This window comes from Arachis ipaensis, chromosome B5 (assembly GCF_059453495.1).
Source record: "Arachis ipaensis isolate K30076 ecotype BB chromosome B5, ASM5945349v1, whole genome shotgun sequence".
NCBI lineage: Eukaryota > Viridiplantae > Streptophyta > Magnoliopsida > Fabales > Fabaceae > Arachis > Arachis ipaensis.
Genome location: NC_142440.1, coordinates 90,014,931 through 90,087,019, shown reverse-complemented (window position 1 = coordinate 90,087,019; position 72,089 = coordinate 90,014,931). Strand labels below are relative to the sequence as shown.

The 72,089-nt window shown below is 37.9% G+C and overlaps 1 non-coding gene and 1 pseudogene across 1 annotated transcript; both read left to right on the top strand.

Annotated features, from left to right (window-relative positions):
• The first annotated feature begins 21,289 nt into the window (after nucleotides 1–21,289).
• Nucleotides 21,290–21,396, top strand: LOC148564917 (small nucleolar RNA R71). The gene has a single exon (XR_015885157.1). It is a non-coding gene; the product is annotated as a small nucleolar RNA R71 (small nucleolar RNA).
• A 39,304-nt stretch (nucleotides 21,397–60,700) lies between these two features.
• LOC107641904 (uncharacterized) lies at nucleotides 60,701–70,906 on the top strand (annotated as a pseudogene).
• The last annotated feature ends 1,183 nt before the right edge of the window (nucleotides 70,907–72,089 follow it).

Genomic DNA, 72,089 nt, shown 5'->3' with positions numbered 1-72,089 from the left:
GTTAAGTCGATTTTCCTGTATTGCAAGGAGTTAAGTTTGGTCTTGCACACCAAAGTGAAGTCATAGGTGAAAAATTCAAGGGTGAATGTGTGATGCTAAGTTTGGTGTTCCACCATAGATTTCATGTAAACACATTGCAACCCTCCAAATAGCATGACTAGTCACTAACTCCAAACAATCATGGAAACTACTTAACACTTATTTACTTTCTAGTTCATAGTTTGCTTTCTTAATAAAAGCAAACGATGTTTCATGCATGCATTCAAATTTACTGCATAAAGAAGTAGGCAAGGAACTAAGTTTGATGTTCACACACCAAAGCAAGTTCAGAAGCTTACAAACATACAAGCATGCTAACCATTTCTCAAAGTGCTTGGAGAACAAGTAACTTTCAATATCTTTGCAAGAAGTCATTCAATCTCTTGGAGGAAATATGCACCATCATCTAAGGAGATAAAGAAGGATACAAAAGCTAAAAATGGTGATAACAAGGAGGAAACAAGTGGACACCGAGAGGTTGTATTGTTACTTGACTATCTCTAGCTTAAATGTGTTGATTGAAAGTGCAATTGTGCCCCTGTTGATTAGTGTCCTTTTAACCATGATTCATTTACATTAGGTTAATTTTTATTTTTTGCTTGTTAGTCTAATGCCTATATCACTTCACCTTGCTTAAATTGTATGCTTTGTTTTCCTAAGTCTTAATAAAAGAAAAATGTTATGAAACAGAGAAGAGTAAAAGTTCAATTTGGTAGAAGATTGAATAAAATCCTAAGGTGATGTGGTGGTACATGCTTGAGTACTTGGTAAGTTCACAAATAAAGTGGAAGGGTAGAATGCTCTCTTAAGTATATTCTTAGTGTGCATTCTATAAAACCCTTGTGAATAAAAGATCCTTGCAAAAAAAAAAAAAAGAATGAAGAAAGAATAAGAAATGAATAAGCTAGGCACCAATAGCTTGACCCTAAAGATATATGCCTGTGATGCTTTTGTATAAGGATATGCTTGGATGATTAGGTTCTAAGGAGTGCTTCGTCACTTGATAACTTGGGTTAACTAACCCGGGATTATCAACCAAAAGTCCATTACCAAGAGCAACCTTTCTACAAAGTATTTAGTAACCCAAAGAGGTGTTGGGCATGAATGTCTCAATGTTAAATTGCAAGTCAAGTGCCTGTGGTATGTATGTGTTGAGGAGAGGCTTGAGTCAGTAAGTCCTAAGGGGTGCTTCAATACCTAACACCTTAAACTAATTGGGTCGGGAGTGTTGACTGAAGCTGATTGAGTGCTATATCAAAGGGCCATTATTCCATGTGAAAGCGGGGAGAAATTAGGTATAGTTTAGTATCATGTAGGTCGTTTTATAGAGAGAGAGGCTCCCCCTTCTCTCTAGAAATTAGGGTTTTTAGCTTAATTTCTTTGTAACTTCTCTTCTCAATTCTTGTTTTCATCTAGTTTTTTCTACCTTTCTTTGTTCTATTGTCTTAATTTCCTTAATTTATCTTGTTAATTTCTCATTTTGATGTTTATGAGCACTCTTGTTATTTCGATTTTCATTTAATACAATTTATGTTTTATGTTCCTTTATTACTTAATTAAGTTGTTATTCTTACTTTCCTTGCTTGGTAGTCGTAGAATTTATTATTTCTTATTATTTTATGATGCTTTCTTTTTATGCCTTCCAAGTGTTTGATTAAATGCTTGGTTGAATTTTGGCCTAGTGTTTCACACTCTTGGTTGGGTAATGCACGGAAACTTGTCTCTCAACAATTTTCCTTCGGCAAGTATACCGAATTGTCGTCAAGTAAAAACTCACAATATAGTGAGGTCGAATCCCACAGGGATTGATTGGTCAAGCAACTTTAATTAGAGGAATGTTCTAGTTGAGCGAAGCAGAATTTGATTTGAGATTTGCAGAAAATTAAATGGCGGGAAAGTAAATAGCAGAAAATGTAAATTGCTGGAAATAGAGAGCTGAATATAAATGGCGGAAAGTAAATTGCAGAATCTTAAATGGAAATGGGGAAGATGCACATAATAGTAAATTGCAGAAATTAAAGAGAATGAGTAAGATCAAAAATGGGGAATTCATTGGGCTTAGGAGATGTTGCATTCTCCGGATCAAGTTCATTTTCATCTCTTCCTCAATCAATGTGTTCATTGATCTCCTTGGCAATCTTAAGTGATCGAATTACAATTCATTGTAGTTCAATCTCTCAAATCTTGATCAATAGCCAATTCCTTGGTCAATTGCTCATGAGAAGAGATGAAGTATGGTCACTGATTATAGCACATGCATTCCCAAATTAAGTGTTGGTAGAATTATAGTCACCATATCCATCCAACCCCAATTTGGTCCAACATGAGAAAGCATTTCTAGCATGATCTCTTCATTCGTCTTCCAAGGTTCAGAAGAGATCCAAGCATGAATAGCTTCTTTTCCAAGATAACTACCCAATTGGATGAAGATTGAAAGCTTTCTAGTAAAATCAAGAGAAAAGATAGAAGAAGAATAATGAAAACTAATATTGATCCATCAAATTACAACAGAGCTCCCTAACCCAATGAAAGGGGTTTAGTTGTTCATAGCTCTGGAAATCGAAAACAAAGATGGAAAATACATTATGAAAAGTAAAACTAGAAGTGCAGAGAATGTAAAATTATACAGAGAGTAGTTCTCCCATTTCCAACACCCCCAAAAAGCTTTTTTTCTAATTCAAAACTACCCCTATATATACTACTCTTCTGATCTTCTAGTTGGTTCTTCAAGTCTTGGATATGGGCCTTTGGATCTTGAGTTTGAAGCAGTTATCCTCTTCAGTGGGTGATGAGCGGATAATTTATACGCTTTTTGGCATTGTTTTTAGTATGTTTTTAGTAGGATCTTGTTACTTTCAGGGATGTTTTCATTAGTTTTTATGTTAAATTCACATTTCTGGACTTTACTATGAGTTTGTGTGTTTTTCTGTGATTTCAGGTATTTTCTGGCTGAAATTGAGGGACTTGAGCAAAAATCAGATTCAGAGGTTGAAAAATGACTGCTGATGCTGTTGGATTCTGACCTCCCTGCACTCAAAGTGGATTTTCTGGAGCTACAGAACTTGAAATGGCCCGCTTCCAATTGCGTTGGAAAGTAGACATCCAGGGCTTTCCAGCAATATATAATAGTCCATACTTTGGCCAAGAATAGACGACGTAAACTGGCGTTCAACGCCAGCCTTCTGCTCAAATCTGGCGTCCAGCGCCAGAAAAGGATCCAAAACCAGAGTTGAACGCCCAAACTGGCACAGAAACTGGCGTTCATCTCCACAAATGGCCTCTGCACGTGCTACACTTAAGCTCAGCCCAAACACACACCAAGTGGGCCCAGGAAGTGGATTTATGCATCAATTACTCACTCATGTAAACCCTAGTGACTAGTTTATTATAAATAGGACCTCTTACTATTGTATTAGACGTCTTTTTGACCATCTTTGGTCTCAGTTTTAATCCATTGTTCATCTTAGGAGACTATTGATCTCGTTTAGGCGGCTGGCCATCTCGGCCATGCCTGGACCTTCACTTATGTATTTTCATACGGTAGAGTTTCTACACTCCATAGATTAAGGTGTGGAGCTCTGCTGTCCCTCAAAGATTAATGCAAAGTACTACTGTTTTCTATTCAATTCTTCTTATTTCTCTTCTAAGATATCCATTCGCACCCAAGAACGTGATGAAGGTGATGATTATGTGTGACGCTCATCATCCTTCTCCCTTATGAACGCGTGCCTGACAAACACTTCTGTTCTACATGAAATAAGCTAGAATGAGTATCTCTTAGAAATCCTAACCGGAATCTTCGTGGCGTAAGCTAGAATGATGGCGGCATTCAAGAGAATCCAGAAAGTCTAAACCTTGTCTGTGGTATTCCGAGTAGGATTCAATGATTGAATGACTGTGACGAGCTTCAAACTCGCGATTGTTGGGCGTTAGTGACAGACGCAAAAGGACGGTGAATCCTATTCCAGCATGATCGGGAACCGACAGATGAATAGACGTGCCGTGACAGGGTGCGTGAGCATATTATTCACTAAGAGGAGGGGATGTAGCCACTGACAACGGTGATGCCCTTGCATAAAGCCAGCCATGGAAAGGAGTAAGACAGATTGGATGAAGATAGCAGGAAAGCAGAGGTTCAGAGGAACGAAAAGCATCTCCATTCGCTTATCTGAAATTCCTACCAATGATTTACATAAGTATCTCTATCTCTATTTTATTATATCATATTCGAAAATACCATTATCACTTTATATCTGCCTGACTGAGATTTACAAGGTGACCATAGCTTGCTTCATACCAACAATCTCCGTGGGATTCGACCCTTACTCACGTAAGGTATTACTTGGACGACCCAGTGCACTTGCTGGTTAGTTGTATCGAAGTTGTGACAAATTATGAATGTGACATCACAATTTCATGCACCATGTTTTTGGCGCCGTTGCCGGGGATTGTTTGAGCCTGGACATCACAATTTCGTGCACCAAGTTTTTGGCGCCGTTGCCGGGGATTGTTCGAGTTTGGACAACTGACGGTTCATCCTGTTGCTCAGATTAGGTAATTTTCTTTTTATTTTATTTTAAAAAATCTTTCAAAAATATTTTCAAAAATCTCTCATCTGTTCTCGAAAAAAAAATTTATAAAAATGTTTTAAAAAATTTTATTCAAGATTTTTAAGAATGAATTCTAGTGTTTCATAAAGCATGTGAAGCCTGGCTGGCTGTAAAGCCATGTCTAAATTCATTTGGACTGAGGCTTGCAATTTGTTATCAAGAGCAACTTAGTTGTTGCTCATCCACCCGCTGCTGATCCATGATCACCTGCTGAAGCTTGGCTGGCCATTGGCCATGTCTAGTGTTTTGGACTGGAGCTTTCTTTGAAAGCTTGGCTGGCTAGTGAGCCATGTCTAATTCCTGGACTGAAGCTTTAGACGAAGAATGCAAGATTCCTGGAATTCATATTAAAAATTTTTGAATCCTTATTTTCCCTTTTCAATAAATTTTCGAAAAAAATCCAAAAAAATTAGAAAATCATAAAAATCAAAAATATTTTCTATTTCTTGTTTGAGTCTTGAGTCATGTTATAAGTTTGGTGTCAATTGCATATGCATCTTACATTTTTTCGAAAATTTTATGCATTCATGGTGTTCTTCATGATCTTCAAGTTGTTCTTGGTAAGTCTTCTTGTTTGATCTTGATGATTTTTTGTTTTGTGTCTTTTCATGTTTATCATATGCATTCTTGAATTCTTAGTGCGTAAGCATTAAAGAATTCTAAGTTTGGTGTCTTGCATGTTTTCTTTGCATTAAAAATTTTTCAAAAATATGTTCTTGATGTTCACCATGACATTCAAAGTGTTCTTGGTGTTCATCTTGACATTCATAGCATTCTTGCATGCATTCATTGTTTTGATCTAAAAATTTCATGCATTGCATATTTTTCATGTTTTTCATAAAAATTTCAAAAAAATCAAAAAAATATCTTTCCCTTTTTCTCTCATCAAATTCGAAAATTTGGATTGACTTTTTCAAAAATTTTTAAAATCAAGTTGTTTCTTATGAGTCAAATCAAATTTTCAATTTGAAAATCTTATCTTTTTCAAAATCTTTTTCAAAAATCAAATCTTTTTCAAAATTATTAGTTATTTTCGAAAATTCCAAAAATATTTTTCAAAAATGTTTTTCTTATTCTTAAATCAAATTTTCGAAAATAACATAATCAATTAATGTTTTGATTCAAAAATTTGAAGTTTGTTACTTGCTTGTTAAGAAAGATTCAAACTTTGAGTTCTAGAATCATATCTTGTGATTTCTTATGAATCAAGTCATTAATTGTGATTTTAAAAATCAAATCTTTTTCAAAAACTAATTTCAATCATATCTTTTCAAAAATATCTTCTTATCTTATCTTTTTCAAAATATCTTTTCAAAATATCTTTTCTAACTTCCTAACTTCTTATCTTTTCAAAATTTGTTTCAACTAACTAACTAACTTTTTGTTTGTTTCTTAACTTTTTCAAAACTACCTAACTAACTCTCTCTCTCTAATTTTCGAAAATATCTTCCCTCTTTTTCAAAAATTTCTTTTTAATTAACTAATTATTTTTATTTTTTTATTTTTGATTTCAAAAATTTTCGAAAATTACTAACATTTTTTCAAAAACCATTTTTCAAAAACCACTAACTCTTTTTCAAAATAATTTTCGAAAATTATCCCTCCCCCATCTCATTCTATTTATTTATTCATATCCTAACATCTCATCTCACATCTCTTCCATCCGTACAGTTGTGTTTCTTCCTTTACATCACATTCTTTGTCTCCCCCTCTTTTCTTCCACTCACAAAGGGATCCCTATACTGTGGTATAAAGGATCTCTATTATTATTATTATTTTTCTGTGCCTTCTTCTTTGTCATATGAGCAGGAGCAAGGACAAGAACATTCTTGTGGAAGCAGATCCAGAACCTGAAAGGACTCTGAAGAGAAAATTAAGAGAAGCTAAAATACAACAATCCAGAAATAACCTTTCAGAAATTTTCGAACAGAAAAAGGAGATGGCAGCCGAAAATAATAATAATGAAAGGAGGATGCTTGGTGACTTTACTGCACCTAATTCCAATTTACATGGAAGAAGCATCTCCATTCCTGCCATTGGAGCAAACAACTTTGAGCTGAAACCTCAATTAGTTTCTCTGATGCAGCAGAACTGCAAGTTTCATGGACTTCCATCTGAAGATCCTTTTCAGTCTTAACTGAATTCTTGCAGATATGTGATACTGTTAAGACTAATGGAGTAGATCCTGAAGTCTACAGGCTCATGCTTTTCCCTTTTGCTGTAAGAGACAGAGCTAGATTATGGTTGGATTCTCAACCCAAAGACAGCCTGAACTCTTGGGATAAGCTGGTCACGGCTTTCTTAGCCAAGTACTTTCCTCCTCAAAAGCTGAGCAAGCTTAAAGCTGATGTTCAAACCTTCAGACAGAAAGAAGGTAAATCTCTCTATGAAGCTTGGGAAAGATACAAACAGTTGACCAAAAAGTGTCCTTCTGACATGCTTTCAGAATGGACCATCCTAGATATATTCTATGATGGTTTATCTGAGCTATCAAAGATGTCACTGGACACTTCTGCAGGTGGATCCATTCACCTAAAGAAAACGCCTGCAGAAGCTCAAGAACTCATTGACATGGTTGCGAATAACCAGTTCATGTACACTTCTGAAAGGAATCCTGTGAGCAATGGGACGCCTATGAAGAAGGGAGTTCTTGAGGTTGATACTCTGAATGCCATATTGGCTCAGAATAAAATATTGACTCAGCAAGTCAATATGATCTCTCAGAGTCTGCATGGAATGCAAGCTGTATCCAACAGTACTCAAGAGGCTTCTTCTGAAGAAGAAGCTTATGATCCTGAGAACCCTGCAATAGCAGAGGTAAATTACTTAGGTGAACCTTATGGAAACACCTATAACTCAACATGGAGAAATCATCCAAATTTCTCATGGAAGGATCAAAAGCCTCAACAAGGCTTTAATAATGGTGGAAGAAACAGGTTTAGCAATAGCAAGCCTTTTCCATCATCAACTCAGCAACAGACAGAGAACTCTGAACAAAATGCTTCTAACTTAGCAAATCTAGTCTCTAATCTATCTAAGGCCACTGTAAGTTTCATGAATGAAACAAGGTCTTCCATTAGAAATCTGGAAGCACAAGTGGGCCAGCTGAGTAAAAGGATCACTGAAATCCCTCCTAGTACTCTCCCAAGCAATACAGAAGAGAACCCAAAAGGAGAATGCAAGGCCATTGACATAAGCGCCATGGCCGAACCTCTGAGGAGAGGAGAGGACGTGAATCCCAAGGAGGAGGACCTCCTGGGACGTCCAGTGATCAATAAGGAGCTTCCCTCTGAGGAACCAAAGGACTCTAAGGCTCATCCAGAGACCATAGAGATTCCATTGAACCTCCTTATGCCCTTCATGAGCTCTGGTGAGTATTCCTCTTCTGAAGAGAATGAGGATGTCACTGAAGAGCAAACTGCCAAGTTTCTTGGTGCAATCATGAAGCTGAATGCCAAATTGTTTGGCATTGATACTTGGGAAGTTGAACCTCCCTTGTTCGTCAATGAACTAAGTGATCTGGATCAACTGACATTGCCTCAGAAGAGACAGGATCCTGGAAAGTTCATAATACCCTGTACCATAGGCACCATGATCTTTAAGGCTCTGTGTGACCTTGGTTCAGGAATAAACCTCATGCCCCTCTCTGTAATAGAGAAACTGGGAATCTATGGGGTGCAAGCTGCTAAAATCTCATTAGAGATGGCAGACAGCTCAAGAAGACAGGCTTATGGACAAGTAGAAGATGTATTAGTAAAGGTTGAGGGCCTTTACATACCTACTGATTTCATAGTCCTGGATACTGGAAAGGAAGAGGATGAATCCATCATCCTAGGAAGACCTTTCCTGGCCACAGCAAGAGCTGTGATTGATGTTGACAGAGGTGAAATAGTCCTTCAATGGAATGAGAACTCCCTTGTATTCAAAACTCAAGGATCTCCCTCTGCAACCATGGAGAGGAAGCTTGAAAAGCTTCTCTCAAAGCAGAGTCAACCAGAGCCCCCACAGTCAAACTCTAAGTTTGGTGTTGGAGAGTCTCAACAAAGCTCTGCACATCTGTGAGGCTCCATGAGAGCCCACTGTCAAGCTATTGACATTAAAGAAGCGCTTGTTGGGAGGCAACCCAATGTTTATCCAATTCTTATTTTTATTGTTTTTCATGTTTTCTTAGGTTCATGATCATGTGGAGTCACAAAATAAATAGAAAAATTGAAAACGGAATCAAAAACAGCAGAAGAAAAATCACACCCTGGAGGAGTATCTGTCTGGCGTTCAGCGCCAGAACAGAGCATGGTTCTGGCGCTGAACGCCCAAAATGGGCAGCTTCTGGGCGCTGAACGCCAGAACAGGCATGGTTCTAGCGTTCAACGCCAGAAATGGCACACAAATGGGCGTTGAACGCCCAAAATGGCCACCAACCTGGCGCTGAACGCCCAGAGTTGGGTACAAAGGCATTTTTACATGCCTAATGGGTGCAGGGATGTAAATCCTTGAAAACCTCAGGATCTGTGGACTCCACAGGATTCACTCAGGATATGTGGACCCCACAGGATCCACTCAGGATCTGTGGACCCCACAGGATCCCCACTTACCTCCACTCACTTCTTCTCACCACTCTCTTTCACACAACCCCATAAACACTCTTACCCAAAAACCCTTCACCAATCACCTCAAACTCTCTTCCCCATCACCTCTTCACCACTCACATCCATCCACTCTTCCCTATAAAGCTACCTCATAAACTCCACCTACCTTCAAAATTCAAAACCAATTTCCCACCCAAACCCACCCATATGGCCGAACCTTAACCCCCCTCCCTTCCCTATATAAAGCCATCCATTCTTCTTCAATTTCACACAACACACCCCTCTACACTCCTCTTGGCCGAAACCACATCTCCCTCTCCCTCTCCATATTTCTTCTTCTTCTTCTTCTATTCTTTTGTTTATTGCTCGAGGGCGAGCAATATTCTAAGTTTGGTGTGGAAAAAGCATAGCTTTTTTGTTTTTCCATTACCATTGATGGCACCTAAGACCGGAGAATCCTCTAGAAGAGGGAAAGGGAAGACAAAAGCTTCCACATCCGAGTCATGGGAGATGGAAAGATTCATCTCCAAAGCCCATCAAGACCACTTCTATGATGTTGTGGCCAAGAAGAAGGTGATCCCTGAGGTCCCTCTTAAACTCAAAAGAAATGAGTATCCGGAGATCCGACATGAAATTCAAAGAAGTGGTTGGGAAGTTCTAACAAATCCCATCCAACAAGTCGGCATCCTAATGGTTCAAGAGTTCTATCCCAATGCATGGATCACCAAGAACCATAATCAAAGTAAGAACCCGGATCCAAAGAACTATGTTACAATGGTTCGGGGGAAATACTTAGATTTTAGTCCAGAAAATGTGAGGTTGGCGTTCAACTTGCCATACATGGAAGAGAACGCACGCCCCTACACAAGGAGAGTCAACTTTGATCAAAGGTTGGACCAAGTCCTTATGGACATATGTGTAGAAGGAGCTCAATGGAAGATTGACTCCAAAGGCAAGCCGGTTCAACTAAGAAGATTGGACCTCAAGCCTATAGCTAGAGGATGGTTGGAGTTTATTCAATGCTCAATCATTCCCACTAGCAACCGGTCTGAAGTTACCATAGACCGGGCCATCATGATCCATAGCATCATGATTGGAGAAGAGGTGGAAGTTCATGAGATTATACCTCAAGAACTCTACAAGGTGGCTGACAAGTCCTCCACCATGGCAAGGTTAGCCTTTCCTCACCTCATTTGCCACCTATGCAATTCAGCTGGAATTGACATAGAGGGAGATATCCTCATTAAAGAGGAAAAGCCCATCACTAAGAAAAAGATGGAGCAAGCAAGAGAGCCCACTCATGGAGCTCAAGAGGCGTATGAAGCTCATCACCATGAGATTCCGGAAATGCCTCAAATGCACTTTCCTCCACAAAACTATTGGGAGCACATCAACACCTCCCTAGAAGAATTGAGTTCCAATATGGGACAACTAAGGGTGGAACATCAAGAGCACTCCATCATGCTTCATGAAATAAGAGAAGATCAAAAAGCAATGAGGGAGGAGCAACAAAGACAAGGAAGAGACATAGAAGAGCTCAAGGACATCATTGGTTCCTCAAGAAGGAAACGCCACCATCACTAAGGTGGATTCATTCCTTGTTTTTGCTTTCTCTGTTTTTCGTTTTCTATGTTATGTGCTTATCTATGTTTGTGCCTTCATTACATGATCATTAGTAGTTAGTAACTTTGTCTTAAAGATATGAATGTCCTATGAATCCATCACCTCTCTTAAATGAAAAAATGTTTTAATTCAAAAGAACAAGAAGTACATGAGTTTCGAATTTATCCTTGAACTTAGTTTAATTATATTGATGTGGTGACAAAGCTTCTTGTTTTCTGAATGTATGCTTGAACAGTGCATATGTCTTTTGAAGTTGTTGTTTAAGAATGTTAAATATGTTGGCTCTTGAAAGAATGATGACTAGGAGACATGTTATTTGATAATCTGAAAAATCATAAAAATGATTCTTGAAGCAAGAAAAAGCAGCAAAGAACAAAGCTTGCAGAAAAAAAAAAATAAAAAGAAAGAAAAAATAGGCGAAAAAAAAATAGAAAGAAAAAGAAAAAGCAAGCAGAAAAAGCCAATAACCCTTAAAACCAAAAGGCAAGGGCAAATAAAAAGGATCCCAAGGCTTTGAGCATCAGTGGATAGGAGGGCCTAAAGGAATAAAATCCTGGTCTAAGCGGCTAAACCAAGCTGTCCCTAACCATGTGCTTGTGGCGTGTAGGTATCAAGTGAAAACTTGAGACTGAGCGGTTAAAGTCAAGGTCCAAAGCAAAAAAAAAAAAAAGAGTGTGCTTAAGAACCCTGGACACCTCTAATTGGGGACTTTAGCAAAGCTGAGTCACAATCTGAAAAGGTTCACCCAATTATGTGTCTGTGGCATTTATGTATCCGGTGGTAATACTGGAAGACAAAGTGCTTAGGGCCACGGCCAAGACTCATAAAGAAGCTGTGTTCAAGAATCATCATACTGAACTAGGAGAGTCAATAACACTATTCGAAATCTGAAGTTCCTACAGATGCCAATCATTCGAAACTTCAATGGATAAAGTGAGATGCCAAAACTATTCAAGAGGCAAAAAGCTATAAGTCCCGCTCATATGATTGAAGCTCTGTTTCATTGATAGTTTGGAATTTATAGTATATTCTCTTCTTTTTATCCTATTTGATTTTCAGTTGCTTGGGGACAAGCAACAATTTAAGTTTGGTGTTGTGATGAGCGGATAATTTATACGCTTTTTGGCATTGTTTTTAGTATGTTTTTAGTAGGATCTAGTTACTTTCAGGGGTGTTTTCATTAGTTTTTATGTTAAATTCACATTTCTGGACTTTACTAAGAGTTTGTGTATTTTTCTGTGATTTCAGGTATTTTCTGGCTGAAATTGAGGGACTTGAGCAAAAATCAGATTCAGAGGTTGAAAAAGGACTGCTGATGCTGTTGGATTCTGACCTCTCTGAACTCAAAGTGGATTTTCTGGAGCTAAAGAACTCGAAATGGCGCGCTTCCAATTGCGTTGGAAAGTAGACATCCAGGGCTTTCCAGCAATATATAATAGTCTATACTTTGGCCAAGAATAGATGACGTAAACTGGCGTTCAACACCAGCCTTTTGCCCAAATCTGGCGTCCAGCGCCAGAAAAGGATCCAAAACCAGAGTTGAACGCCCAAACTGGCACAGAAACTGGCGTTCAACTCCACAAATGGCCTCTGCACGTGCTACAATTAAGCTCAGCCCAAACACACACCAAGTGGGTCCAGGAAGTGGATTTATGCATCAATTACTCACTCATGTAAACCCTAGTGACTAGTTTATTATAAATAGGACCTCTTACTATTGTATTAGACGTCTTTTTGACCATCTTTGGTCTCAGTTTTAATCCATTGTTCATCTTAGGAGACTATTGATCTCGTTTAGGGGGCTGGCCATCTCGGCCATGCCTGGACCTTCACTTATGTATTTTCATACGGTAGAGTTTCTACACTCCATAGATTAAGGTGTGGAGCTCTGCTGTCCCTCAAAGATTAATGCAAAGTACTACTGTTTTCTATTCAATTCTTCTTATTTCTCTTCTAAGATATCCATTCGCACCCAAGAACGTGATGAAGGTGATGATTATGTGTGACGCTCATCATCCTTCTCCCTTATGAACGCGTGCCTGACAAACACTTCTGTTCTACATGAAATAAGCTAGAATGAGTATCTCTTAGATCTCCTAACCAGAATCTTCGTGGCGTAAGCTAGAATGATGGCGGCATTCAAGAGAATCCGGAAAGTCTAAACCTTTTCTGTGGTATTCCGAGTAGGATTCAATGATTGAATGACTGTGACGAGCTTCAAACTCGCGATTGTTGGGCGTTAGTGACAGACGCAAAAGGAGGGTGAATCCTATTCCAGCATGATCGGGAACCGACAGATGAATAGCCGTGCCGTGACAGGGTGCGTGAGCATATTATTCACTGAGAGGAGGGGATGTAGCCACTGACAACGGTGATGCCCTTGCATAAAGCCAGCCATGGAAAGGAGTAAGACAGATTGGATGAAGATAGCAGGAAAGCAGAGGTTCAGAGGAACGAAAAGCATCTCCATTCGCTTATCTGAAATTCCTACCAATGATTTACATAAGTATCTCTATCTCTATTTTATTATATCATATTCGAAAACACCATTATCACTTTATATCTGCCTGACTGAGATTTACAAGGTGACCATAGCTTGCTTCATACCAACAATCTCCGTGGGATTCGACCCTTACTCACGTAAGGTATTACTTGGACGACCCAGTGCACTTGCTGGTTAGTTGTATCGAAGTTGTGACAAATTATGAATGTGACATCACAATTTCGTGCACCAAGTTTTTGGCGCGTTGCCGGGGATTGTTTGAGCCTGGACATCACAATTTCGTGCACCAGTGGGCTTAGCTTTACTTGTAGAGAGAAAGTGTGAAGTAGGCAGGGTGTTTAGCTCAGGACGTTAGTGGTGTTAAAGTTAAGTGAGAGTGTAGGTTCGAGAACGTTAGTGACAATCACCTTTTTCACTAACGTTCCTAACCCAGGGATGATCCACGTTAACTTCAACGTTAGTGGCACCAACGTGACCACTAACGTTGCCTCTTGGTCCGTCACACACGTTATTGGGACTCACCTTTTCCAATAACGTTGAGAGTCCTCCCTTCCCCCTACGTTAGAGTCCACATTAACTTAGTTAACGTGGCTCTTAACGTAGGCTTGCCAATCCTTCGAGAACGTTACTGACACTTACCTTTGTCACTAACGTTCCAAGATGCCCCTACTTCCCATGTTAGAGTCCACGTTAACTAGGTTAACGTGGCTTCTAACATGGTGTTGATAGCCATCTCCAACGTTAGTCACAAAGGTGAGTGTCACTAACGTTGGCTCATCATCTCCTTTATCCACGTTAGCTTCCACGTTAACTAACGTTGGAGCTAACGTTGCTCATAGTGGCTTGTGGTGGTACATCCCAACGTTAGTGACAAAGGTAAGTGTCACTAACGTTGGCGATCACTTGCTTTCTCCACGTTAGCTTCCACGTTAACTAAGTTAATGTGGCAACTAACGTGGCTTATTGTGGCTTGGCCAACGTTAGTGACAAAGGTGAGTGTCCCTAACGTTGGCTTCTCTTTTGCTTCCCAACGTTAGAGTCCACGTTAACTGAGTTAACGTGGCTCTTAACGTGGCCACTTATGAGCTTGGTCCAACGTTAGTGACAAAGGTGAATGTCACTAACGTTGGCCTTATTTCTTTCTTCCACGTTAGAGTTCACGTTAACTTAGTTAACGTGACTCTTAACGTGGGCTATTATGGCTTTCGAGGACGTTATTGGCGATTACTTTTCTCATTAACGTTGCAAGCTAGCTCCCATTCCGCGTTAGTGGTCACGTTAGTTAGACTAACGTTGCTGCTAACGTGGTTCTTCCTTACTTCCTTTGTCCTGAAATCAAACAATAAAGTGCATCAAAGTTCTAATCCAAGTCATGAGACATGCACTATCCAATTTGTCATATAACTCATGCAAAATTCTCATGAAATCATGTAAAGTGCACCATGTTTGCTTGAATCAAGATGTAAGTGAAATTTTACCCAAAACTTGCTTATTTCCTAAGAAAATGCATGAAACTACCCTAAAACAGTAAAGAAAAGGTCAGTGAAACTGGCTAAAATGCCCTGGCATCACAATACCAAACTTAAAGCTTGCTTGTCCCTAAGCAAGTACTGGAGCAAGAGAATGATGAATGGAATGCCAAGAGGAATGAGTCATTATTGTGGAAGTCATGTCCTTGGTTTTATGGTGGTTTCATGCATAGCAACTTAGGTTCATTCCTTCACTGGCTTTCAGACCATTATCATGTCCTAGAATACTCACTTGATTGCATCCCATGAGACTTTTATTCATTGATCCTTTTTGTTATTTCAGGGCTTGTTTGTGTTCTTAGACTAGGTGCTCTGTGAGGGGGTGACTCTTTAAGATAAGCTTTCAGCCAGTACTCCCGAACCAGTTGGTTCAAGGTGCTAGGTATTAAGACACCCCTAAGGACTTACTCCCTCAAGTCTCTTTCCCCCATACATACACACCACAGGCACATGGTTTATTATTTTCTTTCTTGAGACCTTAGTGTCCAGCACCTCTTTGGGTTACTAAGCGTTCTGTAGCAAAGGTTACTCTTGAAAGTGGACTTTCAGCTGATAATCCCGGGTTAGTTAACCCAAGTTACCAGGTGATAAGGCACCCCTAAGAGCTTATTCATCCAAGTAAATCCCTTACACAGGAACACCACAGACACTTCCCTCAAGATTCAAACCCTTGGTGCCTAGCCTTATTTCTTACTCTTTTTCTTTTATTCTTAACTTTCATTTTTCTTTCCCTTTTCTTTTATTGGGATCTTGTTATTTGGCTAGTCTCATGGGGTGTGTTTCAAGCATATGATTCAGGACAAATAGTTGCCTTCCCACCTTATTGGTGAACCAACTTAGCTAATCTATTATCACACCATAAAATTAGGAACTTACTCCACAACTTGAACTCCCCTCTGGTCTTTGATAACACACATTCTCTTTTTATTTGATTAAAAGGAGACAAGCATACAAGTAGGCAAGGTGAATATGCAGCAGGTATCGTGGACAACACACATATGACAAAAGCAAAAGAAACATTAAACTACAATGATTTAAACTAATGAGTAACTATTAATCAAGGTCCTTCGGACTTCCAATTCTTAGCATTTCAAGTATATGGAGTTAAGTAACAACACAACCTTCGGGTGATGGTTTCTAGCTGTCCCCTTGTTGTCCTCATCCATAATATTTGCTCCTTCACTTCCTTGGATGATGGTGCACCATTTCCTCAGAAGGTTCCTGCAAAGTTATTGGAAGTTGCTTGTTCCCAAAGCACTTGAGAAATAGTTAGCTCGCATGTATGCTTGTGAATTTCTGAACTTAATTTGGTGTGTGAATACCAAACTTAGTTCCTTGCCTAGTAGACATATTGCATACTTGCAGAGAGCCTCATAGGTTGTTACTAACACAAACAACAATTGACTAAAGACTAAACTCCTGCTAAGTGGTTCCCTTGATTGGTTGGAGCTAATAGTTGGCCATTGGAGTGTAATGTGATTCTAATTAATATCTTTGGTGGAACACCAAACTTAGAATCACACTTTCACTCTTGGATTCATTTTGGTGTGGAACACCAAACTTAGCTCCATGCAATATAGGGGAAACAACTTGTGATCTTTATTAAAATGACAATGAAAAAAAACTACCTTAAGTTGGGTTGCCTCCCAACAAAGCGCTCTTTTAGCATCGCTAGCTCGACGATTCCTCCATTACTTGAGAAGATACTTCACTTTGGGGTTTTCCCCCATGTTGCCCATATAGTGTTTGAGCCTTTGTCCGTTCACAGTGAAAGTCCTCTCCGAACTCTCATCCATGATTTCTATGTGTCCATATGGCGAGACTTTTGTGACAAGAAAGGGTCCTGACCACCTTGATTTGAGTTTTCCTGGGAACAGTCTCAATTTGGAGTTGTAAAGGAGTACTTGCTGCCCCTTTGCGAAACTCCTGGGTGCCAGATGGAAGTCATGTCTCCTCTTCGCATTTTCTTTATAAATCTTGGCATTTTTATAAGCTTCAGATATGAATTCCTCCATCTCTTGCAGCTGCAGAATCCTCTTTGCACCAGCAGCAATGCTGTCAAAATTTAGTATCTTGAGAGCCCAGAGGGCTCTTTGTTCCAGCTCTAGTGGTAAGTGACAAGCTTTCCCATACACCAGTTGATACGAGGACATCCCGAGTGGTGTTTTGAATGCTATTCTGTATGCCCAAAGAGCATCATCCAGCTTCTTCGACCAATCCTTTCTTGATGCTCCTACAGTCTTTTCCAAAATCCTTTTTAGCTCTCTGTTAGATATCTCAGTCTGCCCACTTGTTTGGGGGTGGTAAGGCGTGGCAACCTTGTGTTTCACTCCGTATCGTAGGAGAAGAGCTTCTAGTGGTCTATTACAAAAGTGGCTCCCTCCATCACTGATGAGTGCTCGTGGGACTCCAAACCGGCTAAAGATATTCTTCCTGAGGAAGTTCATGACCACCTTGTTATCATTTGTTGGGGTTGCAATAGCCTCCACCCACTTGGAAACGTAGTCCACTGCCACCAAAATATACTTGTTTGAATATGAGGTTGGGAATGGTCCCATGAAATCGATTCTCCATACATCAAACAGTTCCAGTTCTAAGATGAAATTTTGTGGCATCTCATTTCTTCTGGGCAAGTTTCCAGCTCTTTAGCATTCATTGCAGTTCTTTACTAGTTCCTTGGCATCCTTAAAAAGGGTGGGCCAAAAGAATCCGCTTTGTAACACCTTGGCTGCAGTTCTGTCCCCTCCAAAATGGCCTCCATAGCACGAGCCATGGCAATTCCACAGGACCTCTCGTCCTTCTTCTTCTGAAACACATCTTCTCAGGATTCCATCTGAACACTTCTTGAAGAGATATGGCTCATCCGAGACAAAATATTTTGCATCATTTATGAGCTTTCTTTTTTGATGTTTGTTGATCTCTGGAGGTAGAGCCCCAGTTGCCTTGAAGTTGGCAATGTCTGCAAACCATGGTGCTTTGTGAACTGTCATCAACTGCTCATCAGGAAAGAGTTCATTTACACTTGTATCATGTGCTCCACCTTTATCATGAGGGATTCTGGATAGGTGATCTACTACCTTGTTCTCCACTCCTTTCTTGTCTCTAATTTCAATGTTGAACTCCTGCAATAATAAGATCTACCTTATTAGTCTTGGTTTTGATTCTTGCTTGGCAAACAAATATTTAAGTACTGTGTGATATGTCAAAACAATCACTTTAGCACCAATGAGGTATGATCTAAACTTGTCAAATGCAAATACTATTTCTAGCAACTCCTTTTCAGTAGTGGTATAATTTCTTTGAGTGTCATTGAGGACTTTGCTAGCATAGTAGATCACATGGACTAAGTTATCTTTCCTCTGCCCTAACACGGCCCTAACTGCAAAATCAGATGCATCACACATCAATTCAAAAGGTAAGTTCCAATCAAGTGGGGAAATGATAGGGGCAGAGGACAACCTCTGTTTCAAATTTTCGAATGCTAGCATGCATTTTTCATCGAAGACAAACGGTGTATCAGATACAAGGAGATTGCTTAAGGGCTTGGCTATCTTTGAAAAATCTTTAATAAACCTCCTGTAAAAGCCAGCATGCCCTAAAAAACTCCTAATTGCCTTGACATCACTGGGTGGTGGAAGTTTTTCAATAAGTTCCACCTTAGCTCTGTCAACCTCAATGCCTTGGTTAGAAACCTTATGGCCAAGGACTATTCCTTCAATTACCATAAAGTGACATTTCTCCCAGTTCAGGACCAGATTGGTCTCTTGGCACCTTTTCAATACCAAGGCTAGGTGATTTAAGTAACTAGGAAAGGAATCTCTGAATACTGAAAAATCATCCATAAAGACTTCAATGAATTTCTCTATCATATCCGAGAAGATAGATAGCATGCAGCGTTGGAAAGTTGCAGGCGCATTACATAGCCCAAATGGCATGCGCCTGTAAGCAAACACTCCATATGGGCAAGTAAATGAGGTTTTCTCTTGGTCTCTAGGATCAACCACTATTTGGTTATATCCTGAATAACCGTCGAGAAAACAATAGTATGAGTGTCCTGCGAGTCTTTCCAACATCTGATCCATGAATGGAAGGGGGAAATGATCTTTTCGTGTAGCTTCATTTAGTTTTCTGTAGTCTATGCACATTCGCCATCCTGTGACGCTCCTGGTGGGGATTAGTTCGTTCCTCTCATTGGGAACTACAGTGATTCCTCCCTTTTTCGGAACAACATGCACGGGGCTGACCCAGGGGCTGTCTGAGATCGGGTAGATTACCCCTCCCTGCCACAACTTCATAACTTCCTTCTGTACCACTTCCTTCATGATTGGGTTCAGCCTCCTTTGGGATTGAATAGATGGTTTGGCATCATCTTCCAATAGTATTTTATGCATGCATATGGCCGAATTGATCCTTTTTAGGTCAGCGAGGGTCCATCCAATGGCATCTTTATGCCTTTGCAACACTTTGAGCAGTTTATTCTCTTGATCTTGGCTGAGGGATGAGTTTATGATCACTGGGTAGCTTTCATTCTCTCCTAAGTATGCATATTTGAGAGTGGGTGGCAGTGCTTTGAGTTCAAGTTTGGGTGCTTCTAACTTTTCATTCTCTTCCTTTAGTGCACCTTGTATATGAATCTCTGCTGTTGCAACCTCTTCACTAGACGTTGACTCCTCCTCTGTTAACCTTTCATGTTTTTCTTCTTCAAAGCTCTCCTGCACTGCATCTTCCAGTGAGTCCAACCTCATACATTCTCCCAATTGTTCTGGTGGGTAACTCATGGCCTTGAACACATTGAATGTCATCTTTTCATTGTGTAATCTTAAGGTGAGGTCACCTTTTTGGACATCAATGGCAGCTCCAGCAGTAGCTAAGAACGGTCTTCCCAGGATGATAGAAGCCTTGGCTTTCTCCTGCATGTCCAACACCACAAAGTCTGCTGGGAAGATGAAATCCCCCACTTTCACCAGCAAATCTTCCACTACACCATGAGGGAACTTGAACGATCGGTCTGCCAGTTGTAGGGCCATTTTTGTTGGCTTAGCCTCCTCGATTTTCATTTTTCTCATCATAGCTACTGACATCAGATTTATGCTGGCTCCTAAGTCACATAGAGCCTTCTCCACTGTGATTTCCCTTATAATACAAGGGATCTGGAAACTCCCAGGATCCTTCAATTTTTGGGGTAGTTTATGCTGAATGATAGCACTACATTCTTCTGTTAGTATCACAGTTTCATTGCTCCTCCAACTTCTCTTCTTAGTCATCAATTCCTTCAAGAACTTAGCATAGAGCGGCATTTGCTCTATTGCTTCAGCAAATGGTATGTTAATCTGTAATTTTTTGAAGATTTCCAAAAATCTGGAGAACTGGCTGTCATCCCCCTTCTTCTTCAGTTGTTGAGGATATGGGACTTTGGGAACATATGGCTTCAGCTCTCCTTCCTTTTGATGTGAGTTGGAGGTGGGGACTTGAACTTCATCTTGTTCCTCCTTCTGTCTAACCGAATCTTTCTCTTGTGGTTGCTTGGGAGTCTCCTTCAATTCCTTTCCACTTCTGAGGGTGATAGCCTAACACTCCTCCCTTTGGTTTGAGTCTGCATCACTACGAGGGTTATGGCTGGAAATTTGCTTGAATAGGTATCCAATTTGTGTCTCAAGTTTCTTGATGGCAGCATTTTGATTCTGCATATTGGACTGCACTTCTTCTCGGAATGCCTTACTGTCTTGAATCTTTTTGCATATGCCCTCAAGTAGGGTCTCAATTCTGGAGAGTCTATCTTCAGATGATGGTGAGTTGAGAGTGGATGGGTGAGTTGGGTTATTTTTGTTTTGGTATGGATGTGGAGAGGTGTTGTTAGGGTGGTGTTGATATGATCTCTGTGTGGAATGTTGGTGAGCTGCATGGTTGTTGGGGTTGTGACGTCTCTGATCTTGGCTTTGATCTTGTTGATTTCTCCACCCAAAGTTTGGGTGATTCCTCCAACCAGGGTTGTAGGTCTTGGAGTATTGATCATGGGTCTGCCTGGGTGAGTTTCCAATGTAGTTGGCTTGTTCTTGCTCATCCTCAGCCTCTGTATTCACTCACTCTTGGGTTGCTGATGAGGTGGTGATTGCTGCTACTTGGTTCCTCTCCATCTTCTTGGTGAGGTCAGCCAGCTGCTTGGTGATAAGCTTGTTTTGGGCCAGCAGTACATCCACATTGTTTAGCTCCATCACTCCTCTAGTGTTGCCTATTTCAGAAGCATAGAAATAGTCATTCTCTGCTACAGTCTCAATGACATCTATGGCTTCTTCGATGGTCTTCTTCTTGTTCAGAGATCCCCCTGATGAGTGGTCTACTCCCTTCTTTGATTCATAAGAAAGGCCTTCATAGAAAATGTGTAGTTGCACCCATTCATTGAACATATCTGGTGGACACCTTCTTGTCAGGTCCTTAAACCTCTCTCATGCTTCATATAGAGTCTCACCATCTTGCTGCCTGAAGGTTTGAACCTCAGCTCTCAGCCTGTTGATCCGTTGAGGAGGATAGAATCTTGCCAAGAATTTGTTTACCACATCTTCCCAAGTTGCTAAACTCTCCTTTGGGAAGGATTCCATCCATTTAGATGCCTTGTCCTTGAGTGAGAAAGGGAACAGAAGTAGTCTATAGGTGTTAGGATGAACACCATTAGACTCCACAGTATCACATATCCTCAGGAAGGTGGTTAGATGTTGATTGGGGTCTTCTTGGACACCTCCTCCGAATGAACAATTGTTCGGAACAAGGGTGATGAGCTGTGGCTTTAGTTCAAAGTTGTTGGCATGTATAGTTGGCCTTTGGATGCTGCTTCCACAATTTCCTAGGTTTGGGTTGATGTAAGAACCCAGAACCCTTCTCTCTTACCCAGCCTGATGTGCTGGACCTTCTCGGCCATGGTTGTGAGCCTCTTCTTCATGATGGTGTTCCATATTCTCGTTCATATCTGGTTCAAAGTACTCCTCCTTTTCCTCAGCACCAACTACTCTTTTTCCTCTTGCTTCCCTCCTTAATCTAATGAAGGTCCTCTCAGGTTCAGAATCAAAGGAAGTTGAAGCCCCGCTTCTTCTCCCTGTCATACAACCAACAAGGCACAAGCAAGGAAATAGATGCAGAAAGTAATTTCTATAGAAATGCTGTTAGTGTGAGTGATGCAATATATCAAACAGTTAGTGGGTTAGTGGACTGAATTGTAAACAAATAAGAAAATGGGTAGGGGGAAGGGAAGAAAATAACTGAACAGAAAGTAAATTACTCAAATGAACTTAAATCAAACAAAAGAAAAAAAAAATGCTCAATCTAGTTATCCTCCAATTTAGTCATTGTTGATAGAAAATCAATCCCCGGCAACGGCGCCATAAACTTGATGCACGGAAACTTGTCTCTCAACAATTTTCCTTCGGCAAGTATACCGAATTGTCGTCAAGTAAAAACTCACAATAGAGTGAGGTCAAATCCCACAGGGATTGATTGGTCAAGCAACTTTAATTAGAGGAATGTTCTAGTTGAGCGAAGCAGATTTTGATTTGAGATTTGCAGAAAATTAAATGGCGGGAAAGTAAATAGCAGAAAATGTAAATTGCTGGAAATAAAGAGCTGAATGTAAATGGCTAAAAGTAAATTGCAGAATCTTAAATGGGAATGAGGAAGATGCTAATAAAAGTAAGTTGCAGAAATTAAAGAGAATGGGTAAGATCAGAAATGGGGAATTCATTGCGCTTAGGAGATGTTGCATTCTCCGGATCAAGTTCATTTTCATCTCTTCCTCAATCAATGCGTTCATTGGTCTCCTTGGCAATCTTAAGTGATCGAATTACAATTCCTTGTAATTCAATCTCTCAAATCTTGATCAATAGCCAATTCCTTGGTCAATTGTTCATGAGAAGAGATGAAGTATGGTCACTGATTATACCACATGCATTCCAAATCAAGTGTTGGTAGAATTATAGTCACCATATCCATCCAACCCCAATTTGGTCCAACATGAGAAAGCATTTCTAGCATGATCTCTTCATTCCTCTTCCAAGGTTCAGAAGAGATCCAAGTATGAATAGCTTCTTTTCCAAGATAACTACCCAATTGGATGAAGATTTAAACTTTCTAGTAAAATCAAGAGAAAAGATAGAAGAAGAATAATGAAAACTAATATTGATCCATCAAATTACAACAGAGCTCCCTAACCCAATGAAAGGGGTTTAGTTGTTCATAGCTCTGGAAATCAAAAACAAAGATGAAAAATACATTATGAAAAGTAAAACTAGAAGTGCAGAAAAGTAAAATTATACAGAGAGTAGTTCTCCCATTTCCAACTCCCCCAAAAAGCTTTTTTTCTAATTCAAAACTACCCCTATATATACTACTCTTCTGATCTTCTAGTTGGTTCTTCAAGTCTTGGATATGGGCCTTTGGATCTTGAGTTTGAAGCAGTTATCCTCTTTAGTGGGCTTAGCTTTACTTGCAGAGAGAAAGTGTGAAGTAGGCAGGGTGTTTAGCTCAGGATGTTAGTGGCGTTAACGTTAAGTGAGAGTGTGGCTTGGAGAACGTTAGTGACAATCACCTTTTTCACTAACGTTCCTAACCCAGGGATGATCCACGTTAACTTCAACGTTAGTGGCACGAACGTGACCACTAACATTGCCTCTTGGTCCTTCGCACACGTTATTGGGACTCACCTTTTCCAATAACGTTGAGAGTCCTCCCTTCCCCCTACGTTAGAATCCACGTTAACTTAGTTAACGTGGCTCTTAATGTAGGCTTGCCAATCCTTCGAGAACGTTAGTGACACTTATCTTTGTCACTAATGTTCCAAGATGCCCCTACTTCCCACGTTAGAGTCCACGTTAACTATGTTAACGTGGCTTCTAACGTGGTGTTGATAGCCATCTCCAACGTTAGTGACAAAGGTGAGTGTCACTAACGTTGGCTTCTCTTTTGCTTCCCAACGTTAGACTCCACGTTAACTGAGTTAACGTGGCTCTTAACATGGCCACTTATGAGCTTGGTCCAACGTTAGTGACAAAGGTGAATGTCATTAACGTTGTCCTTATTTCTTTCTTCCACGTTAGAGTTCACATTAACTTAGTTAACGTGACTCTTAATGTGGGCTATTATGGCTTTCGAGGACGATATTGGAAATTACTTTTCTCATTAACGTTGCAAGCTAGCTCCCATTCCACGTTAGTGGTCACGTTAGTTAGACTAACGTGGCTGCTAACGTGGTTCTTCCTTGCTTCCTTTGTCCTGAAATCAAACAATAAAGTGCATCAAAGTTCTAATCCAAGTCATGAGACATGCACCATCCAATTTGTCATATAATTCATGCAAAATTCTCATAAAATCATGTAAAGTGCACCATGTTTGCTTTAATCAAGATGTAAGTGAAATTTTACCCAAAACTTGCTTATTTCCTAAGAAAATGCATGAAACTACCCTAAAACAGTAAAGAAAAGGTCAGTGAAACTGGCCAAAATGCCCTGGCATCATTGGGAAATTGGGTAATTAGGTGAATTTGAGTTGTGGATGTCTATTTCACATTGTGTTAGGATTGTTAGTAGATTTGGTTTCCACTAACTCTAAGCCTTCCATAATAGAGTTGGCTAGGACTTGTAGATTGAGATTAATTATGCCCTTTTGACTAATTCTCAATGTTAGGATTGACAAATTGGGATTAATTCTACACAATTACCATGTTTATGGTCCATAACTAGGATAGGAGTTCTTAATTCCCCACTTCTTGCCAAGAGCCCTCTTTGCCATTTAATTTCCATTTTCATTGTCTTTACTTGCTTTCATTTAATTTCATGCTAGTCTCATTGCTTGCTATTTACATTCCTTGCTTCTCTTATCATCAAACTCCATGATAAACCCCATTTTTAGGGTTTATCTTATGCTTAATTTAGGGGGACTTTACCGACTTTTCTCACATTTATTCAATGAAATGGCATGGTTTCATGCCTTTCTCTTAATTTGTGCTTAAGTGTAAAAACATGCTTTTAAGGCCTTCAATTTGCTAATTTTAGTTCACCTTTGATTCCACTAGATGCCTTGATGTGTTTGTTAGTGAATTCAGGTTGAAAAGGCTAGGAATGGATCAAAGGAGTGAAGAGAAAAGCATGCAAAGTGGAGAATTCATGGAAAATCAAGGATTTGGAATGCATACACCGACGCGCACGGGTGAAAATGAGGTTGTCCAGGCGACGCGTACGCGTGACATGACGCGTACGTGTGAGAAGCAAAATGCCAGATGACGCGTACGCATGGCCCATGCGTACGCGTCACATCTCGCACGTGACCTCATTAAAATGAATTCGCTGGGGGGATTTCTAAGCTTTCCAGGCCCAAATCCAACTCATTTATGAGGCTGTTACATGCAAAATTCGAGAGGGGTCAAGGGGGAGAGCAATTAGTAGAGTTTTCACCATGCTTTAGTTAGTTTCTAGAGAGAAAAGCTCTCTCTTCTCTCTAGAATTAGGTTAGATATAGATTAGGATTTCTTTAGATCTAGGTTTAATTCATGTCTTGATTTACTTTTCCTTTGCAATTTCTTGTTACTTTATCTTTACTTTCTTAGTTTAGTATTTTACTCCTTGTATTTGTTTACTTTGTTGTTGATGCACTCTTGTTGCTTTTATTTTCTTTTAATGCAATTTATGTTTGATTTCTTTTATTGTTTAATTGCTTTTCTATTGTTATTTCCTTGCCTTGAGTAGTTGTAGATTTACATTTCTTGCAATTTTATCTCACTTTACTTTTATGCCTTCCAAGTGTTTGACAAAATGCTTGGAAGGATGTTAGAGTAGAATTTTCTCCTCTTGGCTTGGCATGGTAACTTAGGTGAACTTGAGTTACTAATGTCCAAGTGATTGATGATTGGTGTCCATTGACTTTAGCTTCGACTAAGTTAATTAGTGAGGTGGCTAGGACTTATGGATTAGAATTGATAAAGCTCATTTGACTTTCCTTCACTTATTAGAGGATGACTTAATGGGATTGATCCTTGCAATTATCATGTTGTAGTTAGTAACAAGGACAAAGATCCTTAACCATCAACCCTTTGCAAAGACCTTTTTATCATTTAAGTTGCATTTACTTCCTTGTCATTTAGGTTTCCTGTCCTTTATTCAAAACCACAAAAATACTTATCCCATAACCAATAACATGAACACTTCCTTGCAATTCCTTGAGAGACGACCCAAGGTTTAAAGACTTTGGTTATTTTTATTGGGGTTTGTACTTGGGGCAAACAAATTAAACTTTGATTGAAGATTGTTTGTTGGTTTAGAACTATACTTGCAACGAGATTTCATTGAGAAATTCTTTACCGACAATTTCCTTACATCACCCCCATTTTCCCCATAATCAATAATTGAGCATTTCATTGCAACTCCTAGGGAAGACGACCCGAGACTTAAAACTCCCAGTTTATATTTGTTTTGGATTGTGACATCTTTTAAATTTAAAATTTGATTTGAGAATTAGTTGTTGGTTTGGACTATACTTGCAACGAAGGAATTCTATTAAGAAATTCTAGATCAACACTAATCCTCTTCATCAAGTTTTTGATGTCGTTGCCGGGGGAGTTGCAATGGTGTTATATTGTTGGCTATTGTTAATATGTGAATATGTGAATAGTTTGTTTTTGATTGATTGCTTGTTTTTGCTAGTTTTAGGAGTTCATTTTATTTATTCCTATTACCTTTGGTTTTTATTCTCTTTTTATCCTATGAATTCTCACCCATTGCACTATGAGTTTTGTTGCTATTGTGTTATAGGAATTGGGAATTTCAAATGCTTGTTACCTAGAGGGAATGAAAGGAATTCACAACAAGATTTGGGTGCACAAGCTTTGGAATCTCAAAAGTCTTGGAGAATACAAGCTTGGGTGGGATTTCATTGAGGTTTGAAACACAAGCCTCTTTGATGAGAGCTTCTCAATAAAGTCCAACTTAAGTACTCTAAATAGAAGTGCTATGTAGGAGACACCCCACCATGGTAACCCTATTCTAACTCCTCTCTTTTTGTTTATATTTTTGACTTAATTGCATTTTGCTTATTTTAGTTAGCTTAGAACTAGTTTAATTTTGAGTTTAGTAGGTTGAATTCTATATGGATCATAAATTTATGGGTTTTTGGATGTTTGGGGCTGAGCTTTTGTTGAGCTAAGGCTTGGTGCCTTGGATTTTAAAGAAATTTTTTTTGGAAAAATAGGGCATTGTGTGTGCGCACACACCTGTGCATACGCACACAATCACTAAAAATCACGTCATGTGCGTATGCACACTTCCTTGCCAAGCTTTTGTTGGGAGCGCTGGCACAACCTGTGCGCATGAACCCATGCCTCTTTTCGCTCCTGTGCATGCGCACAGACCTGTGTGCACAAACACATTATCCTTTTCCTTAAACAAAAAGGAACAAAAAAGTGTTCTATGCGTACGCACACTTTGTAAGTCCCTCTCTGTTCAGAACGCTCGCACACCCTTGTGCGAGCGCACACCTTTCGTTTTTCACCTAGTGTGCGTATGCACACATGTCTGTGCATGCGCACAAGTGCTGTTTTGGGCAAAATTTTTATTGCACCTTGAGTTGAGCCCTAACACACTTCCACCCCCTACCCCTCTCTTCGCTTATTCTGGCCCTATTTTCTGCTTGTTCTTGTTCGTCTTATTTTCATTTCATTTTTATTTTAGTAATTATTTTAGTTTTAGTTTAATTGTTGTTAATTGAATAAATTGCAAATGTTTGCTTGATGGTTTTTGGGTTGCTTCTTGCTTGAGTTTTGGTTTAATTTTTGACGGATATGTGCACTGAGCATCAAGTCTTTGTTTGATTGCCTAAATGAATTGTGAGTTTGATTCATATGTTGTAGCTACCATATGCATTAGACTATATCCTTGTTTGGCAACTTAATCATGAATTGTGCACTCTTACTTTAGTGAATTGAATTGCATTACTTGTTCATCATGATTTTCATATCAAATTAATCACATTACAAGGCACTTGTTTCTTTTTAATGCTTTACATTTGTTTGAGTGACTTAACTTGATTCTTATGAAGCTTATCACTTTTTACAACAAGTACCTTTACCATGTGAGTATTTCATTATGTTTAAGGATGAACAAGTAGTTTTCTTTTTAATCATGGAATTGGTTATTGTTGATTGTGCCATTTTACATTCATCTTGCGCTTTCACTTGCACAATTTCAATATCCAATGTCTCATATATTCAATTCATTCTAGTTGTGCTTACCTATGTTTGTTTATGCATTCACTATTGCTTATCTTTATTTGCAACCTAGGCTACTTAATTGAGGAACACATGCTTTTTCTTCTTGATTGTGTGGTTGCCATTTTACCCGGCCAATGTATGTGCTCTAAACCATGCACACTTAGAATACACACAATTGTCTTTTATCATACCACACACATTTAAACTTTTCTCAATTTCTGTTATTTGTTTTATACAGTAGCCTGAGCCCCAGTGCCCACCACCTAAAGGTGGAGCCTCATAGTTCTTCACCCCCGGATTGAGTTCATGCACGGAGGACCGTGCAACGTTTAAGTGTGGGGGAGGATCCGAAGTTTTGGGGGCGTGAATTTCTCTTTCTCAACATTTTGTATTATTTTCTAGTTTTTAATAGTTATGTTTTTGTGAATATTTGTTTATTATTTCATTGCATTTCACTTTACTTAGTTTGCTTATATATATATACCTTAGTTTGCTTATACCTTTATATTTGTAAATATTTGCATGTTACCTAGTATAGGAAATAAGTTTGGTAGAAAAACAAAGGAATTTTCAAGAAATCCCTTATAAGGCGTTCCATTGATTAGATTTGAAAACTTATTTTTCAACTTGCTTGAAGTATTTTTATGGAACATAGAAAAGAGCTTTATCAAAACACCTAGTGAGATTTGAGCTTTAATTGTGTGGTTGTACATTTTCAACCACAAATTTTGTTCTTGTGTGTTATACTCTTTTATGATTGTGATCTTAGATTTGCTTGAGTCTTTATGTCCTATATTTGATATTTTGAATGCATTTAGTATGATTGAGGCCATTTTTGAAATTGAACTTACTAACCCATATGGCCAACCTTTACATCTACCTTTGTAAACCACTTTTGAGCCTTTAATTCCCCTTTGTTCTAATTTTAAGCACATCTTTCTCCCTAAGAAAAAAAATCATTAATGTCCATGAATTTTATCTTTGATTAGCTTGAGTTGAGTGTGTGTTAATCAAGTGTAGGGGGGATTTATGGGGGAAATGTTGGTAGTTAATTTACTTTGGGTTTTCATTGTGAAATTTTTGAGAAATGGGTAAACAGTCATGCATTCATTACTTAAAACATATGCATCTCTTTTTGATGAAAAAAGAAAAAAAATTTTGGTGTATATATGATGGGAAGGCCCCAAATGCACAGGTTAGGAACTTGATTATCAAAAATGGAATTCGCGTGGTAAGTATAGTCCTAACCCAACAAGTTGGCCATCAATCAAATTGGAAACTCACAAGATGTGTCACAATTCAAAACTAATTCAAAACCAAGAGTATTTGACTCCCGAGCCGTCTCCCAAGGAGTACTTTAGAACAATGAGTGTGCAAATCTGGTTGTAGTGATCAAGGGGTTGTTAATGAAGAAATGAACATATAAAGCAATAAAAGAACATGCAAAATTGTAATGATTGAACTAATGAAGAAATTAAATAACACACTATGTAATATAAACAAGTAAAGTATAAAAGAGATTAACATAGAAGTGTATGAAGGATTGAAAGCATAAAAGGAGTCTTGGCTTGGAGTGAGCTAAGGGTCCTTTCCTTGTTAGAACCACAACTATGACAATTATGATAGATTAGTCTCACTTGATCAACCCTCACATCGAAAAGTAAGTTAAATGAGCATAAGTGTTCTCAACCCACAAATCCTAAATTGCTTGCGAATTACCTTATCAACAAATTAGCGTTAGTGGGAAGAAGAACAATTAACAATCCAAGAATTAAAACTAAATGTTGGACATTCCAACTCTAGAAACCCAATTGCTCATTTTTCCCAAGCCAAGAACCAAAAAAGTTAGCCTAAAATCATGTTTGACATTTTGTCAAACATTTGGTGGGCAAAAACCTTAAACATGGATAAAATCAGAAAATGCTTGAAACTAAAAGCAATAATTGATCTCAATGAACAAGAATAACACAAGAAAGCATAAAACAAACATCAAACATCAAATTCATCAACAAGAAATTGAAATTGCAAGAGAGAAGCAAAATTGAACTATAACTTGAATTAGAAGAAAGAGTAATGAGAATGTAACTATAAAGAGTAATAACAAGAGAATACTTACAATGAAAGCTAGCAAAATCCAAGATAAAAAATGGAAATGGCACTTGAATGTAAAACCCTAATATAAACCCTAATAGAGATGATGAAAAACTTAGAGAAAAACTAAACTAAAAGCTTCCTACCACTACTCCTAAACTATACTAATGATATGCTATCTTATGTCCCTCATTTCCCCTCCAATATGAGCTAGAAGACTTCAAAAATGAGCCTCCAAAGCCCCCAAATCACGAGTCACATGCTCTTTTAATGAAGCCATGTGTGGATACCTGTGCAGATGCATAGATGCGTGCGCCCGCACACCTTGTGAGAAATCCCGTACTGTACGTACGCACAAGTAGCCGTGCGCACGCACACTAGGCGATGCTTGAATGGAAGCGCGATGCGCTCGAAGCAATCCACGCGCTCTGATTTGGGGGCTGTGCGTACGCACAAGCAGTCGTGCGCACGCACACGTCTCTGAACTCATCTCCTTTGATTCTTCATGTTTCCTCCACTTTGCATGCTCTTCTTCCATTTTCTCCAACCCATTCCTACCTTATACACCTGAAATCACTCACAAACATAATCATGGCATCGAATGGAAGGAAAATGGAATAAAATAGATTAAATTAGGTACAAAAGAGTATATTTTCATAATCAAGCATAATTTGGGAGGGAAGTTCAAAAGCATGCTATTCAAGGGAATAAGTGCAAGTTTATATGATAAAAATCCTTTCAATTCTAACCAAAAATCATCATCAAATATGGATTCATCAATTCCCCCACACTTAAACAGTAGCATATCCTCATGCTAAACACACGCAAAGGAGATATATGAAAAGGAAAATGACTTATGCTATATACTACTTAAATGTATACAACTATCCTAAGGCTAATCACCAATATGTACTATGATGAGAGTTGGTAGAAACAAACCATGAAATTCCAATCCATCACAAGAAAACTTTAGGGCCAATGCAAAGAGTTCACGCACTAAGATCAATGTCCAAAGAATTGAATTGAAGTTATCAAAACTATCCAATTAAACAACTCGCAAGAAGATGCAATATGAGGCGTAAGAACATAGAATTGAGCGATCGAACCCCTCACCGAATGTGTATCCACTTAATTTGCTCAGTGTTTAGGGTTTACCCACTCAATTCTCCTTTTATCATGCTTTTCAAAGATTTACAAGTCATCTAACAATCAACTAGTATTTAATGCATGAATAACAAGTATCATGAGGTCTTTAAAGGGATGTAATGGGGCTAGGGTTTAGGTAGGATGAATTATGGTTAAGTGGACTTAAAGAATTAGGTCCTTGATTAGCTTGAGTGTCCACTTAATCCTACATCACCTATGTACACAAAACAATAAAACCTTTCTACCCATTTTCTTTTTTCCCTCTCACTTCACTCATGCATTTTCTTTTCAAACATGGTATATGCATCCTTTATTTACTCTTTTATTCATACTTTGTTATGCACAAGTTTTTTTTTTAAACTATGAATGCATATGTTTTAATTTGTGAAATGCATGAGCATTACCTAATTGCCCAAAAAATTTTCATAAAGAGTTCATGCCTCTATCACCAATGCTTCCCAACATTTCCCCCACACTTAGAATTTATACACTAATCCACCCAAGCTAATCAAAGAGTAATTCAGGGACATCAATGGTTTCCTGCTTAAAGGGCGTAATGTGCTTATCATCATAACAAAAGGTGGTTTGTAGGCTCAAAGGGGTTCACAAAGGTGAATACAAGGGTTGGCCATATAGGTTAGTGAGTTTATCATCAAAGATGGCCTCAATCATGCTAAATGCATCCAAACACAAATACAGGATATAAAGAATCATGCAAATCAATGATCACAATAAAAAAAGAGTATAATCACACAAAATAATAACATTATGGCTGAAAAGTGCAACCATCTATTAAAGCTCAAATCTCACAAGGTATGTTGTTCTAGCTCGTTTCTATGTTCTACAAACAAAATACTCCTAGCAAGTTGGTAAACACAATTTTTCTTCAATTCAATCAATGGTATGCCCTAAGAAAGGTTTCATGGAAATTCCTTGGTGTTTCACCAACTTATTCATTCTATCATGCAACATGCAAATATTAACTACTGAATATCCATAAACGATAAAGAAATATTTACAACAACCCAAACAAGATGCAATAGAAATAAAGCTACTCAAAATGAAGAAAAAGTACTACAAGAAACATTGCAAAGTGTCTTTAAGAGAGAAATTTTTACCCCCCTTGAAGTCATCGATCCTCCCCCACACTTAATTTGTGCACGGTCCTCCGTGCATGCTCACGATCCGGGAGGAGGAAGAGGGGCCACCTTCAGCTGGTGGACTTAGAAATGGGATGGTTGATAAACCCATATTTTATGATGTATTTTGTGCTCAATTTAAGTGATTTATTCAATCCTTCACCCACTTATTCATGTAAATTGTATGGTTTTACTTTTCCTTCATTATTATGTGAAATATGTGAAAAACATGTTTCCTATGCTTTAAAAATATTAATTTTTATTACCCTTTATTACCATTCGATGTCGTGATTTGTGTGTTAAGTATTTTCAGATCTCCCAAGGCAGGAATGGCTTAGAGGACAAAAAGGAAACATACAAAAATGGAAGGAAAGCACAAAAATAGAGTTTTGAAGAAAAGGGCAGTGACGCGAATGCATGGACGACGCGGCCGCGTGCCTAGCGCGAAAAGGCAGCGACGCGAACGCGTGACTGACACGGACGCGTGCCTTGAGCAGAACACAAATGACGTGTACGCGTAACCGAAGCAATCACGTGACAAGGAAAACTCCCAGATGACGCGACCGTGTGACCCACGCGGACGCGTGACAGACGCCACGTGCAGAAACTGCAGAAAACGCCCCCAGCGATTTCTGAAACCTTTTTGGCCCAGATCCAAGTCCAGAAAACACAGATTAAAGGTTATAAAGTGGGGGAATGCATTCATTCATGAAGAGGTCTTCCATTATTTACTTTTCATAATTTAGATGTAGTTTTTAGAGAGAGGTTCTCTCCTCTCTCTTAGCTTTTAGGATTAGGATTCCTCTTAAAGGATTTAGGATTTCAACTTCCTCTCAGGTTCAATATTCCTTTTACTTTATATTTCTCTTCTTCTTTCAGATACTTTAATGCTTTTATTTGTTAATTACTTATGTTGCCAAGTTGGCTTTTGAACCATTCATGTTAGGATTTTCTTTATTTAATATAAATTGAGGTATTTCAGATTCATGATTCTTATTTAGCTTTATTATATTCTTGGCTTAAATTGATTAATTGGAGACTCTTAAGTTATCAAACTCATCGTGATTGATAATTGTTATTTTCTCTAATTAAATTGAATTCCGATATCTCTAGTCCTTTCTCAGGAGTTGGCTAGGACTTGAGGATGAAACTAATTAGTCCACTTGACTTTACTTTGCTTTAGTAAAGGTTAACTAAGTGGGATTAAAACTCAATTCTCATCACCATCGATAAGGATAACTAGGATAGGTCTTCCAAATTTTCATACCTTGCCAAGAGTTTTACTAGTTATTAATTTATTTCCCTTGTTCAAACCTTTTAAAACCCAAAAACACTGTTTTCCATAACTAATAATAAGAACACCTCCCTGCAGTTCCTTGAGAAGATGACCCGAGGTTTGAATACTTCAGTTTATAAATTTTATTGGGTTTGTTGCTTGTGACAACCAAAACGTTTGTAAGAAAGGAATTCTTGTCGGTCTAGAAGCTATACCTACAACGCGAGTTTATTTGAGAAAATTCTAGATCGCGCAAGAGTTTCGTTCTCATCAATGGTCAATTGCATCATGCTCCTCCCCAGCTAGTTCGGATGAAGCTCTAGAAATTGGGCCAGGGTCTCTTCCTTCTAGCTTTGCCGCTATCCACTCAAAACGTTTGTGCTCCAAATGCTCCATGTGGTGGATATCGTACAAGATGTCTCGGAATAGATCCGGAAGAGGTCAGAGAAAGGGTAAAGCAGTTGATGAAGTTGGTAGAGTTAATGGTGGTGCTGTGGGTGTCTTCCTCTCAGAGGGTGTAATGTTTGTTGATCTTTCCAAATCACCCCTCGGAATGAACTTTTTGCCTCTAGGAACCCAGAACATAATGTCCATTGGTCGCCTCTTTACCCCCGCTGCGTTTGCTAAGCGCATCACCATCGACAGAAATGGAATGCTGATATTTTTCTTCTCAACTAATTTCCAAATCGATTTGCGCAATAAAGGCAAGAGGGCTATATGCTTCCCTTGTATAATAGCCCACAGTAGCAAAGCAGTTCTAAATCTCACATCGGTAGTGTGGGTGCTCGGGATGATGTAGTCCGTCACAATCTGATGTCATATACGAGCTTCAGCATTTAAATCAGAGTATGCAATACTAGTGGGAACAGAATTCCTCCCTTTGCTATACTCCCAAGATGCACCAGGACGGCCTATTCTCTCATGAATGGGAGTCAGAGATACTCTTCCTTTGAAGACATCCACTTTTATCTTAGAATATTCATCTTTCTCAAGTGGAATATGGGGGATGTTCAGAATAGCTTCTAGAGCTTGATTGGATGTATCCAACATCGCTTCCCAAGCTTGGTAGTTCACATAAAATTCCCGCACCATAGTCTCATTGACTTCAATGGGTTCTCGCTCGAGAAACTCCCAATGAAGCAAGGCAATCCTTTGGTGAATAGTTGCCTTGTATTGGCTTGGAACCTTCAACGGCCGCTCCCAATGGATTGTACGCTTCCCAATAGCCTCGTATTGAGAGTCAGCTCTTCGGTTAACAAAGGTGTTTGGTCTATCACCTTGGCGATCGGTCCACGAAATTATGATTCACACTTTTCACAACTCCGCACAACTAACTAGTAAGTGCACTGGGTCGTCCAAGTAATACCTTACGTGAGTAAGGGTCGATCCCACAGAGATTGTCGGCTTGAAGCAAGCTATGGTCATCTTGTAAATCTTAGTCAGGTGGATTCAAATGGTTATAAGGTTTTGATAATTAAAAGATAAATAAAACATAAAATAAAATAAGATACTTATATAACTCATTGGTGGTAATTTCAGATAAACGTTTGGAGATGCTTTATTGCTTTTGAACCTCTGCTTTCCTATTGTCTTCTTCCAACCATGCGTGCTCCCTTCCATGGCAAGCTGTATGATCCTCTCGGATGAAAAATACCAGGTACGATCTCTGCACGGCTAATCAATTGTCAGATTTCTCGTCTCGGATGAAAAATACCAGGTACAGCTACCGCACGACTAATCATCTATCGGTTCTTGCTAGCGTCGGAACTCTATCCTTTTGCACACTATCACTGCGCCCAACATTCGCAAGTTTGAAGCTCCTCACAGTCATCCCTTCCCAGATCCTACTCGGAATACCACAGACAAGGTTTAGACTTTTCGGATCTCAGGAATGCTGCCAATGGTTCTAGCCTATACCACGAAGGTTCTAATCTCAGATTCGGATGCTCTATTGTCAGGAGAGATGATGCGAATCACGGATCAGAGACCCAAGAGAATATACTCCGGCTGTCGTCCAATGGCTACGTTGAACATCATGTAGACCGCTTGTGCTGTCAGGCACGCGGATCTTGGTTAACCGAGTAACGAAGATAGTGGGTGATTATCACGGGTCACCCCTTCATTCTGACTTAACTGAATTAAGTACGAGAGTATATCTTGGAGAAGGAGTAGGCGTGAATTGAAAGAAAACAATAGTACTTGCATTAATTCATGAAAAACAGCAGAGCTCCGCACCTTAATCTATGAGGTGTAGAAACTCCACCGTAGAAAATACATAAGAGAAAAAGGTCTAGGCATGGACGAATGGCCAGCCTCCCAATTCCAAAGGTGATGATAATCTCGTAATCCCATAATACAATAGTAAAAAGTGATATTTATACTAAACTAATTACTAGGGATTACAGAAAATGAATAACTAAGTGCAGAGTGCAGAAATCCACTTCTGGGGCCCACTTGGTGTGTGCTTGGGCTGAGCATTGAAGCTTTCACGTGCATAGGACATTCTTGGAGTTAAACGCCAGCTTGAGTGCCAGTTTGGGCGTTTAACTCCAGTTCTGGTGGCAGTTCTGGCGTTTTACTCCAGAAAAGGGTCTTTGGTGGGCGTTTGAATGCCAGTTTGGGCCATCAAATCCTGGAAAAAGTATATACTATTATACATTGCTGGAAAGCCCAACATGTCTACTTTCTAACGCAACTAAGAGCGCGCCAAATAGGCCTCTGTAGCTCCATAAAATCCATTTCGAGTGCAGGAGGGTCAGAATCCAACAGCATCTGCAGTCCTTTTTCTTCCTCTGAATCAGATATTTGCTCAGGTCCCTCAATTTCAGCCAGAAAATACCTGAAATTACAAAAAAACACACAAACTCATAGTAAAGTCTAGAAATGTGATTTTTGCATAAAACTACTAAAAATTAATAAAAAGTAACTAAAACATACTAAAAACTATGTAAAAACAATGCCAAAAAGGGTATAAATTATCCGCTCATCACAACCCCAAACTTAAATTGTTGCTTGTCCCCAAGCAACTAAAAATAAAATAGGATAAAAAGAAGAGAAAATACAATAAATTTCAAAATTATCAATGAAGATTAGTTTCAATTAGATGAGCGGGACTAGTAGCTTTTTGCTTCTGAACAGTTTTGGCATCTCACTTTATCCTTTGAAGTTCAGAATGATTGGTATCCATAGGAACTCAGAATTCAGATAATGTTATTGATTCTCTTAGTTCAGTATGTTGATTCTTGAACACAGCTACTTTATGAGTCTTGGCCGTGACCCTAAGCATTTTTTTCCAGTATTACCACCGGATACATAAATGCCACAGACACATAACTGGGTGAACCTTTTCAGATTATGACTTAGCTTTGCTAGAGTCCCCAGTTAGAGGTGCCCAGAGCTCTTAAGCACACTCTTTTTTTGCTTTGGACCACGACCTTAACCGCTCAGTCTCAAGCTTTTCACTTGACACCTTCACGCCACAAGCACATGGTTAGGGACAGCTTGATTTAGCCGCTTTGGCCAGGATTTTATTCTTTTGGGCCCTCCTATCCATTAATGCTCAAAGCCTTGGATCCTTTTTACCCTTGCCATTTGGTTTAAAGGGTTATTGGCTTTTTCTGCTTGCCTTTTCTTTTTTTTTCTTTTTCTTACTTTTTTCTTTATTTTTCACCATTTTTTTTCGCAAGCTATGTATTTTTCACTACTTTTTCTTGCTTCAAGAATCAATTTTATGTTTTTTCATATTATCAATAACATTTCTCATTTTTCATTATTCTTTCAAGAGTCAACAATTTTAACATTCATAAACTTCACTATAAAAAATATGCATTATTCAAGCATTCATTCAGAAAATAAAAAGTATTGCCACCACATCAAAATAATTAAGCTAATTTCAAGATAGAATTCAAAATTCATGTCTTCTTTTTCTTTTTCAGAAAACATTTTTCATTTAAGAAAGGTGAAGGATTCATAGGACATTCATAGCTTTAAGACATAGACACTAGACACTAATGATCATGTAATAAAGACACAAACATAGACAAAACATAAAGCATGAAACCAAAAAACAAAAAAATAAGAACAAGGAAATTAAAGAACGGGTCCACCTTTGTGACGGCAGCTAGTTCTTCCTCTTGAAGATCTTATAGAGTGCTTGTGCTCCTCAATATCTCTTCCTTGCCTTTGTTGCTCCTCTCTCATGGCCTTTTGGTCCTCTCTGATTTCATGGAGGATGATGGAGTGCTCTTGGTGCTCCATCCTTAGTTGCCCCATGTTGGAACCCAATTCTCCTAAAGAAGTGTTGAGTTGCTCCCAATAGTTGTATGGAGGAAAATGCATCCGTTGAGGCATCTCAAGGATTTCTTGATGAGGGACTTTCTCATGCTCTTGTTGAGGTCCATGAGTGGGCTCTCTTGTTTGCTCCATCCTCTTTTTAGTGATGGGCTTGTCCTCTTCAATGAGGATGTCTTCCTCTATGACAACTCTAGCTGAATTGCATAGGTTACAAATGAGATGAGGGAAGGCTAACCTTGCCAAAGTGGAGGACTTGTCCGCTACCTTGTAGAGCTCTAAATGTATGATCTCATGAACTTCTACTTCCTCTCCATTCATGATACTATGGATCAGGATAGCCCGGTCTATTGTAACTTCAGACCGGTTGCTAGTAAGAATGATAGAACATTGGATGAACTCCAATCATCCCCTAGCCACGGGTTTGAGGTCAAGCCTTCTTTGTTGAACCGGCTTGCCTTTGGAGTCTCTCTTCCATTGAGCTCCTTCCACACAAATGTCCATAAGGACTTGCTCCAACCTTTGATCAAAGTTGACCCTTCTAGTGAAAGGATAAGGATCTCCTCTCATCATTGGCAAGTTAAACGCCAACCTCACATTTTCCGGACTGAAATCCAAGTAATTCCCCTGAACCATTGTGAGCCAATTCTTTGGGTTCGGGTTCATACTTTGATCATGGTTCTTAGTGATCCATGCATTAGCATAAAACTCTTGAACCATTAAGATTCCGACTTGTTGGATTGGGTTGGTGAGAGCTTCCCAACCTCTTCTTTGAATCTCACGTCGGATCTCCGGATATTCACTCTTTTTTAGCATGAAGGGGACCTCGGGGATCACCTTTTTCTTGGCCACAACTTCTTAAAAGTGATCTTGATGGACCTTTGAGATGAATCTCTCCATCTCCCATGACTCGAAGGTGGAAGCAATTGCCTTCCCTTTCTTCTTACTAGAGGTTTCTTCGGTCTTAGGTACCATTAATGGTTATGGAAAAAAAAAAAAGCAGAGCTTTACCCACACACGAACAAAAGAAGGAAGAAAGGAGTAGAAGAAGAATAAATGGAGGAGATGAAGGAGTGTGTTGGTTTTTGCCAAGGGGGTAGGAGTGTGTATGAAGTGTGAAATTGAAGGTGGTGAGGAAGGGTATTTATAGGGTAAGAGAGAGGGGGAATTCGTGTATGAGGAGTTGGGTTTGAGAGGGAAATATTTTAAATTTGAATGGTGAGGTAGGTGGGGTTTTATGATAGATGGATGTGAGTGGTGAAGAGGTTGTGAGGAAGAGGGTAAGATTTGATAGTTGAATGGTATTTGGGGAAGAGTGTTTATGGAGAGGTGTGAAGAGGAGAGAGAGTGAGTTGGGGTAGTTGGGATCCTGTGGGGTCCACAGATCCTGAGATGTCAAGGAATTCTGCTCCCTACACTATTCTGGCATTTAAACGCCCTCTGTGTGCCATTTCTGGCGTTTAACGCCAACTCTTCTACCTTTTATGGCGTTAAACGCCAGGCTGATGCCCATTTTTAGCGTTTAACGCCCATCAGACACCTTTTTATGGTGTTAAACGCCAGTCTGTCTGCCAATTTTGGTGTTTAATGGTAGCCAGACACCAGACACCCCTTTCTGGTGTTAAACGCCAGTCTGTCTGCCGTTTCTGGCATTTAACGCCCAGAATGCTGCCAGACTGGGCGTTAAACGCCCATTCTGCTATCCTTACTGGCGTTTAAACGCCAGTAAGCCTGTTCTCCAGGGTGTGCTATTTTTTATGCTGTTTTTTATTTTTCTTTAATTCTGTAACTATTTTTGTGACTTCACATGATCATCTATCTAAAGAAAACATAGAATAACAATGGAATATAATTAAATAACATTGGGTTGCCTCCCAATAAGCGCTTCTTTAATGTTAATAGCTTGACAGTTAGCTCTTAGAGAGCTTCACAGAGACTTAGAGCTTAATGGTGGCCTCCCAACACCAAACTTAGAAGTTGAGTGTGGGGGCTCTGTTTTACTCTGTATTGAGAGAAGCTTTTCATGCTTCCTCTCCATGGTTGCAAAAGAAGATCTTTGAGCCTTAAACACAAGGTAGTCCTCATTCAATTGTAGGACTAACTCTCCTCTGTCCACATCAATTACAGCTCTTGTTGTGGCTAGGAAGGGTCTTCCAAGGATAATGGATTCATCCTCATCCTTCCCAGTGTCTAGGATTATGAAGTCAGCAGGGATGTACAGGCCTTCAACCTTCACTAAGACATCCTCTACAAGTCCATAAGCTTGTTTCATTGATTTGTCTACCATCTCTAGTGAGATTCCTGCAGTTTGTACCTCAAAGACCCCTAGTTTTTCCATTACAGAGAGTGGCATGAGGTTTATACCTGAACCCAAGTTACACAGAGCCTTCTCAAAGTTCATGGTGCCTATGGTATAAAGTATTAAGAATTTTTCGGGATCCGGTTTCTTCTGAGGTAATTTCAGTTGAACCAAAGCATTCAGTTCCTTAATGAGCAATGGAGGTTCATCCTCCCAAGTCTCATTACCAAATAACTTGGCATTCAGCTTCATAATTGCTCCTAGATACTGAGCAACTTGCTCTTCAACAATATCTTCATCCTCTTCAGAGAAAGAATACTCATCAGAGCTCATGAATGGCAACAATAAGTTTAGTGGAATCTCTATGGTCTTTGTATGAGCCTCAGATTCCTTTGGTTCCTCAATAGGGAACTTCTTAATGTTCAGTAGATGTCCATGGAAGTCTTCCTCACTGGAAATCACTACCTCTTCCTCCTCTATAGGTTCAGCCATGTTGGGTATATTGATGGCCTTGCACTCTCTTTGGATTCTCTTCTGTATTGCTTGGGAGAGTACTAGGAGGGATTTCAGTAACTCTTTTACTCAGCTGACCCACTTGTGCCTCCAAATTTCTAATGGAGGACCTTGTTTCAGTCATGAAACTGAGAATGGTCTTAGATAGATCAGAGACTATGGTTGGTAAGTCAGAGAGGCTCTGCTTAGAATTCTTTGTCTATTGCTCAGAATATGATGGAAAAGGCTTGCTATTGCCAAACCTATTTCTCCCAACATTATTATTATTGAAGCCTTGATTAGGCTTCTTGAGTACTACTGGATGCGGCTTGCATCTCAGTCAGATTCTAAGAAATCATATTGTCTTGCTGAGTCAATATTTTATTCTGAGCCAATATGGCATTCAGAGTATCAATCTCAAGAACTCCTTTCTTCTGAGTCATCCCATTATTCATAGGTTTTCTTTCAGAAGTATACATGAACTGGTTATTTGCAACCATCTCAATGAGCTCCTGGGCTTCTGTAGGCGTCTTCTTTAGATGAAGAGATCCACCAGCAGAGTGATCCAAGGACATCTTGGACAATTTAGACAGACCATCATAGAATATACATAGAGGGATTCACCTTCCTTCTGTCTGAAGGTTTGGACTTCCATTCTAAGCTTGCTCAACTTTTGAGGTGGAAAGAATTTGGCCAAGAAAGCATTGACCAACTTTTCCCAAGAGTTCAGGCTTTCTTTAGGTTCTGAGTCTAACCATATCCTAGCTCTATCTCTTACAGCAAAGGGGAAAAGCATAAGTTTGTAGACCTCAGGATTAACCCCATTGGTCTTAACGGTGTCACAGATTTACAAGAATTCAGCTAAGAACTGATGAGGATCTTCTAATGGAAGTCCATGAAACTTGCAATTCTACTGCTTTAGAGAAACTAATTGAGGCTTAAGCTCGAAGTTGTTTGCTCCAATTGCAGGAATTGAGATGCTTCTTCTATAAAAGTCAGAAGTTGGTGCAGTAAAGTCACCAAGGACCTTCCTTGCATCTCCACCATTGTTGTTATTTTTGGCTGCCATCTCTACTTCTTTTTCGAAAATTTCTGTTAGGTCCTCTCCAGAGTGTTGTGCTTTAGCTTCTCTTAGCTTCCTCTTCAGAGTCCTTTCAGGTTCCGGATCAGCTTCAACAAAATGTTCTTATCTTGTTCCTCCTCATATGAAAAAGAAGAGAACAGAAAAGAAGAGGAATCCTCTATGTCACAGTATAGAGATTCCTTTCTGTGAGTAGAAGAATGGAAGAATAGAATGAAGAAGGGAGAAGAAGAATTCGAACACAGAGAGAGGGAGATGATTCGAATTATAAGTAGAAGAGAAGTGTTAGTAAATAAATAAAATAAATAGAAAGAGATGAGAGGGAGAGTATTCGAATATCAATTAAAATAAAAGAAAAATATTTTTATTTTTATTTTAATTATAAGTTAAAATTCGAAATTATTAAAAGAAATAAAATAAAATTAGAATTTAAAATAATTAGTTAATTAAAAAGAATTTTGAAAAAGTTGTTAGTTGTTTTCGAAAATTAGAGAGAGAGAAAAGTAGTTAGGTGGTTTTGAAAAAGATAAGAAATAGAAAACTTTTTAAAATCAAACAAAAAGTCAAGTAGTTAATTGAAAAAGATTTGAAGATAAATTTTGAAAAGATAAGAAGTTAGAAAAAGATTTTGAAATTAAGTTTTGAAAAAGATATGATTGAAATTTATTTTGAAAAAGATCTGAAAAAGAAATTTAAACATTTGATTTTGAAAATTAAAGTTGATGACTTGACTAACAAGAAACTAAAAGATATGATTCTATAATTTAAAGATTGATCCTTTCTTAACAAGAAAGTAACAAACTTGAAATTTTTGAATCAAAACATTAAATGTTAGCAATAATTTCGAAAATTATGAAATAAAAATTAAGAAAAAGATTTTGAAAATTAATCTTAAAGAATTTTCGAAAAACATGAAAGAAAAATGAAAAAGATTTGATTTTGAAAAAGATTTGAAAAGATAAAATTTTTAAATTGAAATTTTGACTTGACTAACAAGAAACAACTAAATTTTGAAAATTTTTTATTAAGTCAACCCAAAATTTCGAAATTTATGAGTAACATAAGGGAAAGATATTATTTTTGATTTTTTTGAATTAATGAAGAGAGAGAAAAAAACAACAAAATGACACAAGTCATAAAAATTTAAGATCAAAACCATTAATGCATGCAAGAACACTTTGAATCTCAAGATGAACACGAAGAACACTTTGAAGATCAAGATGAACATCAAGAACATATTTTTGAAAATTTTTAAGAAAAGAAAGATATGCAAGACACCAAACTTAGAAATTTTTAATGTTTAGACACTATGAATTCGAAAATGCATATGAAAAACAACAAAAAACACAAAACAAGAAAATCACAATATCAAACAAAGAAAATCAACAAGAACAACTTGAAGATCAAAGAAGAACACAATGCATGAATTTTTTGAAAATTCTAAGGAAATTAAAAATATGCAATTGACACCAAACTTAAAATTTGACAATAGACTCTAACAAGAAATACTAAATTTTTTTTTGGTTTTATGATTTTATTAAAATTTTTTGTATATTTCGAAAATTATTTTGGAAAAAGAAAATAAAGAAGTTCAAAACTTTTTATCAGAATTCCAGGATTCGTGCAATATTAGTCTAAAGCTTCGGTCCAAAAGAATTAGACATGGCCAAATGGCCAACCAAGCTTTAGCAGAGCATTACATACAACAACCAAATTGATGGGAACCAAAAGACTCCTGCAAAGATAAGTGGAAACCTCAGTCCAAAAGACTAGACATGGCTTAACAGCCAGCCAGGTTTCAACGTATCTCATGAAACTCTAGAATTCATTCTTAAAAATTCTGAAGAACAAACTTTTATTTTAATTTTTCGAAAACTAAAATTTTTTGTAAATTTTTTTTCGAAAAAAATTAAAAAGCTTAAACATAAAACAAAATTACCTAATCTAAGCAACAAGATGAACCGTCAGTTGTCCAAACTCGAACAATCCCCGGCAACAGCGCCAAAAACTTGGTGCACGAAATTGTGATTCACACTTTTCACAACTCCGCACTACTAACCAGCAAGTGCACTGGGTCGTCCAAGTAATACCTTACGTGAGTAAGGGTCGATCCCACGGATATTGTCGGCTTGAAGCAAGCTATGGTCATCTTGTAATTCTTAGTCAGGAGAATTCAAATGGTTATGAGGTTTTGATAATTAAAAGTTAAATAAAACATAAAATAAAATAAGATACTTATGTGATTCATTAGTAGGAATTTCAGATAAGCGTTTGGAGATGCTTTGTTGCTTATGAACCTCTGCTTTCCTATTGTCTCCTTCCAACCATGCATGCTCCCTTTCATGGCAAGCTGTATGATCCTCTCGGATGAAAAATACCAGGTACGATCACTGCACGGCTAATCAACTGTCGGATTTCTCGTCTCGAATGAAAAATACCAGGTACAGCTACCACACGGCTAATCGTTTGTCGGTTCTTACTAGCGTCAGAATAGGATCTCTCTATCCTTTTGGACACTGTCACTGCGTCCAACATTCGCAAGTTTGAAGCTCGTCACAGTCATCCCTTCCCAGATCCGACTTGAAATACCACAGACAAGGTTTAGACTTTCTGGATCTCAGGAATGCTACCAATGGTTGTAGCCTATACCACGAAGGTTCTAATCTCAAATTCGGATGCTCTGTTGTCAGGAGAGACGATGCGAATCGTGGATCAGAGACCCAAGAGAATATTATTCGGATTAAAAGGCCCAAAACTGGCGTCCAACGCCAGCTTCCTGCCCCCTTCCAGGCATCCAACGCCCAAAGAGCAGAGCCCAGCATCCAAAGGACCAGAGAGGATCCCCTAGCAGGCATTCCATGCCCAAGGAGCCTCATAGCACATGGATCTCAATAAAGCTCAGCCCAAACACTGACCAAGTGGGCCTCAGAAGGGGGATTTTAGCACTAACTAGACTGTTTTACCCTTACTAGTCATTTGTTTAGTATTTAAAGGATTTGATCTATGTAATTTCAGAGAAGGAACATCACCTTTCTCATAATTCACGTTTTCCCATTGTTTTTACATCAGTATGAGTTTCTAAACCTCCTAGGTTGAGGAGAGGAGCCCTGTTGAATCCTATGAATTAATAAAAGTATTACTGTTTCTCTTTGATCCGTGTTTGATTAATTCCAAAATGTGTATTCGTTTTTCATCACTTTTAATGCGTTGAACTGGCATAAGGTTATCCCATTCTATATGGGTTCAAAGTACGTCTTTCATCGGACAATGATGAACCACCAGCTTGAATACACGTCTCTCAGACGGCTAATCCACGACTTCATTGAGGACTTCTCGAGACATCAGTTCAGCCAATTTACGGGGAGATTAGGGTCTCTGTGGTAGAGGTTAGAACCAAAGGCGGAGCATCCTCCAATCCAAAAGATTTGACCTTTTCTGTGGCGTTTTGAGTAGGATCATCAAGGAGAATGAACTACAGAAGCTTCACGCTCAATCAGAATGGATCCACACTAAACCTGGGGTTCAGATCTGGAGGAGTATTGGTAGCTGCTCAAACCAGTGTCAATCACATACAGCCTGCCGTTGAAGGAATCACTTACAAGCAAAGGAAGCAGTAATACGAGAGTTATTCCAGAAGTACAAAGCATCTCCAAACCTTAACCAATTCTTTATCGTTGCTTATATTCCAATTCACAACGTATTTTATACAATTTTCTTTATTCCGTTTTACTCTATCAAACAATCAAACCAATTCTTCTGTCTGCCTGACTAAGACCTGTAAGATAACCATAGCTTGCTTCAAACCACAATCCTCATGGATCGACCCTGACTCGCTCAGGTATTACTTGGACGACCCAGTGCACTTGCAGGTACAGCTGTACGAACGGGTGGGATTTGTGCTACCAAGTTTTTGGCGTCATTGCCAGGGATTGTTGAGTTTGGACAAACTGCCGGATTGTCTTGCTCCCTAGATCAGGTAAATTTTTATTTTTGTTAAGTCCATGATTTTGATTTTTTTCTTCTTCACTAATTTTCGAAAATTTTAAAAACTTTTTCAAAAATATTTTTCTTTTCTTTGTTTAATTATTGTTCTTCGTATTGAGTCCTGCATGTTCATGCTTTTCAATTACAAAAATTTTAAAACTTTTCAAAAACCTTTTTCATATAGTTTATTTTTTACATCCTCTAATTTGTTTTCTTTGAGTCACGGTGTTAATGTTCTTGTTAAGTCTTGCATTCTCTTTGAGTCCTATTTTCTAAAAACTTTTCAAAAATAATTTTTCTTTGTTTAATCTTGTGTCAAGTCTTTAATTTTCGTGTTTTCTTGTTATTTTTCTTTCTATTTTCGAAAATTTACTTTTGGTTTTCTAAAAATTTTGAGTTTGGTGTTCTTTTTTTACGTTCTTGTGTTTCTTTGAGTCTTTAAATTTTGTTCTTCGTGTTCTTGTTCGTCTTCAAAGTATTCTTGAGTCTTGTGTGTGTCATGATCTTAAAATTTTTAAGTTTGGTGTTCCCTTGTGTTTTCCTCCAAATTTTCGAAAATTTGGTTGCACAAGATCTAAAAATTTTAAGTCTTGTGTCTTTTTTTGTATTTTTCTCTTTCATCATAAAATTCAAAAATAAAAAAATATATTTTCTAACTAATTTCTAACTATATTTTCAAAAATTACATATGAAAATTCAGATTTCAATTTTAAAATTTATCTTATCATATCTTAGTTGTCATGTTTTCAAAAATCAAATTTTTCAAAAATTAAAAGTCATACCTTTTTCAAAAAAATTCTTATCTTTTTCAAAATTATATCATATCTTTTTTAAAATTCAAAAATCTCATCTTATCTTTTTCAAATTTCAAATTTTTGAAAATTAAATCTTTTTCAAAATCAATTTTCTAATCTTTTCCTTTTGTTTCCTATCTTATCTTTTCTAACTTCTAATTTTTAAATCACATCTTTTTCAAAACTTTTTAAAATCTTATCTTATCTTTTTCTAATTTCAAATTCTTTTCTTATCTTACTTTTTATCTTATTTTAAATTTAAATATTTTCTTATCTTATCTTTTATTTTTATTTTTATTTCTATTTTTATCTTTTCTTAATTAATAACTTATCTTCTCTCTCGTCTTTTTCAAAACCACCTAACTAACTCTTTCCTTCCTTAATTTTCGAAAACTACTTCTCATTCTTTTCTCTCTTCTTTTTCAAAATCATCTAACTAACTTTTCCCTCCTTAATTTTCAAAAATCATCTCTCTTCATTTTCAAAACCACCTAACTAACTCTCTTCTCTCTTAATTTTCGAAAATTTCTTCAGCTCTTTCCTCCTCTATTTTCGAAAGTACAACAATTAAAATTCAAATCTTTTTAAATTAATTTAACTGAATTTTTAAAATAATTAATTAATTAATTAATAAAAATAAAAACGTTTTATTTGTTATTTACTTTTTCTATTTATATTTCTTCTACTCTCATCTCTATTTATTCAACTCTTCTTCCATCGACTCTTTGCCTACAATTATTTATCTTCTTTCCTTTCTTCTTCACATCTCACTAGGTCTTTGGAGACTTCACCATGCCTACCTCTGACTTTTATGGCAGAAGCATTGCTATACCTACCATTAGAGCTAACAATTTTGAGCTTAAGCCTCAGTTAGTCTCTCTTCTGCTGCAGAACTTCAAGTTCTATGGACTTCCATTGGAAGATCCACATCAGTTCTTAGCTAAATTCTTACAGATCTGTGATGCTTTCCCCTTTGCTATAAGAGATAGAGCTAAGTTTTGGTTGGATGCCCAACCAAGAGAGTTTCTTAACTCTTGGGAAAAGCTTGTAAATGCTTTTCTAGCTAAGTTCTTTCCTCCTCAAAGGATGAACAAGATTAGAGTGGAAGTTCAAACCTTCAAATAAGGAGGAAGCTGCATCCCTCTATGAAGCTTGGGAAAGATACAAGCAGCTGATCAGGAGATGTCCTCCTGACATGCTCTCAGAATGGTCCCTCATAGGCATGTTCTATGATGGCTTGTTTGAGATATCCAATATTTCCTTGGATAGCTCTGCAAGTGGATCTCTTCACTTGAAGAAAATGCCTGCAGAAGCAAGAGAGCTCATTGAGATGGTTGCAAACAACCAATTCATGTACACCTCTGAGAGGAATCCTGTAAACCATGGAACCTCTCAAAAGAAAGGAGTTTATGAAGTTGAGACTTTGAATGCCATCCTAGCTCAGAATAAGATCTTGACCCAACAGGTCAACATGATCTCTCAACATCTCACTGGGATGCAAACTGTACTTGGCAGTAATCAGGAAGCTTCTCTTGAAGAGGAAGCTTATGATCCTGATCAACCCACCATGGAGGAGGTGAATTACATGGGAGAAGGCTATGGAAACACTTACAACCCTTTACGGAGGAATCATCCTAGCCTCTCATGGAAGGATCAACAGAAACCTGAGCAAGGTTTCAATCAAGGTGGTAGGAACCAGAATAGGTTCAACAACAGACCACCATTCCCATCTTCTCAAAGGAATATGGAGACATCGAAGCAAAGCTTTTCTGACTTAGCCATTCTAGTCTCCAACCTCACTAAGACCACCCATAGTTTTATTAATGAAACAAGGTCCTCCATAAGAAAGTTGGAGGTACAAGTTGGTCAACTGAGCAAGAGGATCCCTGGGATCCCTCATGACACTCTCCCAAGTAATACTGAGGTTAATCCTAGAGAAGAGTGCAAGGCCATAACCATGGAGGTTGAGGCCAAATTAGAGGAGAATGGGAGGGCATTGAACGCCAGTGAAGAAGCCTTCACTGGGCGTTCAACGCCCACCAGCCCAGGGAAGCTGGCATTGAGCGCCAACCAGGATATCCCTACTGGGCATTCAACGCCTAGAATGCTAGAGGAACTAGCGTTTAACGCTAGCCAGGGTGGTCAGCAAGGGTGTTCAACGCCCAATAAGCTGATAGAGTTTGCATTGAACGCCAGTCATAGCACACCCTTTGAGTGCCTGAAGCCCACTCAATAACCCTCTAGTCCAAAACTAAAGGAAACCATAAAGACTATTGAGGTTTCTTTGAATGCACTTCTACAGTTCATAGGTTCTGATGACTACTCATCCTCAAGTGAGGATGAAGACAGTAGGGAAGAGCAAGTTACTCGTTTCCTAGGAGCTCTAATGAAGCTGAATGCCAAGCTATTTGGTATAAATCCCCTGGAGGAAGAACCTCCACTGCTTACCAAAGAATTCCATGCTTTGGTTCAGCAAGAGCTACCACAAAAGCTTCCAGACCCTGGACACTTTCTGATTCCTTGCGCCATAGGCACTATGACCTTTGAAAAGGCTCTATGTGACCTAGGGTCAAGCATCAACCTCATGCCACTCTCAGTAATGGAGAAGTTGGGAATCCTTGAGGCACAAACTGCACACGTCTCTTTAGAGATGGCAGACAAGAACATGAAGAAACCATACGGCTTAGTAGAGGATGTGTTGGTTAAAGTTGAAAACCACTATATCACTGAAAACTTCATTGTCTTGGACATAGGAGAGGATGAGAATGACTGTGTCATCCTTGGAAGACCTTTCTTGTCCACATCCAATGATATCATTGATATGGCTAAGGGAGAACTAACCCTAAAGTTAGGGGAAGATCACATCTTATTCAAGATGCTTCATCCTAGCTCTCCCTCTAAAAGAGAGATAACAGTGCAATACCTAGTGTGCCAACCCTCTCTTTCTGTGCAGAGCTCTGTAGAGCCCCCAGAAATCAATTCTAAGTTTGGTGTTGGGCAGCCCTCAACAAGCTCTAAGCACAAAGGTACTAAAAAGAAAGTACCTAAAAAGGCTGGAGGAACAAGAAAGTTCCTACAGAAGGCCTCTCACGTGGCTTGAGAGTTGTATTCACTAAGAATCCAGTCCTACCACATACAGTGAGCCGTGTCCTATCTCTAGAGCATGTAGAGCTCATTCATGAGAGGACAGGAAGAAATTTCACTGTAAAGGGCCAAAATCTGAGCCCTTACTCACCTCCTTAAGGAGCTGAAGGTCAAGCTAGTGACTTTAAAAGAGCACTTGTTGGGAGACAACCCAACTTTACACAACCATTTATTTTCTTTTTGTTTTTCATTTCAGTCTTAGAATCATGATCATATGCATCAGTCAAGAGACAGAATCCACAACAGTGAAAACAGAATACTCTGAAAAGAATGTCAAAGTTGAACGCTAGTGAGGAAGCCTTCATAGATGGGGAGTGGCAAATTCAATCTTTAGGGGTGACAAATTCAATCTTTCATAAATGGGGAGTGGCATAATGCTTACGCACGCCCCTAGATCACATATACAGTCCATGAATTTTATCCCACCAATTAAACAAGTGACCAAACATGGGCCAGGATCATTGCATTTTTCAGGAAGTAAAGAAGAGATAGAATCATCTACTGGCTTTGTGTTGAAGTTGCCAGGCTTGTCTTTGTGAGTGCAAACATCCTTAAGGAACTTGGCATATTTTGGCACTTGTTAAATGGCTTGGAAAAGGGGGACGGTGACTTCAACCTTCTTAAAAACTTCCACCATAGTGGGGTCAAGCTCTTCTTGTTTCTTGGCCTTCTTGGCTAAGGTTGGGAATAGAATGGGCAAAGGCTCTTCAAGCAAAGTCTTTCTCTTTGGCTCCTTCAACTTGGGTAGTTCTTCCTCTCTTTTGTCAACACTTTCATCTTCATCCCTGATGAACAGATTTTCGTCGGTAAAGAATTTTACAAATAAATTCTCGTTGCAAGTATAGTTTCTAAACCAACAAAGAATCCTTTCATACAAAGATTTGTTTGTGACTTAAGCAAACCCAATAAAAATAAACCGAAGTATTTAAACCTCGGGTCATCTCTCAAGGAATTGCTGGGAGGTGTAGTTATTATTGGTTATGGAAAAAATATATTTTTGGGTTTTTGAAAGGTTGAACAAGGAATGTAAATGACAAGAAAATAAACTAACAATTAAGAAAACTCTTGGCAAGGTATGAGAACTAGAAGTCCTATCCTAGCTATCCTTATCAATTGTGACATAAATTGTCCATTGCTCCCACTTAGTTAACATCTAACTATGGAGAAAAGTCAAGTGGACTAATCAATTTGATTCCTCAAGTCCTAGTCAACTCCTAAGGAAATACTAGCTTTAAAGGGATCCAAATCAACCATCAATTTTCAATTATCAATCAACAAAGGAGTTTGATAACTCAAGAGTCTCCAATTACTCAACCAAATCCAAGAATATAAAAATCTAACTTAAAATCCTCCCAAGTTAGGGAATGTAAAATCTAAAACCAACAATTGCAAGCATCAAAGATAACAATTAAAGCAAGAAGCAATAAACATGAAATACCTCAAATTGCATTAAATATAAAATCGAATCTAACATGAAGAATTCATAAATCGAATTGGGAAAATAAATAAACCAAGAAGAGAAATAGATAAACTAAAATGCTAGAACTAATAAGAGTAAAAGAGAAACTAATTAAAGCAAAGTAGAAATCTGGAATTGAAAGTAGCTAAACCTAAAATCCTAAAACCTAGAGAGAGGAGAGAGCCTCTCTCTCTCTAGAAAGACTACATCCAAAACCTAAAATTATGTGAATGAATCAATGATTGAATGAATGATTGATTCCTCCAATCTGGAGCCTCTATTCTATATTCTCGGGATTGGAACTGGGCCAAAAAGGAGCCCAGAAATCGCTCCCAGTGCTTTCTGCAATTTCTGTACGTGGCGCATGTCACGCGTACACTTAAATCACGCGTACGCGTCGCTTGGCGAAATTCCTTGTCACGCGTACGCGTCAGTCACACGTACGTGTCGCTTGTCTTCTACGCTAGGCACGCGTACGCATCGTCCACACGTGCGCATCGCTGCCAGCTTCTCAAAACTTTCTTTTCTCGCGTTCCTTCCATTTTTGTATGTTTCCTTTCCATCCTCTAAGTCATTCCTGCCCTATAAAGCCTGAAAACACTTAACACACAGATCACGACATCGAATGGTAATAAAGGATAATTAAAATTAATAGTTTAGGGGCCCAGGAAACATGTTTTCAACTATATCAAATAATTAGGAAGGAATTGTAAAACCATGCAAATTATCTGAATATGTGAGCAATGAATTGATAAAAACCACTCAAATTAGCACAAGATAAACCATAAAATAGTAGTTTATCAATCCTTCATCACCTCTACTTCATCTCCTACCTTTTCATTGTTTGTCGCTTCACTCAATTTTGTAAGCATAGCAACATTCTTATCCAGTTTAGTGCCGCTCCGAAGAGTAATGGCATTGATGCTATCCTTAGGGTTGGGTTGAGGCTGGGAGGGTAAACTACTCGAGGTTGAAGCTTGTTGGGTGTTTTGTACGGTTTGATGAGGGAGAGTTAAACGGGAAAGGGCTTCGGCTATCGTAGCCTTATATGCCTCTTATTTCTTATGGAACTCTCGTTGCTCTTGCATGAAGGTGTGAATTGTGTCATTCATTTGAAGTTGATTGGAGGGAAGGGCTTGGTTAACATGAGGAGGGCTAGACCTACTATGTGTGTGTAGGTACTTCCCTTGAGGTTGAGATTGTGGGGGTTGTTGGTAGGGTTGTTGGTATTGTGGTTGACCTTGGGGTTGTTGATGGTAGTAGACTTGAGCATTTTGGTTGGGTTGAGTTTGAGGAGCTTGGTTCTACCTTTGATTTGAATTATCCCTCTACCCTTGGTTTTGATTGCCTCCATGTTGGTAGGATCCTTAGTTGTAATTGGGTCTTTACGGATAAGGGTTGGCTACCGCCAATGTAGTGTCCTCTTGGAGTTGAGGGCACTCATCGGTGTAATAAGTGTTACAAGCATAAACACCACATATCTTTGATGGTCCTTCGATCCTTGGAGGTTTAGGTGGAGCATTTATCAAAGCTTGAGGAATTTGTTGCCCATGGGTGATTTGTCGCAAAAAGATTGTCATTTCACCGAGGATCTTGGTCAAAATGGCATCCCTGGAGGGAGAAACTTCACTCAAAGCTTTCAGTTGTTGACCCCTTTCCCTTGAGTGCTGAGTTAAGTCCGACAAGTCTGATATAACTTCCCATGCTTCTGTAGTGGTGTTGTTTTTGGTCAATGATCCTCCACTCGCGGCATCTAGGAGAAGCTTGTCTTGGTGGTGCATTCCTTGACAGAAATAACTGATAAGAACCAACTCTTCAATCCGGTGGTAAGGGCAAGCCTCCAGCAACTTCTTAAATTTCTCCCAGTATTCATACAAAGTCTCCCCATCTCGTTGCACAATGCAAGAGATCTATCTTCGCAACTTGTCTGTTTTCTGAAGAGGGTAGAACTTTTCCAAAAATTCTTTACGGAACAAGTCCCAATTGATCTAACTTCACCCGGTTGAGTATAAAACCACTCATTCACTTTTCCCTCCAAAGAGAAAGGGAAAGTGAAGACCAACACCGCGACTTCATCCGCCCCATGTCTTCTCGCAGTTGCACATGCAACTTGGAAATCCTTTAAATGCTTCAGAGGATCCTCCCCAGGTAGTCCATTGTATTTGGGGAGCAGGTTTATCGTGCTGGACTTGAGCTCAAAATTTGGATCTAAAGCCGGATACAAAATTTGATGCGGTTGTAAGTCAAGATCAGGAGCTCTGGCCTCCTTCAAGGTGATACTTCGAGGTGGGTCCGTCATGACGGTGTCACCTGAGTCACTCAAAGAGAATTCAGTACTCTCCACAGATGAATATAGAGTCCCCTCATTGATTGGAGAATGATGGTCATGGATGGATAGTGATAGTGAATTGGAGTGCTCCTCAAGGGAACCCGATTCAATATTCATAGAAGCTAGCCGGCACCAAACTTGCCTTATATGAGTTAAAGTTCTTTCGATTTCCGAGTCAAAAGTGGCCAAGCTCGGGTCTGGAAGCGACCATGTCATTCAACTGAGGAGGCAATAAAACCATGCAATTATGAAAGGCAAAATAAAAATAGGTAAGTAAACAAGAACTAACTTAACAATCAATGACTACTAAGACCAACTCATGAGAAAAGTAGCGTCTATAATTAATGCCAAGTAGCAAATCAAAAATCAAGTAATTATACTATTCATATATTTACAACAACCAAACTTGTAGCACTCATTGCACTTAAAGTGAACTCCCCGCCCCCGGCAACGGCGCCAAAATTTGATGTGTGACCCCCAAATGCATGGGTTAGGAACTTCGTTATCAAAATGGGATTGGCGTTGTAAGTACAGTCCTAACCCAACATGTTGGCCATCAATCAAATTAGAAACTCACAAGATGTGTCACAATTCAAAACTAATTCAAAACCGATAGTATTTGACTCCCGAGTCGTCTCCCAAGGAGTACTTTAGAACAATGAGTGTGCAATTCCGGTTGTAGTGATCAAGGGGTTATCAATGAAGAAATGAACATTTAAAGCAATAAAAGAACATGCAAAATTGTAATGATTGAACTAATGAAGAAATTAAAGAACCGACTATGTAATATAAACATGTAAAGTATAAAAGATATCAACATAGAAGTGTATAAAAGATTGAAAGCATCAAAAAGAGTCTTGGCTTGGAGTGAGCTAATGGTCCTTTCCTTGTTGGAACCACAACTATGACAATTATGATGGATTAGTCTCACTTGATCAACCCTCACATCAGAAAGTAAGTTAAATAAGCATAAGTGTTCCCAACCCACAAATCCTAAATTGCTTGCTAATTGCCTTAGCAACAAATTAGCGTTAGTGGGAACAAGAACAATTAACAATCCAAAAATTGAAACTAAATGTCGGACATTCCAACTCTAGAAATCCCATTGCTCACTTTACCCAAGCCAAGAGCCAAAAATTTATCGTAAAACCATGTTTGACATTTTGTCAAACACTTGGTGGGAAAAAACCTTAAACATGGAGAAAATGATAAAATGCTTGAAACTAAAAGCAACAATTGATCTCGATCAACAAGTATAACACAAGAAAGTATGAAACAAACATCAAACATCAAATTCATCAACAAGAAATTGAAATTGCAAGAAAGAAGCAAAATTAAACTATAACTTGAATTAGAAGAAAGAGTAATGACAATGTAACTATAAAGAGTAATAACAAGAGAATACTTACAATGAAAGCTAGAAAAATCCAAGATCAAAAATGGAAATGGCAATTGAATGTAAAACCCTAACATAAACCCTAATAGAGATGATGAAAAACTTAGAGAAAAACTAAACTAAAAGCTTCCTACCACTACTCCTAAACTATACTAATGATATGCTATGTTATGTCCCTCATTTCCCCTCCAATATGAGCTAGAAGACTTCAGAAATGGGCCTCCAAAGCCCCCAAATCGCGAGTCATGCGCTCTTTTAATGAAGCCATGTGCAGACACACAGATGCGTGTGTCCGCACACCTTGCGAAAAATCCTGTCCTGTGCGTACGCACAAGTAGCCGTGTGCACGCACACTAAGCGACGCTTGATTGGATGCGCGACGCGCTCGAAGCAATCCACGCACTCTGATTTGGCAGCTGTGCATACCCACAACTAGACGTGCGTATGCACAAGCAGCCATGCGTACGCACAAGTAGCTGTGTGCACGCACACGTCTCTGAACTCATCTCTTTCGATTCTTCATGTTTCCTCCATTTTGCATTATCTTCTTCCATTTTCTCCAACCTATTCCTACCTTATCCACCTGAAATCACTCACAAACAACATCAAGACATCGAATGGAAGGAAAATGGAATAAAATAGATTAAATTAGACACAAAAGAGCATATTTTCATAATCAAGCATAATTTGGGAGGGAAGTTCAAAACCATGCTATTCAAGGGAATAAGTGCAAGTTTATATGATGAAAATCCATCCAATTCTATCCAAAAATCATATCAAATATGGATTCATCACACACGTACACGTGAGAAAGGATTTTGTCATGGGCACGCGCACGCGTCATCCACGCGTACGCGTGAGGAGGAAATTTGCCAGTGACACCACGCATCAGCCACACGCACGCGTGACGCTGGTCACGTGACCTCATTAAAGTAAATACGCTGGGGGCAATTTCCGAGCTTTCCAGGACCAAATCCAACTCCTTTCTAAGGCTATTTAATGCAGAATTCAAGATTGGATAAGGAGGGAGCAATTAGATTAGCTTAGGATCATGCTTTAGGTAGTTTTCTAGAGAGAGAAGCTCTCTCTTCTCTCTAGAATTAGGTTAATTTCTCTTAGATCTAGTGTTTAATTCTTATTTTCATCTAGTTTTCTTTGCAATTTCTTGTTCCTATATCTTTGTTCTCTTAATTTATAGTGTTATTTTCCCATTTATGTCACTTTTATGTTTATGACCACTTTGTTGAATTTAGTTTCTATTAATGCAATTTGTTGTTTTTCATGTTATTATTGCTTTCTTTAATTATTGACTGTTACTTTTCTTGCATTGGGTAGTTGTAGATTTATTATTCTTGCACTTTTATGATGCTTTCTTTTTATGCCTTCCAAGTGTTTGACAAAATGCTTGGTTGGATGTTAGAGTAGATTTTGAGCATTCTTAGCTTGGAAAGAGAAAGGAGGCAATCTTGAGTCATTAATACCCGAGTTATGTTGGTGATCTAGAGTTGTTACTTAATATTATTTCCACTACAAAAAAAGGGTTAAAATGGCATGGAGATTAAGGCGGTTTTAAAGAACCACCATATTATCGAGTTACTATGGCAATTTTTTTCTGCTGCCGTAATTGGCTTTATATATTTTGGCGGTTCTGGTGATTATGACGGTTTTGAACCGCCGTTTTCACATGCATATAAAAAGAAAAAAATTGCAATCCCTGGCTCATTCAACGCCGTTCTTCCTTCTAGCTAGGGCTTCTATCCTCTCTGAACATACAACACTCTCATTTCCTCAGTGTAAAGAAGCTCTCCGACAACGCCTTCTTCCTTCTAGGGCTTCTCCTCTCTCCGCCGGTTACGATCTCTCTAGGTACCTCTCCTTCTCAAGTTAAACTGAAACCGAAACCGAAATACTGTTTCCGTACATAGAGAAACCGAAATCGAAACAGATGCTGTTTTATTTTGTTTTTTCTTTTGTGCTGTGGAGACGAAGATTCCGGCGAGAGGCAAGGCTCTGGTGGCTACTGACCTCAGCATTTCGATTCCAGAAGGCACCGATTTCTTTGTTTTTGTTTGGATTAGGATTTCAAAATTGCTTTTGGTGCTGATTTTTGGGGTTTTTGTTTCTCTGCAGCTCTGTTAGGGATTTTTGGGTCTTCCGTTGAAGCATTGGATTGACGTTGGTGCGGGGCGATTGACAACGATCTCAGGTCTTCTTTCGCTTACTTCTATTAAGGTGTTTCTATCTCTCTCTCTCTCTCTCTCTCTCCCTCTCTAAACTCAGATCTTCTATTGCTTAGTTCTATTAAGGTGTTTCTTTGATCTCCGATCTCAGATCTCAGATCTCAAAAAAACCTTGGAATAGAAGAAAAACCTTGCCATCGATGTGTTGTTGACTGGGATTAGACTCTTGCTTGCCAGTTGCGGCCTTGCCTTCAGTTACAGGGCAGGCAAGCAACTTGTGTGGATCACGCTCATGCAACACATGAAATTTAGCTTCATTTCGATACTGTGTTTGAAAGTTCAGTGTATGCCCGTATTTCCTTTTCACAAATATCAAAATTATTGGCTAATCCATCTTCATATTCCCTTAAAAAAAGGAAAAAAGTTCTCCTAAGTTATAATACAGACCTATAATGGATAAGGAAAGAGGGTGTTTTTAGTGTGGAAGTGATTTGAATTATTTATGTGCTAATACAGACAGAAAGCTCACTGAACTTTTATTCATTATAATTGATTGATGTTTGTGTACCTTGTAAGGCTGGCATCTCATTATTCAAACTATTAGTTTGTCCGCCTCTTTTTCCTAGTTAAATAGCTACTTTATTTAGCATATAATAATTATCTATAGTAGTAGAACTACAATTACAACCAAGTAGCCTGCGTGTTCAATGGCTCAAATTGATTAATCATTTCAAAAAATATTAAGAGATAATAGTTTTAGTGTAAAATAGAAGATAATTGGTTAATATTAATTCAAATCTAAAGTAAAAAAAAAAAAAAGAAAAAGTATTAGTCTAGTCATCCAAAATTTTTTCATGTGACTTACTCTTTTTTCCTTTTGCTATTGCTTCTATTAATACGTGGACTGTGGTTCTGGAAAATGAAAACTTGGTAAGAGTTATAACAAAATTGATTATGGATGGTCGTGGTTTATATGTAAAAGAAGATTTTTTCTTTGAGAAAAAATTCACCACTTTTTTGTTATTTTGATGTGTGTATTGGACACTGGTTGAGCTATTTCTTTGATTTTGGACTTGCTTCTTAGGCACTTAGAACCATTTTGTTTTGCAGTTTGGGAACTAGTTTATGAGGCAATAACTGAACTATGTTTGCTTTGTTTTACTTACTTCTATTTAGTTCTCTTTATTTCTCAAGCAAAAGGAAGCAACTCAAGTAGTGTAAAGGTGTTATTCAAATTGTGTGTGTTTTTTCTTCTGAAGTTGATATGTTTTGCTACTCAATTTTGTCATGAGTTGTTGAAATATGAGTGATTATGTTGCAGTTTGTGTAGTATGTTACAGTTTGTGTTATCCAACTATATTTAACTCAATTTTGTAGAATTCTGCACTCAAGGTTCATATCTTCTTCATTATTAGGTAACTTTCTTTTTCCTCTGCTGAATTATTTTGAGTATGCTTTTCTGTCTTGACTCTTGACCTTAAAGGGTAATCAAATGTCTTTTCTTTTTGTGCTGTGTTTTACTTCCTGGTGTTGGTGATGGTGGAAATTTAAGAAATTGGGCTCTGATATGAGTCTGGTAATGAAACTTGCAACTAGCTTGCAAACTTTGCTTATTCTATTTTGAGTGTAAACCTGGTATGATATTATTCTAAGATTATTTCTTATTCTGTTTTATTTTATTTTCACAAACATAACTTTTGTGCTTGCTTGCATCCTGCATTGAATGAATTCATCTTTTGCTTATCCACCATGGTCAACTGATTGTTCAATTGTTTGGTTAGATCTCAGATTTTGCTTGTGTTGACACTGTTTAATTTTGAACTTGTTTGAGAAAAGACACTCATACACATACATACACACACAGATGGTTATCATTTCTAGGGTTGATTAATGTAATAGAAAAAAGAATGGGAGACAGAAGAATTTAGGTGTATGAATTAGGCATAGTGACTGAACAAGTATGTGGCTTTTATCAAAGTTCACAGACAGTCCAGTGTTCCGTCTACATCATTCATAATCATTAATCAACTAATCAAATGCTTAATAATATAAACTTTTTCTTATGAGATTTCAAGAACCAAACTGCATGTAATTCCTGTTTATTTTGACAAGAAACTAATTACATAGCGTTCTAACTCATACTGCTCATTCTTAGTTTTTAGTATGTAGTACCTAACATTAAAAACTTTTTTTTTGTTATTAGAGTGAAGATTTCTTTTGCCAGTTTCTTTTTTAACCCAAAAAATGAATCACATAACATGTTGGGACCAATCCAAACAATCTGAAAATTCAATCGTAGACTCTCTTCAAAGCATTACAAAATTTCATTCAAATTGGGCTAAGAGAAATAGAGATATTTAGCTAAATACAATACCAAACAATAAAATATCATCCATCAGTCTATCACAAAAAATACCCAAAAAATCGAGACCCAAAGAAAACACCAAAAAATAAAAGATTGTGGATTTAGTTTATGTCTTGTTTAAATTGTAATTTATGAGAAGTCCTTATAGGTATGCCGTTTTGCTAAAAGTCCTTTGTTCACTTATTTATGTCTACCTACCCCATTTTAGCATTGGTAAAAGTGTAAATCCTTATTTCAAACCACAAATATATGTGCATCAATATACTAATTATCTAAATTAAGTTAAATATACTAACCGTTGTCCATTATGAAAATGTATATATAAAATTAACTTCTAATTAGTTAATATAGTAACAAATTCTTTTATTTAATTTTTTATATATATAATTAATTAATTTATATATATAATATTTATTTATTTATTTAATGCATTTTATTATAACCTTATGATGCATTCACATGCATGTCTGCAAGTGTGTCAGAAATGGTGTTCAATTATTTTCTAGACTTCTACTAAAATTTATTATTTAATATTTAATTTCTCTCTCCTTAATTTTCTTTCTCTTTCTCTTTTTATAATATAGTTGGCACAAAAAAAGAAAGAATATTTAATACAGTCCTTAATTTTTTTTCTTTCTCTTTTCTCTTTAATTCTCTTTCTCTTTTTTATTATTATTATTATTATTATTATTATTATTATTATTATTATTATTATTATTATTATTATTTTTATCAGTCCTTAATACATGTCCTTAATATTTAATACATGTCCTTAATTTTTTTTATAAATTATAATTTTTTTATCTCTTTCTATCTTGTAGAAAAAAATTAATTTGCATATATACCACTACTTGAGAAGGAAAAGCTCACAAAGCCATTGTTACAGCCACAAAATTATCATTTAGAAGAGGTAATTACAATTTTTTTATAATTTCTTTTAAAATACTATTTAAGTAGTTGTTTGATATCTAATTTGTACATACAAGAATTTCTTTTTATAGTAGTACCTGCTGATATATACTAGTTAGTTGCCTAGTTAATATGAGAGAGAGAGATTTTTAATGAATAAATTTTTTAAAATTTCTATTTGTAGTCCCTCTTAGTCATGTCAATCGATAAGTCATGGATTGGAAAACCACGAAACACGCATGAGTATAAAGATGGTCTAAACAAGTTTTTGGATTTCACTTTTGAGCATCGATCTCTCGGGGGTCGTCAGATTAAATGCCCTTATCCGGTGTGTGGTTTTAGCAAGTGGCAAACAAGAGAGAAATTTTTTGAACATTTAATAGTAAAGCCATTTCCAGAAAACTACAAAGTTTGGTATTGGCTTGGTGAAGAAGCAGTTGGAGTTGGGTCACAAGCTCATCAAACTAGTCATATTGTACAAGATGATTTGACATCTCAACATCCAATGGTAACAATGCTCAATGACGCATTTGGAGTTACTGGACCTGACTTGAATGAAGATGGATATGGAGATGAAGACAACATAGAAGATGGAGATGAAGATGAAGACAACATAGAAGATGGAGATGGAGACAATGTAGAAATTGTAGAATTTTACAAGTTATTGGAAGATGGTAGTGAACAATTGTATGAAGGGTGCACAAAGTATTCAAAACTGTCTTTCTTGATTAGTCTGTATCACATAAAGTGCTTATACAGAATAAGCGACAAAGCTATGACCGAAATTCTCAAGTTAATAAAAGATGCTTTTGGAAATGCGAAGATTTCAAATACATTCTATGAGGCCAAGAAAACCATAAACAAACTAGGGCTTAATTATACCAAGATACCTGCTTGCCCTAATGATTGCATGTTATATTAGGGGGAGGATGAAGATTTGCAAGAATGCAAAATATGCAAGACATCTAAATGGAGCGATGCTAAAAAGAAGAAACCAGCAAAGATCTTGTGATACTTTTCACTAAAACCGAGACTTCAACGATTATTCATGTGTTCTAAGACTGCTCAATCAATGCGATGGCATGCTTCGGCAGAAAAGAAAGATTCGAAGATGAGGCATCTGCGGGATTCTGAAGCTTGGAAGACATTTGATTTACTTCATGATAGGTTTGCCGAAGATCCTCGAAATGTACGTCTTGGTCTTGCAGCTGATGGATTCAACCCCTTTGGAGCTATGCGTACAAACTATAGCGTTTGGCCAGTGGTGCTTATTCCATACAATCGACCTCCATGGGAGTGCATGAAGCCAACATCACTAATCTTGTCAATGATTATTCCCGGAGAGAAAATGCTGGGGAACAACATAGACGTATATTTACAACCTCTTATCAAAGAGTTAAAAGAGTTGTGGCATGATGGTTGATGGGATATTTTTGTGGAAAAACGAATTTCTCCAAAACACCCAAATCTAACCGGCAAGAACACCGGGTCGCATCAAGTAATAATAACTCATGGGAGTGAGGTCGATCCCACAGGGATTGAAGGATTGAGCAATTTTAGCTTAGTGGTTGATTTAGTCAAGCGAATCAAGATTTGGTTGAGAGATTTGTGATTTGCAGAATTGAAATTGCATAGAAAGTGAAGGAAATGGGTAAATTGCATGAAATTAAAGAGAATTGGAATTTAAAGTGCTGAATCTTAAAGAGCAAGAAATTAAATGGCAGAAACTTAGAACGCAAGAAATGTAAATTGCAGAATCTTAAAGTGCAAGAAATGTAAATGGCTTGAATTGTAAAGGGAATTGGGAATTGGATTTGCAGAAATTAAACAAGGAAACGTAAAATTGCAACAAGCAGAGAAATAGAAGAAGACTAGGATCGAATCGGATCTAAAACAGAAAAGTAAATGAGCATGAAAAGCAGTAAACAGAGGATGTAAAATTGGAATTCAGATCTCAGGACCCAAGAGACTAGAAAACCGAGTCTAGATCTCAATGCCTTCCTAGATCCAACAAGCACAATTGCAAAGGAAATTGTAAATTGCAAAGAAAGTAGATGAAGAAGCAAGTAACCGAGACTGAAATTCAATTAAGCAGAAAATTAAACAAGATCCCAAGGTGAGATTGAAACAGAATTTCTTCAATTCTCCGCCCAAAATCCAAGACAAGAAAAGTAAAGAGTGCTGGGCAAGAACAAGGAAGAAGAGAGATCAATTCTCCTCCCAAATTCTCTTGAATTAAAACAACAATGCTAAGAAATGTAAAAGTGAGCTCTAAGCAAACCGAAAAGAAATCTATTCTCAAAAACTAAAAAGGGAAGCTCTTCTAAAAAACTTAAATCATATGCTATTTATACACTTTCTTCAAATGGTCTTTAAGCCTTCAATTGGGCCTTTGCTCTTGATAGAATTGGGTTGATAGAGGCCTTGGTTGATTGCTCTTAGAGTTTGGAGAAGAACCGAATTGAACCGGGTTGGAATCATGAAAGCTTGAGTAAAAGTTGGAGTAAAAGTTGGAGGCTAACTTTTACTCCAACTTTTCACATCAGCCACCCTTCCTTGCTGATACCAACGTTGGGGCAAAAGTTAGGGGTCTAACTTTTGCTCCAACGTTGGCCTCCCCTTGCATACTCATGGCGCCAACGTTAGCCAAAAAGTTAGGGGCTAACGTTGGCGCAAACTTTTGCTCATCCCGGGAGAGTTTTTCATGCGCCAACGTTAGCCAAAAAGTTAGGGGCTAACGTTGGCACAAACTTTTGCTCATCCAGGGAGTGTTTTTCATGCCAAAAGTTAGCCAAAAAGTTTGAGGCTAACTTTTGGTCCAACTTTTTGCTTCCTGGTTCATTTTCAATTGATCCAAAAGTTTGAGCTAAAGTTTGAGGCAAACTTTTGCTCAAACTTTTTGTCCTCTCTTCTTCCTAACCATTCCTTCTTGCTTCAACCTTTCTCCAAGCTTTCTTCACCTATCATTAATCAACCAAACACATCAAAGCTATACTCAAGATCATGAGATATTCATTCTTTCATAATATGTGACAATTATAGCATAAAACCTCATGAAATAGCATGAATTCATACATGGTTGATTAAATCAAAGGAAACATGAAAATCTACCCAATTGGCTTGCTTATGGCTCAAGAAAGTGCATAATTCAGTTGAAAACAAAAGAAAAAGGCTAGTGAAACTAGGCTAAGATGACTTGTCATCACAACACCAAACTTAAAGCTTGCTTGTCCCCAAGTAAGAAATGAATTATGCTCATAGGTTCTTTCACTTAAGACGGATTGAAGAATAAATTGTAAGGTCCTGTGAGTGAAGTGATTAAGTGTCCATGGGGTGAACTCTAAATCATATGCTCTTGCAAGGGCTTCAGTGCTTACTAGTCCTCACATATTGGGAGTCTTAGGTCTTAGGATTTTCATCCAAATGGTATCATGGAGATCTCTTTATATGTAGTCACCTTGAAGCAGCTTATAGTTTCTGTGCTTTGGCCTCGACTCTAAGTGTCATGTCTCAAAGCGGCTCTTTAGATAAGCTTTCAATCAATACTCCTAAACCAGTTGGTTTTAAGGTATTAGGTGTTAAAGCACCCCTAAGGATTTACTTGCTCAAGCCTCTTTCCTTGACACAACTCAACCACAAGCATTTACTAGGCTAACAACTCTTTGAGTTTTGTTTCTTCTTTCTTTTTATGCCTAGTAATTGATGCTCAGAGCCTTGGGCCATGTTCTTTTTGTTTTTGTATTTTCTTTTCTTTCTTTTGTTTTGTTTGCTGCTTCTTGGATCAATAAATTTTTGAGAATCTCCACAATACTTCTTTGAACTTCATGTCCTGCCTATGAGCTCTCATGCAAGTTTTCACAAGCATGCAACCTCAATACATAATCACATAACTAGAACCACCACTTCTCCTAATCTTTTGCTTTCCTCAAAATTGTTTAATTCCTCAATCCTTCTTTTCAAAGAACTTTCATGTGATGCAATTTTTGAACATTGAGTGCAAACAAGTTTTGAAGAGAAAAATATTGTGAATGGTCAAGCATCTTGCTTATTGAATTATAGAGAACTATACTATGCAGATAGGCAGGGGTATTATATTACTTTCAATCATAGCAGTGTTTGATGTAAAACAATTACTTAACAATACAACCTTTTGGAGTTCACTTGCTTTCCTTCTTCTCATTATCATCATTGCTGGCCTTTAGGTTCATCTTTTGTTTCTTTGGTTGATGATGCTTAATCCCTCCAAAAGCTTGTATGACATTCTGCAATGAGATTGAAAGTTACTTGTTCCCCAAGCACTTGGAAACAATGGTTAGTCTGGCTGATTTATTTATGGGCTTTTGAACTTACTTTGGTGTGGGGACACCAAACTTAGTACCTTGCAAATGGTTTTCATGCATCAAATTAACCATGTGTGATAATTTTCTTTTTTTTCTTTTGTTCTTCTTTTTCAAAAGCAATAAAACTGAAAACTAGGAAACAGCAGAATAGTTAACTAGTTCATCCAACATGCTTGAAGTCAGCATTATGCAGAAAGTGAGAATGTGTTTTATAATGGGATTTTGGTGAAACACCAAACTTAGAATCCTGCATTCTCCTTTAGATTGTTTTGGTGTGCAACACCAAACTTAGCTTCTTGCATTATAGATAAAACTAATTAACCTTTTTATTAAAATAGTTATGAACAGAAAACTACCTCAGGTTGGGTTGCCTCCCAACAAGCACTCTTTTATTGTCACTAGCTTGACATCCTTCATCCTCTGATCATGGAAGTTGAGGTTTCTGTTGCCTTTGGTTTCCTCCTCTCACCGTAGGCTTCTCCTTGATAGTTGTTTCTTTTCCCGTAGCCTTCTCACTATTTTCCATAACTGCTTTCCCTTTCAACCCAGCAGCTTTTTCATGGCTCTTTGGGTTCAGAGTCCCCTTCTTCTCACCCATTTCAGCAAAGTTTTGTACCAGTTGTTCCATCTGCCTTTCAAGTCTTCTGAGTGAGGCCTGTTGGTTCTTGCTTATCATCTCTTGATGTTTCTTTATTTCTTCCTGCTCTATTGCCATCATTTCTTGAATTTTCATGAACCTCTCCATCAACATTTCTAGAATATAGATTCTTTGAAAGGTTGGAAGTGGTTGTGGCTGTGTCAATTGTGGTGGTCGATGAAGGTCATTTTGGGCGAATGGTGAGATAGGACGGGGTTGGAAGTGTGTGTGATTGTTGTTGTGGGGGTGTGTTTTATGTTGATTTTTGAAGCTGGGATTGTTGCAGTTAAAGTCCTTTGGTCTTTGGTTTTGGTTCTCAACCCCCCTCCCATTGGAATGAGTTCTCCAAGGTGGATTGTACACATCATTCTGAGGCCTGTGTTGGAGCACGCTAGAGTGATTGCTTGGAGATTGTAGTTGCTCATGATTAATGACCCCAAAACTGTGTTCAGCTTGATTACACCCATATGAGCTTTGAGTCAGGTTGTATGTATGTACTATAGCATGTCTCAACTCAGTGATTTTTCTGGCCATCATGTCTAGTTGTTGTAGAGTCTGCTGATGCATCTTCTTGTTTTGGCTTATGACTGCACGAGCACCTTCAATTTCTTTCTCTTGTGTGAATGGATGTACTTCTGCCTCTGGCTTAACAACTCTCTGTGATGGGTTTAACTTGACTAGGAGTTCACTCATCAGTTCTTCCCATCCGATAATGTTTCCTTGTGGAAAAGCTTCAAACCATTGGGCAACATCATTCATGGCTATGGATAGTTGCTTCGAACTATGGGTTACATTATCATCCAAGGTGGGGATATTACTCTCATGATTGCTAGAATTTGTTGAGTTCCCCTCCATGATCTGCACAGTCACAAACAATTCAAGTGATGATTGAATATTTTCAAGCTCAGAATGTGATTCAGAAGGTTAGCTGGCACAAAGTATCAAACAGTTGATGGACTTGGGATATTAGTGGCAGAAATTGCTTCTCTTGTGTAAGCAAGAGCATTGCATAAGGCCAGAAATTTCCCGGAAAACTTCACTTTGTTGCTAAAGCGAAGTTTCAGTCATCTCAGGCAAAAATTCAAACAGTTAGTGGGTTAATTGAAAATTAAAGAACAGAAAATAAAAAGTGCTTGATCTAGATCTCCACTTCACTTAATCATTGTCAATCTAATCAATCCCCGGCAACGGCGCCAAAAACTTGATGGGATATTTTTGTGGAAAAACGAATTTCTCCAAAACACCCAAATCTAACCGGCAAGTGCACCGGGTCGCATTAAGTAATAATAACTCACGGGAGTGAGGTCGATCCCACAGGGATTGAAGGATTGAGCAATTTTAGCTTAGTGGTTGATTTAGTCAAGCGAATCAAGATTTGGTTGAGAGATTTGTGATTTGCAGAATTGAAATTGCATAGAAAGTGAAGGAAATGGGTAAATTGCATGAAATTAAAGAGAACTAGAATTTAAAGTGCTGAATCTTAAAGAGTAAGAAATTAAATGGCAGAAACTTAGAACGCAAGAAATGTAAATTGCAGAATCTTAAAGTGCAAGAAATGTAAATGGCTTGAGTTGTAAAGGGAATTGGGAATTGGATTTGCAGAAATTAAACAAGGAAACGTAAAATTGCAACAAGCAGAGAAATAGAAGAAGACTTGGATCGAATCGGATCTAAAACAGAAAAGTAAATGAGCATGAAAAGCAGTAAAAAGAGGATGTAAAATTGGAATTCAGATCTCAGGACCCAAGAGACTAGAAAACCGAGTCTAGATCTCAATGCCTTCCTAGATCCAACAAGCACAATTGCAAAGGAAATTGTAAATTGCAAAGAAAGTAGATGAAGAAGCAAGTAACCGAGACTGAAATTCAATTAAGCAGAAAATTAAACAAGATCCCAAGGTGAGATTGAAACAGAATTTCTTCAATTCTCCACCCAAAATCCAAGACAAGAAAAGTAAAAAGTGCTGGGCAAGAACAAGGAAGAAGAGAGATCAATTCTCCTCCCAAATTCTCTTGAATTAAAACAACAATGCTAAGAAATGTAAAAGTGAGCTCTAAGCAAACCGAAAACTAAAAAGGGAAGCTCTTCTAAAAAACTTAAATCCTATGCTATTTATACACTTTCTTCAAATGGTCTTCAAGCCTTCAATTGGGCCTTTGCTCTTGATGGAATTGGGTTGATAGAGGCCTTGGTTGATAGCTCTTGGAGTTTGGAGAAGAACCGAATTGAACCGGGTTGGAATCATGAAAGCTTGAGTAAAAGTTGGAGTAAAAGTTGGAGGCTAACTTTTACTCCAACTTTTCACATCATCCACCCTTCCTTGCTGATACCAACGTTGGGGCAAAAGTTAGGGGTCTAACTTTTGCTCCAACGTTGGCCTCCCCTTGCATACTCATGGCGCCAACGTTAGCCAAAAAGTTAGGGGCTAACGTTGGCGCAAACTTTTGCTCATCCACGGAGAGTTTTTCATGCGCCAACGTTAGCCAAAAAGTTAGGGGCTAACGTTGGCGCAAACTTTTGCTCATCCAGGGAGTGTTTTTCATGCCAAAAGTTAGCCAAAAAGTTTGAGGCTAACTTTTGCTCCAGCTTTTGCCCAAAAGTTAGCCAAAAAGTTTGAGGCTAACTTTTGGTCCAGCTTTTTGCTTCCTGGTTCATTTTCAATTTATCCAAAAGTTTGAGCTAAAGTTTGAGGCAAACTTTTGCTCAAACTTTTTGTCCTCTCTTCCTCCTAACCATTCCTTCTTTCTTCAACCTTTCTCCAAGCTTTCTTCACCTATCATTAATCAACCAAACACATCAAAGCTATGCTCAAGATCGTGAGATATTCATTCTTTCATAATATGTGACAATTATAGCATAAAACCTCATGAAATAGCATGAATTCATACATGGTTGATTAAATCAAAGGAAACATGAAAATCTACCCAATTGGCTTGCTTATGGCTCAAGAAAGTGCATAATTCAGTTGAAAACAAAATAAAAAGGCTAGTGAAACTAGACTAAGATGACTTGTCATCAATGGTGTTCAAACATTAGATAGGTTCAAGAATTAAATGTTTACATTGCAAGCAGCATTAATGTGGACAATTAGTGATTTTCCAGGCCTTGGTAACTTATCTGGGTGGAACGTACACAGTAAATATACTTGTCCCACATGTAACTTCAACACTGATTCATATAGATTAAAGCATGGTGGAAAATGGTGTTTTTTGGGGCATCGCCGTTTCTTAGAAAGGGGTTATAAGTTTAGGCTAAGTCGTGCAAAATTTAATGGAAAAATTGAGTTGAGGGATCCCCCAGCAGTACTAACAGGGTCAGAAATATTGGAACAACTTAAAGGCATCAATGTTTCATTTGGGAAGGAACTACAGGCAAGTAAAGGTTAGAAGACTCGACGAAAAGTTGTTGAAGAAGATGATGAATTGGGGATGTGGAGGAAGAAAAGCATATTTTTTGATCTTCCTCTTTGGGAGTCTAACTTATTGCGCCACAATCTAGATGTCATGCACATTGAAAAGAATATTTGCGACAATGTGTTATACACTTTGCTCAATGAGAGTGGAAGGTCAAGGGATAATCTCAAAGCTCGTAAGGATCTCAAAGAAATGGGTATAAGGAAAGATTTATGGCCAGATGAAAATAGGAGATATCATCCATCTTTGTTCACAATGTCAAATTCCATGAAAGATGTATTCTTGCGTACTATAAAGAATATTAGAGTACCAGATGGTCTCTCGAATAATATTTCACAGTGTGTTGACCTGAAGCAAAGAAAGCTCTCTGGATTAAAGAGCCATGATTGCCACGTCCTTATGCAGTAACTATTACCCATTACCATACGTAATGTGCTACCAGATAAAGTTACTGCAGTGCTAATAGAGTTGTCTTCATTCTTTCAACAGTTGTGCTCTTAAAGCTTAAGTCTTACAAAACTTGAGAAGCTCCAACCTCGAATAATCCTTACCCTTTGTCATTTAGAAATGTTGTTCCCTCCTTCTTTCTTTACAATTATGGTTTATTTAACCTATCATCTAGTTGATGAAGCAAAACTTAGATGACCAGTACACTATAGGAGGATGTATCCTATTGAGAGGTAAATATCTCTTTTCAATCATTGTTCATTTAACCTGTCACTTAGTTATATCTTGCTTACTAAAGCCAATTATACAAACTAGGTATTTAGGACATTTGAAGTCCTATGTACGAAACAAAGCTAAATCAGAGGGTTCTATAGCTGAGGGATATGTGGCTGAAGAAGCTCTTACATTTTGCTCTCGATACTTAGAAGGGATTGAGATAAGATTTAATAGGCCACCACGTGTTAATGATCGTCTGGATGGTAATTACAATACACATGTTGATTCACTTTTTCCACAAATGGGTAACTCTAAGGGAGCTTTCACAGTACTTGAGTTGTCACCTATGGAAAAAAAACAAGCACATCGCTAGGTGGTTCTAAATTGTCCATATGTCAAACCGTTCATTGAGTAAGTACTTAAGGATTTGCATACATATTTTTTATTTACTTGAAAATAGTTGTTTAGTTAGAGTTAAACTTTCATATCTGACAGTGACTTCAAAGATTTTATACGAAGACGATCTAAGGGTAGAAGGCCTTCAAATGTAGAGATAGAAAAAAGAGTCAATAAAGATTTTGTTACTTGGTTTCCTATGCAGGTAAATAGAAAAGTGATCATTTTTTGCTAATATTGAGCAGTATTTGTGGATATAATAACTAATATGTTATTTTATCATTAAGCTTATGAACCCAGACGTTATGAATACTGTGCATGAGGATTTGAGATACTTAGCAAGGGGTCCATCACGATATGCCAAGAGGTTTTCTACATTTAGTATCAATGGGTTCTCCTTTCGAACTACCAATCGAGACAATGGGTTAAAGACCCAGAATAGTGGAGTTTTCTTAATGTCTTCAACTCCTTGTATTTCTAGCACTAGTGATGCTAATGTTAGGAATGCTGATTTGTCATATTATGGCAAATTAGAAGATATTATAGAACTAAACTACAATGGCCGATTTTGGGTTACTTTATTCAAATGTAAATGGCCTAACACCACTAGAGAATGGGGCTGTAGAAAGGATACTTGGGGTTTTACTTCTGTTAATTTTTCACGAGTAATACACAGTAGTGACCGAGAGGAGGATGATCCATATATTAAAGCCTTACAAGCTCGAATGGTGTATTTTGTCAATGATGAAGTGAATAAAGATTGGAGTGTTGTCATGCATTTGAAGCCAAGAGACTCATATGATATGGGGGGAAATGAAGATGATGAAGCATGCGAGAATGAGCCATGGTTAGAGCAAAACTTGGATTCTTTATTTGAAAATGGTGATAATCTATCATTGTTAAGAGATGAGGTAGATGATGACATTGGAGAAGACGAACACATGTCAGAGTAGTTAGTATGTTAAATTAATTTATGGTATGAAATTTATATTTAAGTTTTCATTTAATTATAATTCACATTTTATCTATACTTATTAATTATTTTCTTTCCAACTATTATTTTATTTCCAACTAGCATTTAGTTATAATTCATATTTATGGTATGAAATTATTTTATCTATACATTATAGTAGTGCCTACTGATATATACTAGTTACTAGGTCTTCAAATTTAACTTGCAGATATGTAACTTTCCGAATTTCTTGATCTATTATGTAGATATGCCAAAGCAAAAGAGGTACAAGAATCTACTTAAAGCAGCAGCAGCTGCAAATTCTTCACAAGACAAGTCAACTGCAGCTGCAAATTCCTCCCGAGAAAAGTCGGCAGCTTCAAATGCATCACAAGTCAAGTCCGCAGCAGCTACAAATTCCTCCCGAAAGACATCGGCAGCTGCAAATTCCTCCCGAGACAAGTCGGCAGCAGCTGCAAATTCCTCCCGAGATAAGTCAGCAGCTTCAAATTCCTCCCGGGATAAGTCAGCAACTGCAAGTTCCTCACAAGACAAGTCGGCAGTAGCTGCAAGTTCATCCCAAGACAAGTCGGCAGCTTCAAATTCTTCTGAGCATCCATCTGAACCTAAACGTAAACGTGGACGTGAATCTAAACATTATTGGACTGTTGATGCCATAGGTATGTATAGATGTTTTATTATGTTATTATTATCAAATATATTGTCTTGAAGCTCAAAAAGCTAGAAGCATTCAATTATTATTATTAATTGGTGGGTCATTGGTTAATATTATATAATTCTTCCCCCTCTAATATTACTCCAACTTTGGACAATTTGGTGGGTCATTGGTTAGTGTTTAAAGAATCTAATATTACTCCAACATATTGGTTATTGAATTGGATTTGGAGAATTATGTGATCAATTGATGAGAACCATTATTGATGGACTAAAATTATATATATGCAAGTTTAATATTTCAGGGCAAACATTTCTGGACAAGAATTGAAAGTTGATATTTTCCTTTAACATTTTTATTTGCAGATATGTATAGATGTTTTATTATGTTATTATTATCAAATATATTGTCTTGCAGCTCAAAAAGCAAGAAGCATTCAAAACCTAAAATAGAGAACAAACACATTATTGGTTTAGAGAATATATTAATTAAGCAGCCATGATTCCTT